General features: G+C 36.0%; 3 protein-coding genes across 4 annotated transcripts; all 3 read left to right on the top strand.

Moving 5' to 3' along the window:
- The first annotated feature begins 13,734 nt into the window (after positions 1-13,734).
- On the top strand, positions 13,735-18,924 carry MPZL2 (myelin protein zero like 2). 2 transcript variants are annotated; one of them, XM_012544959.3, is made up of 5 exons: positions 13,735-14,014; positions 15,194-15,360; positions 15,650-15,860; positions 16,463-16,610; positions 17,120-18,924. In XM_012544959.3, the coding sequence occupies exons 1-5, from the start codon at positions 13,960-13,962 to the stop codon at positions 17,121-17,123; spliced, it is 585 nt and encodes a 194-aa protein (XP_012400413.1). In that variant the 5' UTR covers positions 13,735-13,959; the 3' UTR covers positions 17,124-18,924. The 2 variants fall into 2 exon arrangements, with proteins under 2 accessions (XP_012400413.1, XP_003764203.1); XM_003764155.4 differs by lacking the exon at positions 17,120-18,924 and having other exon boundaries at positions 16,463-16,614.
- A 1,718-nt stretch (positions 18,925-20,642) lies between these two features.
- On the top strand, positions 20,643-40,782 carry MPZL3 (myelin protein zero like 3). The gene is made up of 6 exons (XM_003764178.4): positions 20,643-20,728; positions 28,879-29,045; positions 32,238-32,448; positions 34,009-34,174; positions 36,423-36,486; positions 38,706-40,782. Exons 1-6 carry the CDS (start codon positions 20,656-20,658, stop codon positions 38,730-38,732), a joined length of 708 nt encoding a protein of 235 aa, XP_003764226.1. The 5' UTR covers positions 20,643-20,655; the 3' UTR covers positions 38,733-40,782.
- A 1,864-nt stretch (positions 40,783-42,646) lies between these two features.
- JAML (junction adhesion molecule like) lies at positions 42,647-71,467 on the top strand. Its single transcript, XM_012544966.3, has 9 exons — positions 42,647-42,939; positions 43,044-43,173; positions 50,912-50,972; positions 56,777-56,931; positions 59,459-59,684; positions 61,382-61,514; positions 66,513-66,561; positions 68,523-68,606; positions 70,213-71,467. Exons 3-9 carry the CDS (start codon positions 50,930-50,932, stop codon positions 70,366-70,368), a joined length of 846 nt encoding a protein of 281 aa, XP_012400420.1. The 5' UTR covers positions 42,647-42,939; positions 43,044-43,173; positions 50,912-50,929; the 3' UTR covers positions 70,369-71,467.
- Positions 71,468-71,939: the final 472 nt, after the last annotated feature.

Raw genomic sequence — 71,939 nt, 5'->3', positions numbered from 1 at the left:
CACACCTATCAGATTGACTAAAATGATAGAAAAAGATAATGATAAATATTGGAGGGGATGTGGGAAAGCTGGGACACTGATACTGAGTTGTGAACTGATCTAACTATTCTGGAGAGCAATTTTGGAACTATGCCCAAACTGTGCATACCCTTTGATCCAACAGTGCTACTTTAGGTCTGTATCCCAAAGAAATAGTAAAAGAGGGATAAGGATTCACATATGCAAAAATGTTTGTAGCAGCTCTTTTTGTAGTAGCAAAGACTTAGAAAATGAATAGATGTTCATCAGTTGGGGAATGGCTGAATAAGTCATGGTTTATGAAAGTAATGAAATATCATTGTTCTATAAGAAATGATGAACAAGCTGATTTCAGAAAAGTCTGGAAAGATTTACATGAACTGAGCTGAGTGAAATGAAAAACATTGTAAGCAACAACAAGATTGTATGATGATCAATTGTGATAGAATTGGCTCTTCTCAGCAATTCAGTGATCTAAAACAACATCAATAAACTTTGGATGGTATGATAAAAGAATCAATCCCTATTCACAAGGGCTTTATATTCTAACAGAGGAGACAATTAAGACACATAAATACAAATAGAATATATATATGGAATAAGTACAAAGAATCACAAAATAGCTTGAGAGAGCAAACACATAGATTGCTTGTGGAAATAGATTGCTTCAGGAAATACAATGAAAAACTGTCATAAATGACTTCAACTGATAATTGCACAAAAAGCCTGTCAGAAGCTGATGGACAATGGGAAAGGGACCACTAACAAAGCCAATACTAGTTGTGGAAGTATAATAAAGATCTATCCTTTAGTTTCCCTAGAAATATTAAGAAATAATATTTTTTTCCAAGTCTGTTCCTAGACTCTTGGGAAAAAATATCTTGGTAGGATAAATCAGGATAAAAAGAACAAGGGCCTTTCATCGAAGGTGACTGGATTAAGACTAATAACCAGAAATTTAACAGAGTACTACTTGTCTAGGTAAGGGTGAACATGCCACCTAACAGGTGACCAAGATAGTGACTCATCTAAGGGACTCTTTTCTCTTCATCCTTCGTTCCTTCCTTTCTTCTTTCCTTCCTTCCTTCCTTCCTTCCTTCCTTCCTTCCTTCCTTCCTTCCTTCCTTCCTTCCTTCCTTCCTTCCTTTTACTGGTTAGGTTTCATTCTTAGGGACCATGACTTAAAACAAAATCATTCTGATTCTCATTGATTGGCCATCAGTAAGTCCCAGATTAAGCCTTATTTGGTCAGTTTGAGTCCTGTTTGACTCAGATTGAATGTAAATAGAAATCTTGTCTGCTTTGACCAGAAATCCTGAGGGTCTTCCCCTTTCAGATTTATTTATTTACATAAAGATGTTTTTGTTTTTGGTTTGATTTTTGATTTTTTTTTTTTATTTAGGTGAAAGAAGAGATAATTTGCCTTGGCTGCTATCTAGATTTCATTACCTAGACTTGAGTCAAACTGAGACTTAAAGATCTTAATTTAAAATGGCCAAGGTCTCTTAGTGCTTTCAGGGTCATCTCCAGGCATCCTGATCTATATCTGGCTCCTGGACCCAGATGGTTCTGGAGGGGAAAGTGAGATAGGTGACCTTATACAGTCCCTCCCTTAAATCCAATTCATTTATCATGACATCATGTTCCTGATGTCAGGGTCATGGTCCTCTTCTTGAATGAAGGACAAACAACAACCTGCTGAAGGAATTGTTGTTTAATTGTTTCAATCACATACAGTAACTATTCATGAGCCTATTTGAGGTTTTCTTGGCAAATCTACTAGAGTGATTTGCCATTTCCTTCTCCAAGTCATTTTATAAATGAAGAACTCAGGCAAATAGGGTTAAGAGACTTGCCTAGGACCACACAGCTAGGAAGTATCAGAGGCCAGATTTGAATTCAGAAAGAGGAATATTTCACTCCAGGCTCTGCACTCTATCCACTGAGTCACCAAGCTGCTCACTAAAGACATCAGACCAGGCCAACTGCATCGGAAGTATCCTCTTTCATTCAATGGAAGATAGTCAACTGCCTCCTAATCGATTTAGATTCTATATCTAAATCTGTGGGAGGAGTCCCATTTAACTTTTTGAGAAGAGCAATCTAGGAAGAAGATGGAGATATGATTTACCAATTCTGTAATGATAATTAAAAATACCTTCTCCTTGTTTAAGATTCCTATAAATATTACCTGAAATCTTCTTGGGTTAGAGTTATGATGGAAAGCATGTCAGTTTGGACATCTTTTCCTCTAAGGTAGAAATGGCTTGGATTTAGATTAATGTTATATTAAATAAAACTGTTTTGGCTGGTGCCAAAATGCAGAGTATTGTATTGACCTTGATTTTTTAAAAAAGTGAACATTGTTCAGGGAAACAAGATAGTAGCTTACTAGCATTACAAGAGATAGGCCAGAAATATAGGTTGCTCTGTGTTTGGAGACAGCAAGATGGAGGGTTCCCCCGAGAAAGCTCCAAGACAGTAAAAAAGTCCTAAAATAGGGATCTTGGTAGCCTTGGAGAGAAGTGGTCCCCATATGCATTGTCTTAAAACATTGTTTTGAGATGACTTAGCATAAGACTGAGGAGGTCTGACCAACCTACTAAAATTAACAAGAGTCAGAACATGATCCCAGTACAAAGGCTTGGTTTAAGAATTAAAGATGAAGATGAGAAAGCCAAAGAAGATAATCATCAGTATAAAAAAATCATTTAGAATTCTCCCAAGGAAGGAGAAAATAATTATCACATCTACAAAAAAAAATAATTAAAAAACAATTAGACTTTATGAAAACCAATATATATATTTTAAAACAGGACATAATATTTCAAGAAATCATCAATCATTCAAGAAATAATTGTTAAGAGCCTACTATGTGCCAGGGCAATTGCAGATAATACAAAAAGAGGCAAAAGACAGATTCTCTCTCAAGGAGCTGACAATTAGGAGGAATCAGCATGCTAGTACACACACACACACACACACACACACACACACACATATATATGCATACACACATACATAAAGAATAAATAGAAAATAATCAACTCTAGAAGCACTAAGTAAAGTAAAATAAATAAAGAAAGTAAAGAAAAGGCTTTTTGTTGAAGATCAGACTTTATCTGGGACCTAAAGGAATCTAGAAGGCAGAGATGATAAGGGAGAGCATTCCAGCAATGGGGAACAATCAGTGGAAATGCTAGAATTGAGAGATGGAATGACTTATTAGAAGAATAAGCAGGAGACCAATGTCACTGGATTGGAGTTATGGAGTGTAAGGCATGAGAAGATTAGAAGGGAGAGTGGTAAGGCTAAGTTGTGAGGGGGGTTGAATGCCAGAAGATTTTACATTTAAGATAAAATTGTAAGATATGCTAATTTATAATGCATTTGTAAGATAGATTTGCAATCAAGAATAATTTCCTCTGTAAAAGCTGAGTATCATTATACAGCGTTAAAAACAAGTAGATTTTTCAGTGGAATAAAGGACTTTCAGGTATTTGGGATGAAAAGATCAGAGCTGGGTAAAATCTTTGAAATAAAAGTGGGGGAGGGAAATGTACAGGATACACTTTTAAAGTTTAATCTGCATTATTAACATTTGTTTAATCTTTTTCTTAAGTCTAGACAATCAACAAAATAATAAATCAAGCCCCAATTTCTTGCATTTGCTGATTTTCAAGGAGTAAATGCTGACACTGACAATTCAATAACTGCCTCTCATGAGCCAGCTTCTCTCTATCAGTTTCTTATGGGGTTTGGTATTAGGTGAATCGTCAGCAAAAGTAATATTAAAAAAAAGGGCAATTGAAACATATTTAAGAATATACAGAAGAGAAGAGAAGGCATTTCAGGAGGTTAAGCAGGATAGTGTTGAGAGAAATGTGGAGTTTATTATATTACTTAAAAAAAGGAAAGCATGTGACATACAATAGAGATTCATGTTTTCATATGTAATCCTCTAGGTGTTTTATGAGTGACAAAACTAAAATTTTTTTGAAGGCAGAGGGAAGCAACCAATAAATAAGGAGAGATCAAAGATTCAGGAGATGGGGCTAATAAAGTTGCCATCTGCAGGAGAAAAAGGTAGATTAGATCAAGTACACATGTAGTGAGGTTGGCCTTGGCAAAAAGAATAATTGGGGATGATGTTAAGTGAGATGAAGAGAAAATGAGAAGAGTCAGGTCATGTCAAATGATATCAATTTTCTCAGTAAAGAAAAGGAATCCTCAGCTGAGAGAAGGGAGAGCAGAGGAGGTATGGGAGGTTTGAGGAGAAAAGAGTTTGGAAATATTTTTGTGGGGAGACAGAATCAATTTGGGAAGAGGAAAAATCATGGCAAATGGTCGAATGCAGAATATGAAAAAAGAAACAGTGTAAGGCTGGAAAGTTAAGGAAGTGCCAGATTGTGGATGGTCTTGAATGTCAACTTTAAACTTGTTAAAAGTAGGCAAAAAGTAACCATTGAAGGATTCTGAGCAGGGAAACAGCATTACTTTATAAGTTATTGATGTTTAGTCATTTTGAAATTGTGTCTGACTTTTGTGACCCCCCATTTGGGGTTTTCTTGAAACGATAATGCAGTGGTTTGCCATTTCCTTCTCTAGCTCATTTGATAGATAAGGAACTGAGGCAGTGACTTGCCCAGGGTCAAACAGCTAATTTATTGTCTGAGGCTAGAGTTGAACTCCAGTACATATTTCTGTTATATAAGCTAGATTAAGTCCTCATTATGTCAAGGCCAGACTTTTAAATCTCTTTGCTTATTTTGCTATTCTACATTCCAAATTTTTTTTTATCTCTATTCAAATTTTTTGCAGCTTCCCTTCCTCTTACTCTCTCAGCTGGGAACCTTGTCTCATATTTGACTGTAACCATTTTCTGAGAGCTCTTTCTTCTCCCTTCCTCCTCATCTCACATCACTCAGATGCCTTCTGCAACTATGGTTCTTTCCTGTCTCATATAGAGAGGTGGTTCTTGTCCTTGCCAACACAAACATCTTTACATACACAAACGATGCCATTTGGGCATATTTTTCTCACTATCATCCAACTCTCTTTCTGATCTTCATCTACTTGCTGTCTACTGGCTGCTTTCCTGTTGCCTACAAAGATTCCCTTATCTCCCCCCATCCCATTTAGTTATCATTCCATATATCTCCTCCATGGCTAAACTTCATGAGAAGGCTGAGTTTATAATTAATTCCTCCACTTTCTTTCTTCTCACTCTATTCTTATCTCTGATTATACTCTGACTCCCAAACTCATCATTCAAACGTAACTGCTCTTTCCAAAATTATTAATAACGTCTTAATTGTCAAATCTAATGGTCTTTTTCTTGCTCTTTCTTGCTATTTATTTATCTTGACTTTTCTATAATCTTATTTATTTATTTATTTATTTTTTGGCTGGGGCAATTGGGGTTAAGTGACTTGCCCAGGGTCCCACAGCCAGGAAGTGTGAAGTGTCTGAGGTCAGATTTGAACTGGGGTCCTCCTGACTTCAGGGCTGGTTCTCTATCCATTGCCCCTCTTTCTACAATCTTTGACACTGTTGATCACTCTCTTCTTTTTGATAATTTCTTGTCTCTAGGTTATTTTTTGAATAGTACTTTACACTGGTTTTCTTCCTACCTATTTGTTTACTCCTTTCTCCCTTGCTGTTTCTTCATTTAGGTCATACTCACTGACAATGGATGCTTTCCAGAGCTCTGTCTTGGGAATCTCTTCTCGTTTTTTTGGAGATCTTGGTGATCTCATCAGGTTCAGTTATCAATTCTATGTTGATGATTCTCAAATATTATTCTGGCTTATCAAATCTCCTAACCTCCAGATTCCCATCTTCAATTGCCTAGATCCCATAGACACCATTAACTCAACATGTCCAAAACTAAACTCATTATCTTTCCCCTTAAACTTTCTCCTCTTCCTAATGTTCCTATGGATGTTGAGGATAGCAGCATCTTCTCCAATATCCCAGGCTCACAATCTAAGTGTCATCCTTGACTCTCACTTTCTCTCAATTGTCAATTCCTGTTGATTTTACTTTTGTAACATTTTTTAATATACAGCCCCTTCTTTCCTCTGACAGTTCTACTATCCTGATACAAACCCTCATCACATCACACCCAGACAGTTGCAATAGCCTGCTGGTTATTCTGCCTGCCACAAATCTCTTCCTATACCAGTAAATCCTCTACTTGGATTCCAAAGTGGTCTTCCTAAAACACAGGTCATCCCCCCAATCAATCAACTCCATCGGCTGCCTCTGAACTCCAGGATCAAATACAAAATACTCTTTTTGGTGTTGAGTCCTCCATAACTTAGTCCCCACCTATATTACATTCTTCTTATACCTTATTTTCTCTTCTACTCTTCAATCCAATGCCATTGGTCTGCTTGCTATTCCTCAAATAAGAAACTTTATCTTCCTATTTTGGGTATTTTCATTGGAAGTTTTTACTCGTGCCTGGAATTCTTTTCCTCCTCACCTCTGTCTCCTATATTTGATGGCTTCCTACAAGTCTCAATTAAAGACTCACCTTCTCATGAAGATTTTCCAGATCCCTCTTAAAACTTGTATTTTCCTTCTTTTGATTATCTCCAATATATTCTGTTTATATCTTATTTCTATATAGTTCTAAGTCTTGTATATAGTTTTTTTGCATTCTGTCTCCCCTAGTAGACTGTGACCTTGAGAACAGGATTTTTTTTTTTTTCTTTTTCTTTGTATTCTTGGTGCTTGACTCAGCACCTGGGATATAGTAAGTGCTTTAAAAATGCTGTTAAAACTGAATATATCTTCTCAAATGCCTCATAGACATTGCTTTGGTCTTTCATTTATACTTATTATTCTCTACTTTGAATCATAGCTATCTATATATGTTGTTCCAGCTTTAGATTATAAATTCCTTTGCAGCAGAATTTGTGGCACATCTATTCCTGCATTCCCAGTCCTTGTCTTTTGCACAAAGCAGATTCTTAATAAATTGAATAGAGTCATTGTCAATAACCTTTGGATCCCCACTGTGCCACAATACTTCAAATTTCATTTCTTTCACTAAACTCTGCAGGTTGGCAGCTTCTTGCCAGACCTCTGAGAGATCTGGGATTTAGTCAGGGCCATTCTTGTGAATTGGGAGGAACTGTGTGTCGCTGGGTGTGGCTCTAGGAGCATGAACTTTGCTGAGGAATGGAAAAGAGCTGGCAGGAGGCCCATAGGACATCAGGCTACCTGGGGAGAAGATCTTGGACTCAGTTTTCTGACAACAGGCAGTTTGTTCTCTTTTTCTGCCTGGTTTTCTCACCTCCCACCTCCCCATTGCCTTTCATTTCAACTTTTCTGTGTTCTTTGATCACTCTATCTCTTTCATCAAAATTTTCAACTCAACAGAAATCAAAACTCCTAGATGTATTGCTCCTTTCTCTAAAACTATATTTTATTGAGGTTTAGAAGGCCAAGAAAATACAATTTCCTAAGCTCTTCTCTTCCTAACTTTCTGGGACTAAATTCTCCTGACCTACATACTTATTTTCAAGTTACCTTTATCAAGTCATCCATCCCCCAAACCCTCAAAAGATGGTTTCTGACCTAGGATCTAAAAACAACTTTTGTTGAAGGGTTTGGAAAGTGATCTTCAGAAATACTCACAGTTAGGCTCCCTCCCCCCCAAAAAAAGAAGTTATACTTTGGAAAGCAAGGATTTTCATGTGATATACTCTTCTATTTGTCCAAGCCTAATAGTTCTCTAGAAGCTTTTTTTTTTTTTTTAAAGTGTTTCTTTTTTGCAATATCTATTCTAAATTTTCATTTCTCCTTTCTTCACCTTTCTTCTTTAGTTCCTTTTCTATTTTTTCTTTCTTTCCTTCTTCCCTATAGTTTTTCTTTGTCTCTTCTTGGATCATTTCTCATTTTTTTCCCCCTTTCATCTGTTTCAAATTCTTATTGACTTACTTCTTCCTCATTCCCCTGGAATAATTGTTTGCTTCACTGTTCAGGAAGGAGACATTGTGAATCATTACAGACTTTCTAGTTTATTAGTCACCAGGAGAGTTAATAAACTCAGGATTTAGAGACTATGTTTTTGATAAGAGATAGTCCTCTAGTTAAACTCCCCTCTTAGCAGCCCAGTGACCTCTTTGGTCTCCCTCTCATTATTGTTTTTCTTATGCTAGTTTATTTACTTATTACAATGATACAAACTCATTGCTTTGTTTTTTGAAAAAAGCTTTTATTGATTTTTTTTGTTTGTTTCTTTCATCATCACAGTATTCCATGTATTTTCTCTCTTCCTCCTAAAGGTCATCTCAAATCACAAATAATGGGAAGAGGAGGAAAAAAAATATCAACATGATATTGCTATGTTGAGAAAATTCAAAAACATTTGTAATGTATAACACTTGTGGACTTCTAACTCCACCAAAGGATGGGGTTGGGAGATATGTGTTTTCTCACATTTTTTCATTTAAGTGTCCTCTAATGTTTATAATTTTGTTATATTTACTTTTAATTTTTTTGGTGTCATTCTTTCCATTTATGTTGTAAAAGTCACTGTATATATTGTTTTCTTGGCTCTGCTTACTTCACTCTGTATCAGTTCATGTAATAACTAGCATTCAAAATGGGTTGTATCATTTCCCAGCTCTACCAACAATATATTCATGTGACTTTTCCCACATCGGTTGTTTGTTTTTTGCCAATTTGCAACATATGAGGTAAAATTTGAGGGTTATTTTGTTTTTCTTATTAGTGATTTGGAGCAATTTTTTATGTGGTTGTGAATATTTTGCAGTTCTTTTGAGAATTGTCTGGTTGTATACATTGTCCGTTAGTTAATGGGGAATAGCTATTAGTTTTGTGTGTGTCTTTATGTAACTTGGATACTAAAGCCTTCTCAGAGAAATGTGATACAAATTTTTCCCCCACTTGACTGTTTCCCTCCTTATTCAGAAATATTAATGTCTGGGCATAAGTTTTTTAGTTTCAAGTAATCAAAGTTATTATTATTATTATTTTTGCAATTGTCTGTTTCTTATTTGATTAGGAATACATCTTTTACCCATAGATGTGACAGATATATAATACATTTTTTTAATAGTATGATATTTAGTATTAAGGTCATATATTAATTTAGAATGTATTGTGGAGCATGGCCTAAGTTTGATGTCTATCTGACTGCTTTCCCAAGTAATTTATGTTTTCCATTTTTTCAAACACCTGGTTATTGAGTTCTGTTTGTGAATCTCTCTTGTCTGTTCCATTAATCTATTTTTTAATCAATACCATATGGTTTTGATGACTCTTTTATAATATAGTTTGGGGTCTGGAAGTGCTATTCCTTTGTCCTTGCTTTTTTGGATAATTTCCCTTGATATTCTAAATTTTTTGTTTTTTTAAATGAATTTTCTTATTTTAATCAAATTCTGTGGTATCCTTTTGGGAACTTGATTGAGACATTAACAATGTAAATTAATTTTGACAGTATCGTGATTTTTGTTATATTAGTATGATCTCATCATGGGCAAGCTATTTAGGTTACTTTTTAAGGAGTGTTTTTTTAACATGTATTTTGTAATTATTTGGATTTTTTTTTATTATTAATGCTTCTTAGGATTTGTTTATACATAGAACATTACATAAACACCAATTACATTGATTTTTGAGGATTTTTTAGCCTACAATGTTGCTAAAGCTATTGTCTCAATTAGCAACCTTAATTATTGCCTAGGGGTTTCCAAATAAACTATCATATCAGCAAACAGAGGATAATTTTATTTCCCCCACACCTATTCCTTTAATTTCTTTCTCTTGTTTTATTGCTATTACTAACATTTTTTATATCAAATAATTTTGGGGAGAATGGGTATCCTTGTTTTATTCCTGTGTTTATTGGAAAAGTTCTAGTGTATTCCCATTGCGTGTGACACTTGTTTTGAGTCGGAGAGAGTTGCTTTTTATGATGTTAAAAAAGATTTCTCTTTGCTTATACTTTTGTAGGATTTTTAACATGAAAGAGCAAAAGCTTTTTCTGCATCTATTGAGATGATCATGTGATTTGGTATGTTTTGGTTTTTAATATAATTATATTGATTGTATTCCTAATATTGAACTATCCTTGCATCCCTGGTATAAACTCCACTTGACTAATTGCTGTAATATCTTTGATAGGATTTTGTTTAAAAATTTTGAGCCAATGTTTATTAATGGTAGCATAAGAGTCTGAGGAGGAATATTGAGCGAGTTTTTGGGTTTTCTTTTTAACCTTCTTTTGAATTCTTGATGTCCTAGACCATAGAAACAGATTCATGGTTTTAAAGAGGTTTGAGAAGTCATGGGAATTGAAGAAAATGTCTAGTTGCATCTTGTTGTCCTAGTGACCTGGATGTTGACTCTTTTACTTCTAAACACATATGTACCTTTTATTCCCACTCTCTCTCAAAACTCCTCTTGTGAAACTGTTTCATCTACAGTTGTAACTGGCACAGAAGCCTCTTATATAAGGGGCTTTGTATCAGAGGGCCAACATGGATGTAGGATAAGAGGATTCCCCATAATGATATTGGAATTTCTCTTTAATGCTCTCTATTCATCTACCCAGGAGTCCTCAAATTTTTTAAATAGGGGCCCAGTTCACTGTCCCCCAGATTGTTGAAGGGCCGGACTATAGTAAAAAACAAAAACCTTGTTTTGTGGACCTTTAAATAAAGAAACTTCATAGTCCTGGGTGAGGGCGATAAACGTCCTCAGCTGCCGCATCTGGTCCGCAGGCTGTAGTTTGAGGACCCCTGATACACTATATCACACAACTGTTTACTTGTGCTCCACGCCCAGGTCCACTTTCCCATCCCAACTCCCAGGGAGATACTGTTTGTAATCTGTGGGGTTCAGATAGCCTTCTTTTCTAGTGCATACTCCTGGTTGTATTATACTATTCTTTTTTCCTACCTTCATCCCCATTCCCAATCCCACTTGAATTCCCCCCAATGCCAGTATTCCTAGTTAGAATCCCATTTACATCTGTTATAATCTGAGAATCCTAGAAAAGGATAGATGATAGCTAGGTGGCTAAAATGTTATCATTAACCTTTTCCTTAAGATTGTGGTATCTATTTGAGACTGTAAAACTAAACAGGAAACTTTTTGATTTTATATTTCATATAGAGACAAGGAAGACTTGGTTAAACAATAAAGAATTAGGGCTTTTAGTGGACTATAAATTCAAAATAAGGCAGTTAAAGTTAATGTGGCTTTAGGCTGTATAATGAGAAAAATGCCACATCTGGAAGCAGGAGATTTGGGTTTGGCACTTACTATATGACATTAGACAAGTCACTTATCCTCTCTGGCTCTCAATTTCTTCATCTGTAAAACGAGTGGGTTGGACTAGGGGACTTTCAGTATCCTTTCTAACTCAGCTCAAGGAGCTTTCCATGTGAACTCTTTTGGATCCCCACTAGCTGCAAGTGCCCCTTCCCTCCCATTGCTATGTTGCATTCATTTTGTACATATTTATATAGATATATGTTGTATCCCTTATAAGAATGTAGGCTCCCTGAGAGCAGGCACTATTTCACTTTTATTTTTGTATACCAAATACTTGCTATTTAATAAATTCTTGTTTATTGGTTCATTAAATCTCATGACTTTTTAAAAAGAACTAGCAACCATATGTAGGAAGATCATTGAAAGAAATTGGGATGTTAGTCTGGAGAAAAGAAGATTTAGGGGGTATATGGCACCTGTCTCCAAATACTTGACATATTGTTAAATATTTTAAGAATCAAAGTATAAAACTAATTATTAAGAACTTCCTATCTTCCTATTTAAGAGTTGGCCAAAAATTGAATGGGTTTCCTTGGGATCAGGATGACATAGTCACTTGTTGGGATTTTAGCAGATATACTTTGAGAAGTGATTTTGTTAACCAGGTAGGTTCTAATTTTGTAATTCTACAACCTTTGTGATTCTACAGTCATTGAAAACAGATTTATTTATTTTGGTGAATCTAACTTGTCTAAGAGGTAGTTGGTGATGGGGGACTACAGATTAAGAAAGAGACTAAGTCTGGAGATATAGCTCTAGAAATCATCTGCATTGAAATGCTAATTTGAGTCCTTGAGAGCTAAAGAATGGTACCAAGTGAGGTGCCACAGTTAGAAAAGAGAAGAGGGAAAAGAACCAAGTCTTAGGAACAAACATCATTAAGTGGGTGTCACTTGAAGTGTAGCAAAGGAAACTGTGGAGCAGTCAGATAGGTCAACTAGAAGAAAGCAATGTTATGAAAATCTAAATGTCAAGAGGAGAGGGTGACTGGCATTGTGAAAGGCTGAAATGTTAAGGACAGTGGAAACAAAGAAAAGACCATTCGATCTGGCAATTAGGAGATCAACAGTAACCTTGGAGTGAGTAGTTCCAGTTAAAAAATGAAATTGGTAGCCAGATTCAGTGCTTAGAAGAGAAGACAGAAGTGAGACACTGAGAATAGATGGATTTTTTAAGGAGTTTAACTGAAAACAGAGACATATAACATGACAGCTAGTAGGGATGGTTGGATCACGCTACAATGAGGGAAATAGTCTAGTCTGTAGGTAGCAAAAAAGGAGCTAGTAGGGAATGTTATGCCACAATTCTCAGTTTTCATAATTATCCTGACCCAGTCCTGACTTAAGTTTCCCTGCTTCTCTAAACTCAGTCCTGCAAAACCTCCCCTCCCTCTTTATCAGAATATTTGATATAATAAAACATCTTATGTTTTAGAATATCAGAATGCCTCTCCCCATCCAAAGCTACCAAAATATCAGATACCATTTTATCAAGATACCTCTCCCCATGTCCAGGTGCCTCCCCTTGATTATGTCATCCCTCTAAGGAGGCTCACCCCACCCCGGCAGAGTCCCGATCTTGCTCTCAGTACCCTGACTCTGCTCCTGCCTCTGTCTACCCCTTGAGTGTGAGCCATGTGTATATATATGTCATTGAGAACTCACATTGTTTGCTGGATTCTTGGAGACCATAGTCTCATTCAGCCCTGGGACTAAACCACAGATCCATCTGGTCTCAGTAAATCTCTCCATTTACTAAATTATTAAATACTCTCTAATCTCTATCTTGCTCAGTTTCACTGGCATTACAGGAGAATCTGAAAATTTGAGAGTAAGGATGATAGTTGAGACAATCTGATGGAAAAGTTGGGAATGAGAGGAACCAAGATGATATGTTTAGCACTAGGTGAGTTTAGATAGCAAATAAAGCTAGATCTCATTTTAATATTTGATTGGAACTCATGTCCAAGTAGTAAACATTTTGGGTCTGAGGAACTCCCAACCTAACTCAAATAATAGTCGTGTGTGTGTGTGTGTGTGTGTGTGTGTGTGTGTGTGCTTTGAATCAGTTCCCAATCTGTATTTAGCCCTGGGCACTATATTGTGTCTACGCTTTGGGAAATAGAATAACTGCAAGATAGTTTTCAGGAATTATTTCAACATTTGCTTCCCAGACACACCCAAAACCTGTTTTGGATAATGTGATGTGGGTTAAAGACAAAAAAGGCTGGGACATATTTCCCTCTACTTGACTCCACCTCCATTTCAGAGGCTATCCAGGGGCCAGATTAGGCGAAAAAAACTGAGAGGATCAGCACAGCTTGGGTCCTTTAAGTAGGCAGCAGTTTTAGAGAGGGAGGGAGGGAGGAAAGGAGGGAAGTGTTTGGGAGGCTCCACCTTTCATTCCAACAGAGTGGACCGCCAGATCTAGAATGAGTCAGAAGCACCAAAGCTTAGATTCCCCGAGGTGAAGAGGATCTTAAAGAATTTTCTCAGCAATCAGAATCCACTCACTCTTTTGGACCCACTGCTCATCTCTTATTCTTGGCGCAACCTCTGAAGGGTCTGGACTTCTTCAGTCTGCCCTTTTTGGTATCGGGGTGAGGGCTGGATTTCCCTGATGTATGGCAAGAGCCCGACATGTACTGCACTTCTCTTTTGCATACAATTCACAGGTAAGGAACATGTGGGCTTTTATTCTGTGTCTTCCTTCCTGCTGAAGTTAGCTGGTGAGTTTAAGAAGTCTTAGGAATTTTTCTTAATAAGGCTGAACTACTGTTTTTTTGTTTTTTTTTTTTGGTTTGACTCCATCGAAACCCAAATTAGTGGGTTGTTTTTTGGGAACTGCTTTTGGACAAACAGGTTTAGGTGTGTTCAGGCTGCCAGTGATTCAGATACACTGAGTGCTTTCTGATCTCAAGTTACCCATTATTTTCTTCTTGACTACTATCAGACTGCAGCTCCCGGCAGGATTTGGCTCAGTGTTTTTGCAGGTAAATATGTCCCTAGTTTTGTCTGTAACTAGAAAAGTTACAGATCCGTGAAGCACTGTGGTTTTGAAAGTACCTGATTTTGAACACCCACATAGTCATTCTGGTATACACAATCCTGGGAGACACATAAGCAGCGGGAGGTTTTGGGAGAAAGGAAGTGGATTTGAAGACAGAGGAAACTGATTTGAATTCCATTTTCACTCTTTGCTTCCTATGTGATTTTGGGCAAATTCTTTTAATTTTCTGGCTTCAATTTCCTTATCTGAAAAATGAGGGCAGTAGATTAGATGACATCTAAGCCTTGTTCTAGATAATGTAAATTAGTGGTTAACAGTTCTGAGCAAATATATTTTAGGATAATTTAATGTTTATTTATTGAATTCATGCAATGTGTTAGGAGTTATCTAGAATATATATGAAAAAAGTTAAATGTGATCTTTAACTAAATACCACAAAACTTATGCCTTCTTATATTTAGTTACATTTGTCTCTATTTTTTGTTCTCCAATATTTCTAATTTGATAAATTTTTGCTACATGTAACATGCCAGGCTTCTTCATAACAATGTGACCTTATCTTTTTTGTTTGTTTTGAAAATCCAGTAAACTACTCACATAGAAGTGTTCTGAATTCTGCGAATGTGACTAGTTGCAAGTTTGGGCAATGGGACATTTCAGTTTGGTTGCTTGGCCTATCTGGGCTGCTAGTTTGGGAGCATCCACCTACAGGAATAGAAGGAAAGCAGTTTGTAGAGCACTATAGCAATTATTAATATTAGCAAAATATTATGGTCTTAACATGGTTGGGTAGTTTTTTCCAAAATGCCTTTCTTACTTGATTTTTCTCTGCTTATCTTTATAGTTGTTTGGCACATAGCAGCTGTCGAAGTTTATACCTCCCGAGTAGTAGAGGCTGTTAATGGGACAGATATTCGACTAAAATGCACTTTCTCCAGTTTCTCCCCTGTGGGTAATGCCCTAACAGTAACCTGGAACTTCCGCCCTCGAGATGGGGGGTCTGAGGAGTTTGTAAGTAGATTATAATAATTTTCCAGGGAGTTCTGGGTGGGATAATTTATGGCAAGTTCTTGTTCTTTCTGATATTATTCTTGGAGACAAGAAGAGAGGGTGAAAATTCCCAGAATGACAGACTGAGCAGAATAGATGACAGGTAAGTGAGAATTTAATGGCTTCTTACAGAACAGTTAATTGGAAGAAAAGATGAAGTATTAGGCTCAGTGGCATTCTCTTTTAACTCCTACCATTCAGCCAAGTAAGTATAAAATGAAAATACTCTTCTGCTATTCATTCCCTCTAGGTTTTTTACTTCCATGAGCAGCCCTATCCACCAAGTGCTGGACGTTTTAAGAATCGGGTGGTCTGGGATGGAAATGTAAACCGGAATGATGTCTCCATTATCATCTGGAAACTACAGTTTAATGATAATGGGACATTTACCTGCCAGGTGAAGAATCCACCAGATGTTGATGGGGTGATAGGGGAGATTCGACTCAGTGTTGTACAGACAGGTAGGTCACCCAGAGGAAAGTGTATCGAGGGAGTGGAAAGCTTTTGAAAAGGAGAGGATCCATCTTCCATGAAAGATTGGGGGTCGAGCTTATTCTATAGCATGAGTGATAGAGAAGTAGAATGAAGAATCCTTAGGCAAAAATACTTTGGCTCAGATTTGAAAAGAAATAAAAAAAAAAAAAATAGATAAGGCAAAGGGATTTAGGGAAATTGCTATAAAAATGCTGAATCATGGGAAGAGAAAAACTATAAAATTTACCTTTTCACAGAGGGGGAGGGAGGGAGGTAGACCAGAAGATTGTCATGAATAACAAAAGTGACTAAAGAGCAATGAGGTCTATGAAGAGGTGTTATTTCTTCTCTTAAATTGTTTAAAATTGTCTCCTCTAAAAGCAATCAGATGATAAGAAACCCAGGTAAGATGTGAGGAGATAATCTAATCAGTGCTTCTTTTCTATTATTCCTGAAAGCTTAACTCAAGGAAATTAGAATATTTTGCATGTAAAGTGGGGGAGATTTATTATGTTGAAAATATAGCCCTCCATATCTTAGGGAGGTTCTTTGGCCTATAGTCTTACTATGTCTTTTTTTCTTTATGCAGTACGTTTCTCAGAAATCTATTTCCTGGCTCTGGCCATTGGCTCTGCCTGTGCACTTATGGTCATAATAGTAATTGTGGTGGTCCTCTTCCAGCATTCCCGGAAAAGACGGTGGGCCAATAGAGGCCATGTGGCAGTGGAAACAGAATCGTAAGGCCTGGATATTTGTGGGAAAACTTCTAATACCCTCTCATGGCGATTGTCATAATATTGTTTGTACATAAAGGTGTACCTTACTTTAGTCGAGTAAACTAACTGAAATTTTATTAAAAAACAAACAACTTATGTTTAATTATGCTTAATTTGGAAGCTGAAATGGCCAGAACTGGGGGCATTTCTCAAATTAAAAGTCTTCATAAAGTAGAAATTCAATGACTGTTTAGTTTAACTGGAAAATAAAATATAGTTAGTAGAGTTTTGATCCAGTATAGGCATGTCTCTAAAGCTGACCAAAAAAATAGTAGTTTTGTAACATTTTCCTTCTCTCAAGAATAGGGAATACATATGAGAATGAGAGCATGAATGAAATGAAAAATATCTCTTATTGTACTGTGTTGTATTGTGCCATTATTCACTGCATGATGTTAATATGCTTTTGATTTATGATAACAGGAAGAAGCAAATATATTTTTCACTTTAGTTTCTGTTTTGTATCTCAGGTAATTGAGAGTTCCCAAGAAGACATGCTGAGATTAATGGAAAATTTCCTTTGGCTATTCCAGTACTGACCTACTCGAACCAACTCTGCTAATTCACATCTATCCTGACATGCTGGAACAGTTCCTTATGAACTAGTGCGGGGCGGGGGATGGGGGGGCCTTTTTGTGCAAATATTGCTGGAAAGTTCTTATCTTCCCTTTATTAAGGTTTTATTCAAATTCAAAATTCAGCGTCAAAATACAAAATGAAAATGAATTTGTCTTTCGAGATGCCATCACATTTCCATCTGAAGATGATGAGAAGCAATTTTTTTGCTGAGGCAGTTGGGGTTAAGTGACTTGCCCAGGGTCACACAGCTAGGAAATGTTAAGTGTCTGAGACCAGATTTGGACTCAGGTCCTCCTGACTTCGGGTCTGGTGCTCTAACCACTGCACCACCTAGATGCCCCAGAAGAAGCAATTCTTGATATTAAATCTGATATGTAGGTTCTCTGCCTTCTGATGTCCTTAATCAAAAGGTGAGATGTCTCACAGTTGTTTCAATGTTTTGCCAGAAGTAATTTGAAATTTTAAATGGTTGGTTTGAAGAGAATAATCACTTGCTGAGCAATTGCTGATTGCTCACTTTAATGTGATTTTGCAACTCTACTATGTAATCAGAACAAAGGCTCATCTTGAGACTATAATCATTAAGTAAGTTACCATAGAGATTCAGAAGATGATCATTACAACTCTGAGAGTTTAAGGAGAAAAGATTGTAAAAAGAACCCCAAAGTGGTGATGGAAAATTTTATATTGCATTATATTCAGCTCAGAAAAAGTAAGAACATTATTGGAGTGAAAAATTGTTTTCATCTGATTTTTTTTTTTTTGAGGGTGGAATAAAAGATAATTCTAAATCTAGATTTATTATGGTTGGCCCAGAGTGATGATGACTTTTTTTTTTTTTTTTTGCTGAGGCATTTGGGATTAAGTGACTTGCCCAGGGTCACACAGCTAAGAAGTGTGAAGTGCCAGATTTGAACTCCGGTCCTCCTGACTTCAGGGCTGGTGCTCTATCCATTGCATAACCTAGATGCCCCAAGACATTTCTTTTATGAACTAATACATCACTGGTTTAAAACAAATTGTGTAAGTTCACTTCAGGAAGAAAGAAAGGCATATTTTAAAAATGTTCGCTTTTCTGTTTTCTCTCAACTGTAAGTTATAGCAATATTTCACATGGAAGCATAAGCACAAGAATGGACTATACAGTTTCAATATTGGCATGTCTTTTTCTTAGTAAGAAGACTGGTGAATATATTTCTTTTAACAAATGAAATTGGTCCAGGGAGTCTGCATTTCCTAGGACTTCCAAAAGTGCTACTTAAAACTGTTCTTGAAGACAGCTGAGTGTTGATTTTGACACTTAATCAACAATTTGTCTTCTTCACAGTAGAACTCTCCATGAGTGAAGTTTAGTTCCCTAACTTTTATATCAGATAGTGGTTTTAGGTTTCTACTACTTTTAGACCACATTTCATTTTTAAAAGTAAATATCTGAAAATACCATTGTTAGATAATTTTCTTCAGATAGATGATCTGGATAGGGTTTTATAAATGAAGTTAAATTTTGAAAATTTAGTCCTGGAGTCTTTAGTCCTGATTCCAGCAATAATTGTAGCTTGCTTGTATCTTGGCTGAAATGTACAAGAAGAAAATTTTATTTACTATTTGGATATTCATCCTAAGGGACCCTTTTGTATTGTAATTTATTTTTTATTAAACTATGAAAACTCATGTGAATAAATACTATCTTTAGTAATAAAGCTTTTTTTCATTATTTGCATACACAAAAATAAAAATTTAAAAAGTATTTAAGTCAGAAATCAGATGGGGGTGGGAGAAAATGAAGCTTTTAGCTAAGTGAAAAAGTAAAAATTGTCTTAGGATAAATGCTGGAACAGTTCCTTATGAACTAGTGTGGGGCAGGGGGGGCGCCTTTTTGTGCCTTTGGGCTTTTGGAGATAGATATTAAGGGGTGAATAAAGTAGACTTGATTTCCACCTTTGATCTCTGTTCTCTAGAAGGACCAATAACATTTAGCTTCTTTTTGACAGTTTAGAAGTTAAGTAATATGTTGTTATCAATGCTTTTAAATTAACCTAAAAGCATAGGCACAATTATGAGTTCCTTGGCCTATAATGAAGTAGAGTAAGTTAGAAAATAGGAAACTTTTTAAAGCTTAAATGACACAATGGAAAGAGCACTAGACTAATAGTTTGACCTTTGTTTTAGTACTGGTTCTGCCTCTTACTAGCCATGGGACTGGAAAGTCAATTCTCTGATCCTTTGTTTCTTCAGATGTAAAATGTGGGAATTGTTCTACATAGTATCCACAATATAACATTCTATTATTCTCTAGATGCTAAAACATATTTTTGGTTTCATCTTAGTTTCATCAAACACCCTTCGGATCTAGTATTGATCAAAAGATCTAGAATCAATAAAAACCTGAACAGAACCCCAAATATAACATTCTATTATTCTCTAGATGCTAAAACATATTTTTGGTTTCATCTTAGTTTCATCAAACACCCTTCGGATCTAGTATTGATCAAAAGATCTGGAATCAATAAAAACCTGAACAGAACCCCAAATATAACATTCTATTATTCTCTAGATGCTAAAGCATATTTTTGGTTTCATCTTAGTTTCATCAAACACCCTTCGGATCTAGTATTGATCAAAAGATCTGGAATCAATAAAAACCTGAACAGAACCCCAAATATAACATTCTATTATTCTCTAGATGCTAAAGCATATTTTTGGTTTCATCTTAGTTTCATCAAACACCCTTCGGATCTAGTATTGATCAAAAGATCTGGAATCAATAAAAACCTGAACAGTGCTTGACATAAGGCACATTTTTTCCCTCTTGAAAGGCCTGTCACCATCCTTCTTGTAACTACTTCAAGCCCAGTGATAAACTGCACGGCTGGCTTACTGCTGCTGGGACTGGCAAATCCCACTTAATTTTTAAAGACGCTATTGCTCTGGGAATCCGAACTTCTCTTGCATCCCAGCTTAGGTAGGCACTGACATCCCCAGGCATATATACACACACTCTCTCCTCTGAAGCAAAGGCTCCCTCCCAGCTCTGACAGACACCCCGGGGGAGTCTGCCCGGGCAGGTAGCCCATTCCCTAACATCTACCCGCGGCTATCCCGCGCATCAATAACGGTCCTTACAGTATCAGGTTATACCCCGAGCCGCGGAACTCCCCTTCCACAGGCAAGCGATTTAGACTGCTCGAATGCTTGAAAATGAATTTTCAAGTAGATGAGTAAAGAGCTTTCTCATTCCCGGCTGCATTATAGGCGCCCCATAGAATGCTCAGGTGAGCAGGGCCATGACGCGTTCCCATGACAACCGCAGGTGGCCATCTTGCTCTTGGTTGGCGCCCGCCCTTCCTATTCGTCATTTCCGGTATCACCTGTGTGGGTCGAGAGAGCTGAAAACAAAGCCTTCCCTGGCAAAGGCGGTGGTGCCGGGATGCGGCCGAGCGGCTCGGCTGGGGGCCGCTGCCGCGCTGTCTCCCGGGTGCTGAGTATTCTGTTCTTTCAGGGTGAGTGCGCGAACTGCTTGCACCTACTTCCGGGTGTTTTTTTTTTTTAAATAGGGGGGAGGAAGATGGTCGCTCTTCCGCTTCCGGGTGGGGGGTCCCCAGAGGAGGGAGGTCCGCTTTTGGCTCTGGGTGATGGGGAAGCTTGGAGTTGAGCGCCTCACTTGTACCGGATTCGGGACTTGGCGGGCTTGAATCGTCTCACCCAGTGAGAAAGAAACAGATTCAACCAGGAGTTTCTTGCGACGGTTCAAAGCCCCAAGAATGTGAAAAAAAGAAATCCTAAACTGTTTCTGAGTCTAGAGAGCAGAAATGTCAGAAAGTCTTAACAAATGTCATGGAGGTTCAAAGCCAAATTGAAATAAGGGCAGCTTTGAAAGCTTCTCTCTTCTCTAGTCTGAAACTTTAGATAATGTACCATAAATATAATATAATATAATATAATATATAAAACTTTAATATATATAATGTAATATAATATAATGTATAAAACTTTAATATATATAATGTAATATAATATAATATAATATAATATATAAAACTTTAATATATATAATATAATATATATAAAACTTTAATATATATAATATATATATATAACTTTATATATATATATATATATATATTAAACTTATAATATATATATATATATAATTTATAACTATATAATATATATTAAACTTTAATATATAATATATAAAACTTTAATATATATAATATATATATAACTTTTATATAATATATATGTATATATTAAACTTTAATATATATAATATATATATATAACTTTTATATAATATATATTATATATTAAACTTTAATATATATAATATATATAAAACTTTAATATATATAATATATATATAACTTTTATATAATATATATGTATATATTAAACTTTAATATATATAATATATATAAAACTTTAATATATATAATATATATATAACTTTTATATAATATATATTATATATTAAACTTTAATATATATAATATATATATAACTTTTATATAATATATGTATATATTAAACTTTAATATATATAATATATATAAAACTTTAATATATATAATATATATATAACTTTTATATAATATATGTATATATTAAACTTTAATATATATAATATATATAAAACTTTAATATATATATATATATAAACTTTTATATAATATATGTATATATTAAACTTTAATATATATAATATATATAAAACTTTAATATATATAATATATATATAACTTTTATATAATATATGTATATATTAAACTTTAATATATATAATATATATAAAACTTTAATATATATATATTATATATATAACTTATATAATATTATATATATGTATATATATAAAACTTTAATACAAAATAATGTAATGGGTACATTATTTAGAAATAGACGCCTCTTAACATTTTGTGGCACATTAGCCTTGATATTTAAAAGACTGAAAATAGGCGTCCTATATTCCAAATTCCTTTCTTCCTTTCCTCCTTTCTTTCCTTCTTCCTCCCTCCTTCCCTTTCTTCCTTTTCCCTCCTAAAAAGAAATGGCAGGGACAGTATTCTAAAACAAAATTATTTGACTTTAGTTTTTATTTGTTGAAGAAAGTTAATATGAAATATGCTCTTGAGTAAAGAGAATATGCTATTGTCTGCCCCCAATTCTTAAATTTAGAGCAGTTTAAATTGAGTTGAAAAGTATGTAAATTTTGTTTTTTAACCCCAGGAATAAATGAAATCCCCAACTGTCATTCCTCTCTTCATCTCTTTAACTCCCCCCGCCCCCCTTGTATTTAATTCCTGGAAGGATAGTTTGCTATTCTCTGACTATCCAAATTGTAGTATGAGTTTTCTATCCAAATTGAAGTATGAGTTTTCTATCCAAATTGTAGTCTGAGTTTTCTATCCAAATTGTAGTATGACTTTTTTGTTCTGTTAATAATCAGAAGTGGATACCACTTTCCTGTAAGCTAAATAGCAGGAAAATTCTTTTCGTCAAGGAAACTTCTGAAAGGGAACCCTTAAAGCCCAAATCTTGGTTTCTTGGGTCTCAGAAGTTTAAGGTGGAGGAGTTTTTAATGTGGTGACTAATACCCATGCTTCTCATATACTCCCTGACCCCTCCCAGGTAAGTGGCTATGTCATAATGGGTGTCCAGTTTTTCAACTAAGCTCTTTTGCAATACTGTATTTAATTCCAAACTCCAAGGAAATGCTGTCCCCACTTCCATGCAGAAAATGTTCAGATTTAAATTTAGCAAGTGTTAATTAGTTGTATAGTATATATAGGTTTGTCAGTGTTCAGTTATGTTCACATGTCAATATAAAGAAAGGAAATGAAACTTATCAAATAAATTATAGTTAATTTCAAACTAATCTTTAAAGTTACTTCAAGTACTTAAGAATTACTTTTGATTTTTTTTTTTTTTTTTTTTTTCTGAGGCAATTGGAGTTAAGTGACTTGCCCAGGGCCTCACTACCAGGTGGTCTTAAGTGTCTAAGGTCAGATTTGAACTTAAGTTTCCTGACTTCAGGGCTGGCATTCTATCCATTGCACCACCTAGCTGCCTCCAGAATTTCTTTAACTTCGATTGATGTATTCAAATTTGAAAATTATATGCTGAATTGTAGATCACCAGAGGGGATTATAGAAAGATGCAGTGGGTTTAAGTAGGCTACTGCTTTAAAAGAGGTATAATAATATCAGAATTAGTGATTAATAGACAACCTGCATGCTTCATTAGGACTTCAAACTTCCTCCATTCCCTCATTTCCTATCTTCTTGCATCATATTTTACTGAAAAAAATTGAGACCATTCATTGAAAGCTTCTTCACCCTTCTTATCTCATATTTCCTAGAATGTAGTGACCTCCTTTCCCTATATCCTACACCCTTGTCTCACCTGAGGAAGTGACCCTTCTTACTAAGGCAAACCACTGCATGCCGGAGTGATTCCTTTCCTTCTAATCTTCTCCAGCATATTGTCCTGTCAATCATCCTTACATTCTTATTTAATTTGAATCTTCTCTTTCTTTTCCATCATGCCCTAGAAATCTCACTGGGAAAACCATATCTTTCTGCAAGATTATATCAGCTCTGGTACTCCACCTCCTTGTCACTCTCTGTCCCTGAAGAGTGGAACTATGAACTCCTCAAATCTCCATTTAAGTAGGGAGCCCAGGTTAAATGGCCTTAATTCTCACTTGGCTGTTCTACGGGATTTCTCTGACTTTTCTTGTATATTATCTTCCCCTTTTAGATTGTAAGCTCTTTGAAGGACAGGGACTTTTTATTTCTTTCCCATATTTCTTCCCCATCACTTAGCACAGTGAGTGCTAACAGTGGGTATTTAATAAATGTTTATTGACTCACTGACAATCTGTCCCTTTCCATTACTGTTTCTCTGCTGCCTATAAACATGCCTATGACTCCCCCAGTTTTTGAAGATCTTCATTTGATCCTTCCATTCTACTGTCATCCCCTGGCTTTCCTTTCTTTGCTTAACTTGAAGAGGTTCTCCCTAATAGAGAGTTCTACTTAATTTCCTCTTGTTTTCTTTGTAATCCTCTGCAGTCTGGCTTCTGATGTCATTATTCCATGGAAAATTCTCACCTCAAAATTTCCAGTGAGCTCTTCCTTGTCAAATCCAATAGCCTTTTTTCAGTCCTCATCTTTTTTTATTTTCCATTTCTCTGCAACCTTTTATACCATCCTCTTCACATTGATACTTTCTTGTAACTTTCCTAGCTTCCTTCAAGTGTGGACTAAAATCCCACTTTCAACTAGAAGCCTTTCCCAGTTCTCAGTCAATCTAGGACTTTTCCTCTGTTGATTATTTCCAATTTATCCTGTACATTGTTTATATGTCTCCATTAAAACTTTGAGCTTCTTCAGGACAGGATCATCCTTTACTTTTCTTTGTGAGTCCTGCACTTAGCATAGTTCTGGGAACATAGCAGCCATTTGAGAAATGATTGACTGATGATTAGAAATCTGTTTTATTGGACTCCTGAGGAGGATTTATGAAGGTACAAGGGATGGGGAGGATGTAAACAAGTGGATGGGTTGTTAGGGAGAGCTGTTACTAGACTAGTGTGAGCCATAGGAACAACAGATCCATTTCAAATAATGTTGTGATAATTGACTTCTAGAGTTTTTGGCCTTTTTTCTTTTAAATGTCCTAAGTGGTAGACTTTTGGTACAATGCTTCTCTTTATTTGTTTTTCCTTTTCACCCTTTGAAAACAGGTCTGGTTCAGTTATAGCCCAATTGACTTTTCTCTAACATAAGAATATTGCCCTATTATTATCAGTTTTTTAATAAAATATTTTTATCTTTCGTTTTTATATTATTTATATTTCCTACTATGTTTTTCTCTTTTCTCCATGCCAGAGAAGCATCCCTTATAAAGTATGAAAAAGGAAGAAGTTAAGGAAAAAAAACTCAGAATATTAAACAACATTTTATCAAATAAATCTGATGTTATATACAGTAGGTTACCTAGTCCCAACTTCCACAATAGATTGGAGGAAGATGTCTTCTTATATCTATTTTTTGGAATCAAATTTGCTCAATATGCCAGAGGATTCAATTTAAATTGTTTTTGTTGCTCCTCTTTTGTTTTGTATTGTTGGAGTTATTGGGTATATTTTCTTGGTTCTGCTTGTTTTTTTTATTAATTTTCATAAGTCTTTTGATGCTTTGTATTTGTCATGTTCATTATTTCTTCTAGTACAGTAATTCCATTATATTCATGTGCCAAAATTTGCTTATTCATCTTCCCAGTTAATAGATACCTATTTTTTCCTCTTCTTTGCTACTACAAACAGTGCTGCTAAAAGTATTTTGGTATATATAGAACCTTTCTTTCTGTCATTCCTCCTTTGGGTATAAGCCTAGCAATGGAATCACTAATTTGAAGGATATGACCCTTTTAGTAATTGTATAATTCCAGGTTGCTTTTTAGAATAATTGTACCCATTCGTAAATATGCATTGTCTTTTAACTACTCCTCTACTATTGACTGTTCTCATCTTTTTCAGATTGCTGAGTATATGGTGAAATTTCAGCGCTATTTTGATAATTTTATCTTTTATTTTTTTAATAATATTTTTCCCAATTACATGTAAAGATAATTTTTAGCATTAATTCAAAAATTATTTTTGAGTTCCAAATTTTTTTTCCTCCCTCCCTCAGTTTCATCCTCCCCTGAGATGGTAATCAGTTTATTGTAGGTTACAAATATGCAGTCATGCAAATTACTTCCATATTAATGATATGAAAGAAGATACAGACCAAAAGGAAAAAAAAAAGTGAAAAATAGTGTGTTTCAATCTGCCTTCAGATGCCATTTTTTTTCATTTTTGGATGTGTATAGTATTTTTCACCATGAATTCTTTGGAATTGTGTTAGATCATTATATTTTTGAGTCATTCACAGCTGTTCATTGTACAGTATTTATTACTGTGTAGTGTTCTCCTGTTTCTGCTTATTTCACTTTGGATCAATTTTGTCTTTCCAGATTTTTTTTTAAATCTATCTACTTGTCATTTCTTGTAGCACAATGGTATTCTGTTACAATCATATACCACAATTTATTGCCTTTTAAGGCAATAGAGGCAAAATAAATTGTCTACACTTGGTAACTTCATGTCCTTTCTTTTCACCCTCTTTTATATCCTCATATTTCCAACCTTATCATTCAACTGAAACTGCCCTCTGCAAACTGACCAGTGGCTTTTTTTCAGGCTTCATCCTTCTTGACCACTCTGTAGCATTTGACTTTGTTGATATCTTTTTTCCTCCTTGATTTTCTTACCTCTCTGGGTTTTCATGACACTTGTTCCTTAGTTCTTCTGTTGCTTTAGGATCATTATTTCTTAGTCTCATTTGCTAGATCATCATTCTGGTTATGCTCAGTAACAGTGGGTGTACTCCTTAGACTCTACCCTGGACTGGCTTCTTCCTCTACTCTTTCCCTTGGTGATCTAATTTGCGTCCATGTGTTGAATTATCATCTCTGTACAGATGACTCCTAGATCTATATAATTGACTTGAATTTCCTCTCTGAGTTCCAGCCTTATATTATGAACTGCTTCTTGGATATTTCAAATTGGATATCCTGTAGTCATCTCAAACTCAGATATTGCAAACTTCTGAACTTTACTGTAACAACTACTGTTGAGGGCACCATCCCCCTTCTAGCTGACTCTTCACTCTTCCTCACCTCATATAGACAATGAACTTATCATTTCTGTTTCCATAACATATTTCCTATATGTCTCTTCTCTACTCATTTATATGTCTCCCTATTTCAGGATCTTCTCATCTCTCATCTGGATATTGCCACATCCTTCTGCTTAAACCAAACCTCTCCTTACTCTAATTGGTTCTCTCCTAGCTGTCAAAGTGATTTTCCTAAAATCCAAGTCTGATTATGCTATGCCACTCTCAACCCCTGATAAAGGAAACTTCAGTAGTTTCCTATCATCTCTAGGATTAAATATAAAGCTTTAAAAACTCTTCCTAGCTTTCTAGCCTTATGTAGTACACCTTTCTACATAGTCTACTATGTAGCCTTGCTGATTATTTGCTGTTCTTCTATCTCCCATGATACTCTATCTCCCATTTCTGTGCTTATACTCTAGCTTTCCCTGGAATGTTTGTCCTCCATGTTTTTGTTTCTTCTAATCCCTGGCTTCCTCTAAGATTCAACTCAAGTGCCATTTCTATATGAGGTTTTTCTTGACTACATCAGCTTCTGGTGTTGTCCCTGCTAAGGACTATATTATAAACATACCACACACACCAACATGCGTGCACACACACATACACTTTCATGTTTAGGCCAGGATCTGTTTTTGCCTTTTTCTTTATATTCCCAGTGGTTAGCGTGCTGACTGGCACATAGTATTTAATAAATGCTTTTTTATTTAAGATTAAACTAGCATTATTCTGCAGGATGAATTGGAGATTTATGTGCCTTTTATTTGCTTTTTTTCTCCTCTCCATGATACCATACAAAGTGGGGTGAAGCTATAAATGCAACAGTATTGTACTTAGCATTAGTCAATTTTTTGTTAGTTGAGACTCTAGACTTGGCACCTTTCTTTAAAAAGGACAAATGGAGTTGTCTGGAGAAAAACATACGAATGTCAAATTTGTATTTAGTGAAATTTAAATAAAAAAGAGTTAGGTTTGTGTAATTAACTCCTGAGTTCACAGCAGGATTTGAAGAGTTAACTGGGGGAGAGGAGAAAAGAATAGGAAGAAAGACATAAGGAAATAGAGATGGGGAATAGCTCAGGGCATGCCACGAGAATCAGAGAGAATAAAGAGCAGTTTATATGCTTTTATAAATAGATGGCTATCTAGTGGAAGATGAATCTTTACTAGTGGCTTCTGAAGTCAGAGATCAGAAGATGGTGCCAATTTTTTTTCAGAGAGGGAGGAATGAAATATTTTAATATTAGGTGAGCTTGGAAGAAGTGAGCCTGTAGATGATTTAAAAAGATATAGCCTATTTTTGAGTTCTTTGAACTCACATCTGCCTAACTTCAGGGCTAGTGCTCTATCCACTGTGGCACCTAGCTGCCCCTATAAGTTCTTTCTTAAGGCAGTGGTGGCAATGGTGATAGCTGGAGTTTTCATAAGAAAATATAATGGTATTATATTTGAATGAAAATCCTTTCTTCAGTAAAAGCTGACATACTCATAACATGCTCTTTTGAATCAGGACTGTGAATCTGTTCGTCTCTGTTCAATTTGGCTGCAAGTCTTATGTTCTAGTTAGTAGCCAGGTTTTACACATTGTTTACACTTGTAGTGGTGATAAAGTATACCTATTGGTTACAGTAGCACCCTGCCTCCCATTCCACTGTTATTCCCAGTTAAGAGCCTTAATAGTCAGGTCGTAGATTTTGAACAGGCTGCGGAGCTCTTCTAGTCAAACCTTTTTATTTTACAGATAAGGAGACTGAGGTACAGATAGGTCAAGTAATTGGCACAGGGTTATAAGATCATAAGCAGAACGAAGTTACATTTCCCCTCCCCCCCCTTTATTGAATTCATAATAGGAACTTTTGCTTACATCTGTCTTACATCTCTTCCCAAGTAAATAATACATTTATAAATATTTTGGCTTTTTTTAGGTGTTTACACAGTCCTTTCATTGGAGATTAAAGCAGATGCCCATGTTCGAGGTTATATTGGAGAAAGTATCAAGCTGAAATGCACCTTCAGATCATCTTCTCCTGTCTCTGACAAGCTCACAATAGATTGGACTTATCGACCTCCTACCAGCAGTCGCACAGAGACAGTAAGTTGTTTTGGGACTTTCCAACAAACAGGACCGACAAACTTCAAATTTTCTCCTTTTGGAATGAGCATATCAGTAAGAATATAGCCAGCTAATTTATTTCAGAGGATAAGATACCTTTTGTTATGCCATTTGCCTTATTTTCCATTTTGAATTTTAGGAATCTTGTATTTTCCATTTTGAACTTTAGGAATCTTGTAATAAGTTATTAGAGAGTCATAGGAAATGTATTTCCCTTCTCTTGTTTTTATTTCCTGATTTCATAACTTCACTTTCAGATTTAATAGACTTACATTCTCATGACTGTTGGATATAAACATAAACTAATTTTTAGAGAATTCATTCTGGTGCTCCAACTAAAGATATTTTATTCTCTGTCTGTGAAAGCTATCCCCTTTCTGTTACCTTTAGTTATCTCATGTGGGCAGATGGATTTGTATAACTCCATTAAGTATGTTCTCTGCTCCTTGCCCCGTGGGCTGGAGCACCTTTTCACAGTGTGTACAGCATCCACACTGATTTACACATCTTTCTTTGAAGAGAATGATAGCATAAGTATAGTTTAGTTTGGTAGGTGCTGTTGGTGGCAGATGGTCTTGTAATTTGGATTGTTTAATGAACTCTAGTCATGTGTATATGATTTAGATATGTTTGAATCCCATTGTAAATGTCCAATTGAAGATGGTAATGCCATAAGACTTTCTTTTTGTGCTTTTATTGATATCCTTGGCCTATGACAGGCAGGAATATTAAATTTGCAGGTGTATGTAAAATAGTTCTTTAAACAAAGTCCCAGATTTGCTCATCATTTTTTTTTTTTTTTTTTTTTTTTAACTGTCAGGGCTTATTTAAAACAATAAGCTCTAAGAGTTACTCTGGGCCATGTTTAACATATATTGAACTACTTGCCATCTAGGGGAGGGTGTGGGGGAAGGAGGGAAAATTGGAATACAAGATTTTGCAAGGGTTAATGTTGAAGAATTGTCCATGCATATGTTTTGAAAAATAAAAAGCTTTAATAAAAAAATTTTTTTAAAAAGAGTTACTTCAGGACTCATGCCTGCCTGCCACATGGGGTACAAGTGGGGAGGAAAATATTGGTGCAGTGAAGAAGTTAGGTAACATTTGTGGTCTCTTTTTTTCTTCAAACTTCAAATAATTCAGAATAGATAGCATTTTTCATCATAAGTCCCTTTGGAATTGTCTTAGATTATTGTATTGCTGAGAATAGCTAACTCATTTACAATTGATCATCATACAAAAAATATTATTTTTATTGTGTAAAATATTCTCCTGCTTCTGCTTATTTTGTATTGCATCAAATTCTGTAAGTCTGTAAGTTTTCAGGTTTTTCTTTGGTGAGGTAATTGGGGTTTTGCCTGTAATCACACAGTTAGTAAGTGTTAAGTGTCTGAATTTGAATTCAGGTCCTCCTAACTTCAGGGCCAATGCTCTATCCAGTGTCTCATGTAGCTGCCCTTTCCAGGTTTTTCTGAAAGTATACTGCTGGTCATTTCTTATAACACAATAGTATTCCATCATAATTGTGTACCATAGTTTTATTCAGCTGTTTCCCAATTGATAGGAATGTCCTCAGTTTCTAGTTCTTTGCTACCACGACAAGAGCTGCTATAAATATTTTTTGTACATCTAGGTCTTTATATTTTCTCTTTGATCTCTTGGGGGAAGAAATCTAGGAGAAGTAATGGTGGATCAAAGGGTATGCACAGTTTTATAGCTCTTTGGGCATAGTTCCAAATTGTTTTTCAGAATGGTTGGATCAGTTCACAGCTCCAGGAAAAGTCCTTTCATGTTCCAATTTTTCCACATCCCCCCCAACATTTGCCATTTTCCTTTTCTGTTATTTCAGCCATTCTGATAGGCATAAGGTAGTACTCAGAGTTGTTTTAATTTGTACTTTTCTAATCAGTAGGAGTTTAAAGCGTTTTTTTTTCATATGACTACAAGTGGTTTTAATTTTTTCTTCTGCAAATTTTGTTTCCTTTGACCATGTATTGATTGTGGAATAGCTTATATTTTTTACAAATTTGATGCAGTTCTCTATATATTTGAGAAAGAATCAGAATATTTTGCTATAAATTCCACCTTCACCCCCCAGTTTCTTACTTTTTTCCCCCCAGTCTTGTCTGCATTGGTTTTGTTTGTGCAAAACTTTTCAAATTTGATATAATCAAAATTGTTCATTTTATATCCTGGAATGCTCTCTCTTTCTCTCTTGTTTGGTCATAAATTCTGGTCAGAAAACCTTAAACAAAAATAACAAATCTTATGTAGTACTATTTTTCAAAGAGAGTTTATTAAAGTTGGAATTAATGGGCTTTCATAATTTGAAAAAGAGGAGGTAGCTACATCAGATGAGTGAGACTAAAGCAGTAATGTTTTGTTAGTCAGGATTAAGTCAGACTGATTATTGAGCAAATTATGGAGTTCTGTCTGTTACCTCACTCAGAGGTTATATAAACTTCAAGGTCTCAGTGTGCTGGGTGAAACATAAGAGTAGGCTATGCTGAAAATCTTCTAGAGGTTGGTTATAGCAAGAATCTCTGGTTTCCATGTGTACTGTTTGACCAAGCATTGTTACCTAGGAAGTTGATTTCTTTTAAATAATTGTGATTTTTGAGTGGGAAGGCAAGTTGCTGTCAGATAAATAAACGAAAAATAAATGTGTACCTTCAGTTATTGCATGAGTAATAGTTGCCCAACCCAACATAAGGAGGTGCATTAGGGTGATCTTCCCATTTACTACTTGAGAAACAATAAGAGTTTGGTTAAGGAAGCATTTCATTTATTGAACATCATTTGTATGCCTGACTGGGCATTTACATTAATATTCAAGTCAGAAAACTAGGAAGTTACATATTATTATACCTACCAACTAATTTAATTAACTCTGACAGGAGAGAAATGAAGATTTAAAAAACTTTCAGGGAAGTTTATTGAGGAAGAATGATTTAGAATTCTTAAATGCTTTCCCTGATTCTTTTTTTGACTTGGTGTGGTCACTTTTCTTGATTCTTTTTCCTCATCTATAAGATAATGTTTACATTTAGAGCATTTAGAAATCCTCGTATGAAGGTGGGGGAAAACCTGCAACTATAGTATTTTTTAAAATTTTAATTCGCTTAGCACTTTGTAATTGACTTTTTTTCTTCATCTTTTTTTCTTTCTTAGATTTTTCATTATCAATCTTTCCAGTACCCAACCACAGCTGGCACGTTCCGTGATCGAATTTCTTGGGTTGGAGATGTTTACCGAGGCGATGCATCTATTAGCATAAGCAACCCAACCATGAGAGATAATGGAACATTCAGCTGTACTGTGAAGAATCCTCCAGATGTTCACCACAATATTCCTATGACAGAGCTGATAGTCACTGAAAGGGGTAAGAGAGTTGCAAATAACTCCCCATTCCCACTTCCACTGAAGTGATACCTGCTTTTCCAGACCAAGGTAGTTACAAGCCTATCTTGTAAGTCCATCAAGTGATTGGGTAATTTTGGATCCAATTGATTTCCTTTGTTAAAGATCAGTTTGCTGGAATGAATTTTGCATTTTTAGTTTATAAGCAGAATCACCTTTTCAATTCTTTTAACAACTTTATTTGTTTGACTGGAATTATGATTTTCTTGGGAAGCTAGGATAGAGTGCCAAGTCTAGAGTGCCAGACTCTTGACTTCAAGTCAGGCCTTACACATTTCCTAGTTGTGTGAGCCTTGAGCAAATCACTTAGCCTCAATTTCCTCTTTTATAAAATGAGGTGGAGAAGGAAATGCCAAACCACTCTAGTATCTCTGCCAAGAAAAGCCCAAATGGGGTCATGAAGAATAAGATACAACTAAAAAATGCTTGAACAACAAGACTACAATGAATGATTTCATCTGTGTGGAAGCTCTCTGGAGTAACTCCTATTAATGCAGATCTACACCTACTGTGCAAGTTATAGTATTCGACACTGACCTAGGGCTCTTTGTAGAGATTAAATGATTTCTGTCCTGTATAGTCGGAATTGGAATTCAAATCCTCCTGGGATCTAGGCCAATTCTATCCATTCTGTCCTCCTATCTTACCCTCTTTTTACCTTAAAATAAACCTTAGTCTTTAGGAAAATACTGGCTTACTGTTGGTGATAAAGGCAGCTTCCCCACTTTTCTTCCAACTTGTTTTCATATCTTATCATAAATGAAAGGGGTTGTTGATTTCTCTAGTGCTAGAGTGAATTTGAACCAGGTACAGGATTTCAGTGTGTGTCCCCTTAAAGGAAAGGAGCTTAAAGAACATTCTTTGAGTGAATAAACCATATTTAGTAGTGCTTGCTGTGTAATGGCATTTTGCTAGGTGCTAGGTCTCCATCAGTTGGAGACACTCCTAGCTAGGAGACACAATTCCTACCCTTGTGAATCTCCCATTTTAAAAGTTCAAGAAAACTTGGAAAACTGAGGACAAGCAAGTTAATATTAATAACTGACCCTTATTTTAAAATGTATAATTTCCTTTTGCATACATTATCATCATCATATAGCAGCCCTGTGACAATAGGTGTAAAGAACATTCACATTTTACAGAGGTCCAGAAAGAGTTAATTAACCAAAATTTACCTTATTTTAGTGTGTATTTTATTAATAGATACATAAAGGCACATAAGTAAGGATTTTCCCCCCTTAAAAGCATTTTTCATTATCTTCCTAAATAGGTCAAGCCAATGGGAATAACGTTCCGATTCTTTCTTAAAGACTCAATCAAGGGCAGCTAGAAAGTGCAAAGCATAGAGCACTAGCCCTGGGCTCAGGAGGCCATGATTTCAAATCCAATCTCAGACACTTAACACTCACTAGCTGTGTGACCTTGAACAAGTCACCTAACCCCAATAGCCTACTCCCCTCCCCCCCCCAAAGTCCCAATCAATGATGGTCCTTTTACTTTGTTCTCCTTCCCTTTTGCCTAGGTTTTGCCATCCAACTCTCCTCTGCTGCACTGCTCTCCATTCTTGTCTTCATTCCTTCAGCTGTGGTGGTCATTCTGCTCTTGGTGAGAATGGGGAGGAAGTCTGCAGGGCTAAAGAAGAAGAGCAAGCCTGGCTACAAAAAGTCATCTATTGAAGTTTCAGATGAGTAAGTTTGACTAGAGTTTTGACTCATTTTCATTTATTAGTCTTGCTTGGTGGGAAACATGCAGTGACACAAACCTCTAAAAGTGTCTTTTTTCTCCCAGACCTGGTTCACTTATGCTAATAAACCTTCATTTTTAAAGTTTCCTTTTATTCTGCTGCTGAGGACAGTTGTGAAAAAGCCTTTCATAAATATGGTTAAAAATGAAATTTATGTATCCTGGTTTGATTTTGTTTCTTAGAAAGCAGAATTTGGGATGATTAGAGTGTTTTCTGAAGTGAAGGTCTGACCATAACACCGTCCCTTCTCTGTACATTAAACTTCATTGTCTTCCTATCACCTCCAGATTCAAATATGAAATGCCTGGTTTGACACTCACAGCCCTTCATAATCTTGATCCTACCTAGTTTTCCAGGTTTCTTACATGTGACTCCCCAACACATAATCTTCAATCCACTGACACTGACCATCATATTATTTCACAAACAAGACACTCTATCTCTTGATTCTGGGCATTCTCTCTGGCTGTCCCTCTTGCTGGGAATGCTCTTCCTCTTCCACTCTGCTAACTGCCTTCCCTGCTAACTTCCTTTAAGTCAATTAAAATCACATCTTTTACAGGAACCCTTACCAATTCTTCTTTTTTAAAAAATTGGCATAATTTTATGATGTCACTTGATCCTTGCCACATCTAGTAACTCCTAATTATCTTTTTGCTTTTTTTATTTTAAAGATTTTTATTTTCAAAATATGCATGGATAATTTTTCAACATTAACCCTTGCTAAACCTTGTTTCCAATCCCCCCCTTTTCCCTACCCTCTCCCCTAGATGGCAAGTAATTCAATATATTAAACATGGCAAAAATGTATGGTAAATCTAATATATGCATACATTATCTTGCTGCATAAGAAAAATCAAAAAGGAAAAAAATGAGAAAGAAAATAAAATGCAAGCAAACAACAAACACTCCGTTCCCATAGTTCTCTCTCTGGGTGTGGATGGCTCTCTTCATCACAAGATCATCTCGTTGTTGAAAAGAACCACAACCATCAGAATTGATCATTGTATAATCTTATTGCTGGGTACAGTGATCTTCTGGTTCTGTTCATTTCACTCCACATCAGTTCATGTAAATCTCTAAGCCTCTCTGAAAGCATCCTGCTGATTGTTTCTTATAGAATAATAATATTCTATAACATTCATCATCCATTCAGTTTCCAGTTTCTTGCCACTACAAAAAAGGGCTGCCACATTTTTGCACATGTGGGTCCCTTTCCCTCCATTATGATCTCTTTGGGATATAAGCCCAATAGAAACACTGCTGGATCAAACAGTATGCACAGTATGATAGACCTTTGGACATGATTCCAAATTGCTCTCCAGAATGGTTGGATCAGTTTATAACTCCACCAATAATGTATTAGTGTCCTAGTTTTCCTACATCCCCTCCAACATTTGTCATTATCTTTTCCAGTCATTTTAGCCAATCTAAGACGTGTATAGTGTACCAATTCCTCTTAATTGTGGTGCCTAATTTGTGTTTGCCTACTAAAATGTCCCCTTGTGCTTCTAGGGAGCATTCTCTGTGATTTTTATTTCCTATTTATCCTGTATATAGCCTGCTTTGCATATGTTTATTTGCATGCTCTTTACCTTACTTGATTGTAAGCTCCTTGAGGGTAGGCACTGTCTTTTCCCAATATTTGGCATATAGCAGATGCTTAATAAATTGATTAAAGTTTTACAAAGTTTTATAACTTTTTACAAAGTCTGAATAGAAATAGTTTTTCCCCAGCCCACTGTTTTGGTAACCAAATTTTATAAAAGACAAGCTATTGAGTATAAAATCTAAATTAGAAAGCCTGAACTATTTAAAAACATAATTATTAATTTAATAATAGGAAAATCACCTAGTTTAATTCTTTTCCTTGTGGAACTCTTGATATATTTGACACAGTTACAGAAAGAGAGTGAGAAGAAAAAACTTTTCAATTTTTGTTTCAATAGCTCCATTTTTCTTTCATTTACTTCCTTTGAGAACTCCTCTCACATCCCCTCTCTTAAGCTGCAAGTTCTTGTCAGTTCACTTCCTTACCTCCTATCTGACCTCTTCTCTCTGCTAACACTGTCAACTACCACAAAAAGTTGGACACAACTCAACAGCAACAACAGCAGATATTGTTATTATTTCATGGAGTTTACAAAGGTTAATAATGGTTAGCAATTCTGCACACTTTTTTTTTTAAATAGCACTGACCAGGGAGAAGATGAAGACTGCATGAGAAGACTTTGTACCCGTTGTGCTGAATGTCTGGTAAGCCATTTATTCCATTTAACTGTCTGTTTAACTTTTCAGTACTTTGAGGAAACACATTGTGTTGTGGTATTAGATGAAATAATGCAGGTGGGACCAGAGGGAACCATGAACTAGATGTTTGAAAAAATTGTAAACACAGGAAGCCCATATCAACCCTAAACACCTCAGTTTCTACCCCTGTTCTGTGGACATAAAATGTCCCTTGTGCTTCGAGGGAGCATTCTCTGTGATTTTTATTATTTATTCTTTTTACTCTTACAATGACCTTACATATAGCATTTTATATGTTCCTCAAAACAGTCAGGTGAAGTGGATGGTCCAGGCAGTATTCCCATTTCATAGATAAGGTTTCTCTCCAAAAGGCTAATTATATAGATGATTTAGGCCCTTGAATCCTAGTTGTCTGACTCCAAATGAGATATTCTGTCTACATCACCATGCTTTTTCTCTCTTCTGCCTTACTAGCCAGAAATGTGGAGAAGAAATTATTTCTTCTTTCTGATGGTCGCTCTGTGTTGTGTTATGATACACACTTTTGTTTAAAGCCTATTCTCTGTAGCTTCTTAGTCCCTTAAACTTGCCATATTGAGGGTGGTGGATTTTGGGGAAGGATGTGTGGTTCTCTATTGGCTTTGGGGCTGCTTCTCCTTTCTACTTATTTGATATCTTGTGGCCATTTAGGTGGCTTGAATAGAGTTTTAAAAATGTTTCAGTGGCTCTTTTTTGAAAAAAAATTGCATGACTATTGCTACCTCAATTTCCAACTAAGAGAAAGAAAATTTAAAAAAAAAAAAAAAAGCATAGTCAAGCAAAATGAACAAATCCACAGGATTTCTGTTCAAAAAGATGTATCTCTGTACTTTGTGGAGCATGAATAGACTTTTACCACATGAACTCCCTATAAGGAATTGGAAAGCTGGTGCTTTGTTTTTTAAATTCAGAACAGAAAGGCTGCTGTCATTCTAGTACTTGTGACCCATTATGGGTTTGCTTGGTTGTTTCAGTATTTTTTATACAGTCATAGCTAGCTCTCTGATATGGAGCTTTGAAGAAATCAAATTTATGCCCTCAAGTATGGTATGCACCTATTAGTGTGGGGTGTGAAGTTTTTTTCTTCTCAAATTTATAACCAGATTAGCACTTAACAGGATTTGGCTGTAGAGTCCCACCTCAATACCATTATAGTGCTCTATGTTTTAAAATTCTCAGCTGACTTGTTTTCCTTTTCCTTGTTAAATTAAGCAGAATATGTAAAATGAAGGTCAAAGATATTAAAGGGATATGATAGTGACACATTTGAATAAAATATTTTGACAATATAAAATGAATACATGTCTTGATTATGTACAGTATAAATTTGAGTTTAAATATATAGGATGTCCCAAAAGTCTTTGAAGTTTTAAGCTCTTAAGGCTTAAAAAGATATTTTAGATCTGCCAGAAGACATCAAGAAATATGTATGCCATATGAAGAAAGGTTTTCAGGATATTTTGGTAGTTCTCTGTAGCTTAATTTTGATATTCAAAAAACTTTCCTTTTTTTTTTTTTCCCCCCCCTTCTGCTATTACTGATTTGATGCTTCTGAGGTTTTACAAATTCTGGCATTCCTCAGGATATGTGACATTAAAACCCACTGTTCTCTTCCTCTGACAGAATCTTTTATGCTATTAAAATGTAAAATTTCACTGGTTGTAAATGTGAAGGTATCATCTTAGGCTTGAAAGGACATTGCATTTGGAACAGATGATCTGATCTGCCTCTTTGAATACTGCCTCTTGAGCCATTTTGGACGAATCCTAAATTCTTAGAAGCTTGGTTTTCTTCTACATAAAATAAATGGATTAGATGATTTAAGGTTACTTTTAGTTCTGAAACTCTGCTCCTATGAAGCAGGCGTCTAAATTCATTCAGTAACTAGAGCCCTTTTATAGTTCGTAGAGCTTGTGGGAAACAGAATCTTCTCTGACAGAAAGCACCTAGAAGAGGGGAGGAGGCCTTGAGACAGAAATGGAGATGGCAGGTGTCTGTTGCTAAGAGATCTAGCTCTCATTTGCCCAGTGGTAATTTCGATATATTCAAGTTGTACAAGGTATTGACTAAGCCACATTCTGGGAAAAATTTGACTTAATTTGCTGAAGTGCTATCTCTGCTTCATGGATTTTGGTCACTATGTTAGATCTCAGTACATAACATATTCATGGTTCTTCTCCATTTAGGATTCGGATGTTGAAGAAGCATATTGATGACAGGATAAAGAATTTCAGAATCATCTGGCTTCAGAACTTAAGAATCATCTGTTGATCTTCAGAAGAATCCGTTCCTTTATTTGTTGAAGTTTTGTGTGTGATTGAAGTTGGCTCGGACTACCATGTTGAAAAGCCATGTTGGATGATCCTGAGTTCAGTAGTCAAGACTGTCCAGTAACTTTATTTATTGAAGAAATTTTTTTAATATTTATAAAATGTTTAAAGACCTTAATAGAAGAGATGCATAAAAAGTAGAGCTCCTAGTTATAATAGTTTACTAAGTTATATTCTGGTTGTACTGAGCACTTATTTTCCTGACTAGGAAGATACATATTGTTTGTGTTGCATTCTACGTATTGTATGTTTTCTTCCACTTGTTTGACGGAGAATCATAAATATTTGTTATTTACTGACTGCAGATGATCTTTTCTTTCATGGGATTGTCATCTGTAACATCCTTTTGTTCTTAACTGTCAGGCAAAATTATTTGTGGTAGTGTTGTACTTGGTCAGTTTTTAGCTTGGAGCTACTAATTGAACAGTAATCAACTACTTATTTCTCTCCTTTTACTGAAGCTGTAAAATTTCATTGTGTATTATAATCTCAAAATCATTTAGACTGTATAAATTGTAATCATTCAAGATTAGTCAAATTCTGCTTTGTTTCAGTACTATATTTTTTCATGTTAAATGTATCAATTTATATTTAAGGAAAGGAGTAGTGGGGCAGTGGAATTCATTTCTTCTGGCTTGCTAGACCATAACTGGGCTGGGATTGTAATGAGTAATATCTTATTGTCATACTTCCTTGCCTATTCAGCTACTCTCTGTTTTGCTCCTTGGCTTTTAAGCCAGAGGCTGAAAAAACTCTCTGGAATTTTCCAGTATGAAATTATAGGCTATTATAGCTTCTATTTTAAATGGCAGTGTTTTCTAATCTCTCAGAGTTGATGATTTTCCAAATTCACAAAGTATGCACACTATTAATCATTTCAGATGTGAATCAAGAGTTAGAAGCATGGACGAGGACTGTACAGATCCATAATTTCCCATTCTATCTTCTGCCTTCTATGTGCTCTATGTACTCCATCTTAATTCTCTAGTGCATGACAGTTAAGCCAAATGAAATGCACATATTTTATATGCTGAAATTTTAACATTTTTCCATATATAGAAAATTAAATTTTAGATGTCATAAAACTTTTAAGAAATATGTGTGCCACATGAAGAAAAGTTGATAATATATTTCAACTATCTAGAGATTGTTTTCTTAATTTTTTGTATTCAAAAAAGCTCTTTCTGTTTTTGTTTTTTCTGCTATAACTGATTTGGTGCTTCTGGTGTTTTCCAAGTTCTGGCACTTCACAGAATATGTGACATTAAAACTCACTGTTCCCTTCTTCTTTTTAGATTTTTAGCCCAGATCAGGTTTTTTTTTTTTTTTTTTTTTTTTTTTTTTTTTTTTTTTTTTTTTTTTTTTTTCTGGTTGTTATTTTTACCAGAGAATGAGCTCAGATGCATTGTGGTATCTCCCATTGATTCATTTAACCCTCCTTGGTTAAATTGTTTTACAAATAAGAAAATATGGTTACCTAACTAAGGTTGCTGTTTATCTAAGATCACAGAAATGTTCCAGCCAAATCTGGGACTTGTACTTTGCTTTTTTCCGTGTAGTCTCATAATTTATTGGATCATATGATAATTGATTTTAAGGCTGATTCAATGAAATTCTAGGACCCAGCTATTTAAACTGGGGATTGTGAAGCCATATGGAGTCTTGTAACTGAATGTGGGGTTGCAAAATTATGATTTATTATCAGTAAAGTTTGATTTGTTTTCCTATTTTATTTTCTTACACGCCCAGGGTCATGTAAAGATTTCTCTGGCGAAAAGAGGTCATGAATGGAAAAAGTTTAAAAAGCTCTGCTATACAAAGATAATTTAAGTAATAAGCTGAACTTTTAAGTATTCCTAAATGGCAATGTAGGCATTTTCTCAGCTCCTTGAGAAGGGGAATAATACTTCAGGATGACCCAGTTAAAGCCATATCCCTTTAAATAAAAGCCCATTTTGACTGGGTCATCTTATACCTTCCTTACAGGCCTGAGGATGAATTCAGTGAGGTATGTTTGTGATTCTTGGATGAACAGTGCTGTGTGAATGCTCAATAGTATTATTTTACAATCTTAATCACGATTTGGACCCAGGCCCCTCCTTTTAGAATGACTGAACAGAAGAGTCCTTCATGGTAAGGGGTAAGTTGATAATTGAGGCTTTTCTGTCTGGTTGTGGTCACATCACTGGGTATAAAGCTGCTATCAATTTCTTCCTTTATTACTCCTGTGAGTTCTGTCCTGTAGCCTCTCTCTTCTAAGAATTGTTGAGAAGTATATACTTGCCTCCTTTAGGGATGGATAAAAGATATAGTTATTCTGTACTGTTTTTATACTACTTAAGGTTCTAATTTTAGTCTCCTTTATGCTGCTGCATGGATTCCTATCAAATCATTAGTCAGAAAGAAATGTTTTCTAGAATGGGAATTTACTACTGAGCAAGCTTTATGCATGGATTTTCGTTCTAAAATAGCCTTTGCTTCATGGTATATTACCATCTTTGTTCTCTGAATTTCTGTTACCAAGAGTCATTGAGTTTATGACTAAATGTGTGCTTTAGAGGAAAGTGCCTTAGGTTTCCTGTGTGTCTGATTGCATCAGCTAACTTGGGAAATAGCTTTTTCTTTACCAGCACTGAGAATAGGCTTTGAGAGAGTGAGTTACTTGTGTTTTGTTCTGTTTTCTATTTTTTCAAACCAAAAAACCAAAAGCCAACACCTGAATATTAGTATGGAAATTTTTGTCCTGAATGAATTCAAGCTTTATAGCTAGTCATTTGCAAATAGTGAGCCTCAAGAGGACCAGAGGGATATTTATGAGATAGATTTAGGACTGTAAGGGACCTTGGAGACTGTGGAATTCAGCCTCTTCATGTACACATAAGCTCACAGGGAGGTTAATTTACCCTGGATTTACCTTGATCACACATCTTCTAAGTGTCTGAGGTGGGATTTGAACTGAAGTCTTCTGGCTCCAAGTATAGTACTTGGTGGAGTAAAAAACATTTTCCCTTCACATCAACATTGAAGAAGAGCCATTTCATTATTTGTCTCCCCTTTGGAAAGGGGAAATTCTGTTCACAAAGCCCTTGACCATTCTTGTTGTGTCTCCCTGCGGTTTTGCATGTGGAAATGGCTTATGACCCTCTGTAAACACTGTAGTTGTTTGCGATGATGTGGTTAATAAACTTCTTTTCAACTTTCCACACTGTGTTTTGTTTTCTTTGAGTATTTAAATCAGAATTATTCATAAAAAAGTTGGGGACTAATGGTTTTCAAAATTAAGATCTTCTGTTAATTATACCCCAGTAAGGACTTAGTGTCTGGATTTTGAGAAGGGCAAAGGTTTCATCTGCTGCATACCTTACATCAAGAGAGTATGCAAAAGACCAGTCTAAACTTGACTGGTAGAGGTAGATGAAGCACACTCTTTTACTTTGAGCTGATACATCACTTTAAGGAAAAACAGACTTTTTTCACTAGCATTCATTTTTACTTATCTAGGATGTTCACTCAAGGCATATAATTATGGGGCTCTTTTGGGGTCTACATTCTGCAAATGATGACCTTATATTGCCTGGACAAGTTACTTAATCCTATTTGCCTCAGTTTCCTTGTCCTATAGCTGGAGGAAGATGTCCTATGAGCTGGAGAAGAAAAGGGCAAACCAGTCTAGTAGCTTTGCCAAGAATATTCCACATGAGGTTAAGAAGGGTCAGGCGGTTAAGGAACAATGATGACAATTCATTGCCATAGAAATTTGAATGTGAAAGTCTGTAGGTCTGGATAGTAAGCCAGAGGGCTGCAAGATGTCTCATTCTCAGGGGGAAGCTATACTTTCTGAATAACTGCCTTACAGATTTATGACATTTTAAGAAAGAAAATAGACCACTCTGACTTAAATCACAGAACACGTGATTTCTTCCCTCTTAAGTTGGAAGATTCTTAGAAATGCTTCATTTATTCAACAAATACTTACTGAGTGGTTACGATGTACAAGCCACTAAGAGAAATGCTTCCCTTAAAGAGCTCACAGTCTAGTATGGGAGGTGACATACATAAACACAAGAAAGATTTGATTACATCTCCCTCAGTAAGTTAACCCTTATTTTTTAAAATAAAAGCAGTGGGTTCATGCTGTGGATTCAAAGAATGAAACAAGAACTTAACACTAGCGGTTCCTGTTTTTCTCCTTAGCTACCTCAGAAGGCACACTTCTGGTTTGCTCTGATGCCTCTAAGATCCACTTGAATCAGATTGTGGGGGAGTGCAATAATATCTAAGGAATTTACAATTGTAATGTCTCTCCTGGTGGCTCATCATCTTGGTAAGCATTTTCCTTTAATTTTCTAAATTGTTATTTCAGCTGAGCCTTTTTTTTTTTTTTGTTCAGAGGAAGGATGTTTCTAAAGTTTTCTTCTTCTTTTTTAAACTGTGTTGTTGGGTCACAAGACTGTGTTTATGTAATGGTGTTAGCTTTGCTGGGGAATTGGGAGTAAGGGGTCTTAGCTAGTTATGATCTGACCAGACCAGATAGTCATGGTCAAATTAGTTAGATTTTCTGTTTCATTTTGCCCATCTGAAAGAGGGTTTAGGATAAGTTGCTTTGTGACAAAAGAAAAACAAGGAATGTTTTTAATAAGAGGCCAAAAATGAATCCGTGAAAGCTGTCTATTACCTTATGTAGGGGTTTTCCAGGTATGCTTGAAGCTATGGGAAGACTGCTATTGCTCCTGACCCCAGGGCCTTATATCAAGGAGCCTCCAACATCTTGTCTCTTAGGGTACTTGGGGTCTGATAGAATTGGTATTCTGATAGAATACTTGCTTGCCACACCCTTTGTACAGTTGTCATCTTAGTGAGGAGTTATGATTTGACTGAGGAGGGATAGATTAGGAAGAAAATTTATGGATTATGTTATAATTCATATTCCTTTCCAGTTTGGGGGCTGGATATAGCTTCTTCTTGTTTAGTTATGGCCAACTTTTCGTGATTCCATTTGACGTTTTCTTGGCAACGATACTGGAGTGCTTTGCCATTTCTTTCTCCAGCTCCTTTTACAGATGAAGAAACTGAGGCAAACAGGGTTAAGTTAGGTTGAGTCACTTGCCCAGGGACACAAACTAATGAATGTCTGAGGATAGATTTGAACTCAGGTCTTCCTCATTCCAGGTCCAGCACTGTCCATTATCCACTGAGCCATTGAAGTTTAGGTTTAAGTTTAAGTTAAGGCACTCCTGTGTCTCAGGTTACATGACCCTATTCTATATTGTCATGGAATCACAGAACTTTATATAAAACCTTAAAGTTGGAAGGGATGTTATAGAGTACTTATTAAATGGTCTAGAAAGAAAATTAATCCTGATTCATAGTTTATATCAATGTTAAGAGAAAGCAAAAAAAGGTAGTGTAGCTGGAATATAGAGCACTTGAGGAGAAGGTAGATGAATTAGGAATAGCTGTAAGTGCTAACAGGAGGAATTTATATTTTCTCCTAGAACTAATAAGGAGTCCCTGAAACTTTCTGAATCATGGATGGGGACTTAAGGGGACAGGAGAGTTAGAGGTAGTAGTGGTGACATGTGCATTAGGGACATTATCTTGGCAGTGGTGATTGGAGAGGGGGGAGTATTTTAATTAATTAATTAATATTTTAATTTTTAGTCCAGCTGAGAGATGATAAGGACCTTAATGGTAATCCAGGACTTTGAGAGTGGTGGGAATGGAGCAGAGGCAAGAGATGCTGTGGAGGTAGAATCAATAAAATTTGGCCATTGAGAGGAGAAAGGAATGAGAGGAAAAAATTGAGACTGTGAAGTAGGGAGGGTCAAAGGTTAGGGATAAAATAGGTACATTAGAAGAGGAATGGGTTTGGTGAGAGTAAGATATCTGTTGGATGTTTTGAGTTTGAGATGCTTATGGGAAGCTATAAGAGGAGATGTTCAGGGGATAATTGGTGATATGGGTCTGAAACTCACGAGAGGTGAAGACTGGATATGTGGATTTGTGAGTCAGTTCTTTAGAGGTGATAAATGATTCTTGGGCGCTGGTGAGATCACTAAGGGAGAGAGAGAGAGAAGAGGGCCCAGGACAGTGTGGTAAATAGATACACATAGGACATAGAACACAAAGATTGAGAAGGAATACTAAGATAAGTAGAAATGAGAATCAAGGGGGTGCTGAGGAGAGCAGTGTCATGGAAACCAAAGAGGAAGAGAGAGTATCTGGATGAGGAGCTAATTGAAAGTATTAGAAGTTTCTCAGAAGTCAAAGAGAGAGGGCTGAGAAAAGGCTATGGTATTTAGCAGTTGAATAGTAGGTGACTTTGAAGAGAACAGTTTGAATGGAGGAATGGGGTCCAAACTCACATGGCAAGATGCTGAGAGCTGAATGGGATAAGAAAATGGATGATATTGATGTAGAGGGCTTCTTTATAGAAGTTTGGTTGTGAAAATGAGAAGACAGACATAGAAGATGAATGCTTGAGGAGACTGTAGGGTCAGGTGAAGGTTTTCGGGTGGTGGACATCTGGGTACATTTGTAGGTAGCAGAAAAAGAGCCAGTAGTTAAAAATGATTAAGATCACTGTAGTCAGAGGAATGGTATAGAGTTTACCAAGATTCTTGCAAAGCAATTGAGAAAAATCTCATATCCTTTTGGAAGGGATAGAGAAGTAAGGGTCAAAGAGTTTAGGTCATTGTGAAACTCTTCAAATGGCAAGACATAAAGAGCACACAATGCTCATAAAAAATGCTCATAAAAGCACACCCTGATGTCAACTTGGGAATTTTCAGTGGAGTGCCCCAACCAGAATCCTTTGCTGTTCATAATATTTTTATCAACAACTTGGATAAAGCACAGATAATATGCTTTTCATATTTGTAAATGACAGATCCTGGAGGATAGCTAGAATTAGATAACAAAGTAAAGAATCAAACAGATCTTGATAAGATATAATATTGAATTAAATCTTTTTTTTTAAATTAAAGCTTTTTATTTTCAAAATATATACATAGATAATTTTTCAGCATTAATCTTTGTGAAACCTTGTGTTCCAAATTTCTCTCCTTTTCTCTCCATCCCCTCCCCAGGTGGCAAGTAATCCAATATATGTTAAACATGGTAAAATATATATGTCAAATCTAATATATGCATACATATTTATATAATTATGCAAAAGAAAAATCAAATCAAAAAGAAAAAAAAAAGAGAAAGAAAATAAAATGCAAGAAAACAGCAAAAAGAGTGAAAATGCTATGTTGTGACCCACACTCAGTTCCCACAGTCCTCTCCCTAGAGAGGATAGTTCTTTTTCATCACAAGATCATTAGAACTGGCCTGAATCATCTCATTGCTGAAAAAAGCCATATCCATCAGAATTGATCATTATATAATGTTCTTGTGCTATGTACAATGATCTGTTGGTTCTGCTCATTTCATTTAGTATCAGTTCATGTAAGTCTCTCCAGGCCTTTTTAAAATCATCCTCCTCCTTATTGTTTCTTATAGAACAATAATATTCCATAACATTCATGTACCCTAACTTATCCAGTCATTCTCCAACTGATGGGCATCCACTCAGTTTCTGGTTTCTTTTTATTTTTTTATTTCTTTAAAAGTTTTTTTATTGAAGCTTTTTATTTTTAATACATATGCAAGGATAATTTTTCAACACTGACCCTTGCAAAACCTTGTGTTCCAATTTTGTCCCTCTTCTCATCCCCTCCCCTAGATGGCAAGTAATCCAATATATGTTAAACATGGTAAAAAATATAGGTAAATCCATTATAGGCATGCATAGTTATCTTGCTGCACAAGAAAAATCAGAACAAAAAGGAAAAGGAAATGAGAAAGAAAATAAAATTCAAGCAAACAACAACAAAAGAGATGCTATCAGTTTCTAGTTTCTTGCTACTACAAAAAGGGCTATCACAAATATTTTTTCACATTGAACTAAATCTTAATAAGATGAAATTTACCTATATTGGGAGTTAAAAAAAAATTCAACCTTACAGGTATATGATGAGGAAAGAATGAATAGAAAGCATGTTCATCTAAAAAATGTGGGATTTTAAAGCTCCCTAAGCTCAGCTAGAGTCAGCAGCTAGGAAAGCCAAGGTGGTCTTAGTCTACTTTAAGAGAGCCAGAATATCCTAGATGAAATAGATGATTTCTGTTTTCTTTACCCTGGTCAGGTTACATCTTGGATATTTTATTCAGTTCTAAGCAAAAAACTTTAGGAAATATATAAGTGATCTAAAGCGTGTCAAGAAGGAAAGGAGGTCATTAGAATGATGACAGTAGGCCATGTGAGGATAGTTACAGAAACTGGAGATTCTGGCTTAGATAAAAAAGATGGGATGTATGTGGGGGGGGGGGCACAGAGTAGAGGAAGGATTGCACTCTTCAAGTGGACTCTTTAAATGGAAAAGCAACGGATTGGAGTTGTTCTGTGTGGTCTCAGATAGCAGCACTGGAACCAATGGGTAGAAGTGAAGGACACAGATTTAGGGGCAATGTAAGGAGAAATTTTATAATAGTAGGAGGTATACTAAAGTAGAATGAGCTGCTTTGGGAAGTAGTAGATTCACATATCATTTGAGTATTTTGTAGGAGGCCTCTTGTTCAGGTATGATTTGGATGAGATGGCCCATAAACTCCTTTTCAGCAATGTGAATCTCTTTTTGCCTTTTTAAGTAAGTCACTTAAAAAAAAAAATCAGATTTTATTTATATAGGGAACTCTGGGTGTTAAAACTTGCTCTATTGATGCAGGTCAGCAATTTTATGTTATAGTCTTTAGAGAAAGTAGGTCAGAGTTTTCTGAAAATATTGTAGATGTATTAGATTCTTATAAAGAACTGCATCTCCCTTTTCATTAAATTTAGTTGTGACTAAGTAATACATAGAATTAGCAAATAGATTCAGAGTTATCTCTTGTCTTTTTTTTTATTTATTTTTTTATTTTTTTAATAGTGCTAGAATTGTAAGAAGTGTCTACATTGATGGTTTCAATTTTGGCCTAATATCTGTCTAAGTCATCATTAGCTCAAGTACTACAAACATGATATTTAAGATTATATCTGATGAAGGGTACAAGAGTATCTCTTTATAACATTGATGCTGAACTGACAACTACCTTATTGATAAACTTTTGTCAGGTTGTTGCTGCATATACTTAGAATTTTGGGGAATTTAACATGATTCTCAATATATCTAAATCAATGCAATTACTAGTTATGTCTTTAGGTTTCTACTAACTATTTTCTAATTCTCACATTCATTGTAATTCAGACTTTCTTATTCCTGCCATCTCCTTTCTAAAATTTACAAACACAAGCCTGGCCACTTTGGCTTATAGTCTGTAGGACTTTTCTGTATGTTCATGTATGGCTATAAGATTTAAAGACATCCATACAAATAAACTACTTTCTCCTTGTCTTCTGTGATGTTATGATAATGAGCTTCTATTATTTTATTTTTAATACTTGTATTTTGTTTTAGAAATATTCTTACTAAGTTTTGTTTTTAACTTCCCTTGAGCAATATGATTGAAGTATAGGAACAATAACAGAAGAAGAGAAAGGCAAAACAAAGGAAAACAATTACAAAAAACAGAAAAGAGGGATACAAATGATTGTGCCACATAGCTGTACGCTTCTGTTATTTACTGATTGATTATTAAGCAAAAGCTGCTTAGGTAAACTTTAACAAGGTTGTCTAATGAATTTAAAATGGATTTTGTTGGTGTGCAAAGTCTTAATTTCCACAATTGTAATCAATTTGAGGCACTGTGTGGAGTGGATAGAGAGATTGGCCTTCGATTCAAGTCTTGCTTCTGATACATATTAGCTCTGTGACTTAATCTCTCAATGCCCCAAACAATTTTCTAAGACTATAAAAAGTGGCAGACAAGTTGCTCTTCTGTATTAATGTTGGAATTTCTGTATAGGGAGTTTCCTATAGATGAAATCACAAATTCATATCAAAAGCAAAAGAATTTTATGTATAAATTGTTCTTTCAGTTCTGCTTTCTTCATTCTGTATTACTTTTTATGACTTAAGTTTCTTTAAATACTTTATATTTGTCTTTTTCTTAAGAACAAAACTATTCCATTATATCTTTATGTTCTGTTGTTTCAGTCAAGTCCAACTCTTTATGATCTCATTTGGGGTTTTCTTGGCAGATATATTGGAGTAGCTTGCCATTTCCTTCTGCAGCTCATTTTAAAGATGAGGACACTGAGGTAAACAGGGTTAAGTGATTTGCCTAAGGTCACACAGGAGCCAGATTTTAAACTCAGATCTTCCTAACTCCAGACTTTGTGCTCTATCCACTGTACTACCTAGTTGCCTTATATCCTTATACTGCAATTTATTCAACCATTCCCCAGTTCTTATATACAATGCTGTTATTATTTTGCTCTTCTAGTATACTTTGTCTTAGTTTACAAAGTGGTAGTAAGTGATGCTATTACTTATATCATTTTATCTGGTAGAATAACTCTATGGGAAAGGCAGACTAAGTATTATTCTCCAGTCCTCTTCTTCTCCCATTTTACACATCATGAAACTGAAGGTCAGAGAGGTTATTTGGACAGAGTCCCACAAGGAGTAAGTAGCAGAGCCAGGACCAGTAAGTACCTTTTGTCTTCTGATTCTGAAACCACAATTCTTTTCATTAATATGTAATGCCTCCCTTTTTGTATTGTAATGCTGGAGAAACTGAGGCAAGATAGAGATTAGAGAGTTTTTAATATTTTATTTGAAAGGGAGAGATTTACTGGAACCAAATGGATCCATGGTTTGGTCCCAGGGCTGAACGAGACTATCGTCTCCAAGACCAGCAATGAACATCAGATACAAAGATTCTTTTATAGGGTAACAAGAACGATGACCTAATGGGGGGGAGGCATTGGAGAGGGAGAGGCACCTAACATTCTAATGATGTCTAAGATATAAGATCTTTATCCTATGAAACATTTTGATGATTAAGAGGGAATGGTGGTGTTGCAGGATTGAGCATTACAATTAGGAACTGAGGCAGAACAATTTAGGGAAATTGGGTCAGGAAAATTAGGGAAACTGAATCAGGACAATAAAAGGGAACTGTGGCACAACAGTATGTCTTCCTGGTATAGTTTGCCAAATTTTTTTCCTGATGGTGGTAGAGTTAAGAAGTAGAGAGTGGCACTGGAAACATGAATTTCAGGTGATCCTTTCTTGCTCGGATGTGCATTATGAATAAAGCCAGACATGATATAAGAAGACTTATCAGAGCAATAGTTTTTCTATTTTCCTAAATCCTTTCCTTTTACCTTATTTATATGGTGTATTCTTCTTTTGGCAAGGGATGACCTCCCCTTCCATTTCAAGAAACAGAAAGTAGATCTGACAGAACAATAGCCTTATGTGAAGCTGAAATCATCCCCCTATGACCCAAGGAACTGGTGGGTAGGCTGAAGTTTGGATAGCATTATTTATCTAACTTTTCTTTACTTTTGTCTCTTCTCTAATTTCCTCTCCTTCATCTCCAGTCCCCAGCCACCTTGTATGACTGCATTCTTACATGGATGGAGTTCAGTGAATTAGGACTTTTTGCCTTTTATGTCCATTTCCTACTATGTTCACATGCCTTACCCATTATTCTTTGATTTTGGTAAGGCAGGGAGAGGAGTAGAAGAGGGTCTAGATTTGAATTTCATAAATGTTGGGAACTTTAAATATGGCAACTCTTCTGTCCCTACAGATTGGCAACTCATCTGTGACCAGAGCATTTGTTCATGGGCTCACAGCCATGTGTCTGAGGAGAAACTGAACTCAAGTTTTCTTGACTCTTAAGTTGGTACTCTATCACTCATCTTTTCATGATGCTTACAATTTCCTGTTTATTTGAGAAGACAGATGGGAATTTCAAGACTAAGTCCTCAGTGTTTTCAAATGTGAAATTGTTAGATTGCATTGGATTACATTTAGGGTTATTGTCCCAGTGTCAGTGTGTGTTGATTGCTGTGTGTTCTCTTGAAACTGACTTTAAACTTTTCTGTCTTTGTTTTTATTTTGAAGGTTGAAAAAAAGAGCAGGATGTTTTATCCATTGGAACTCAAGTTGCTATCTATGTTGCTCGGTAAGTAGAGACAGAGGGTTATAACTGTGAAATTTCATTTTTTATGAGCCTTGTTCAACTTCTTTTAAGCCAGTTTTATTTTCAGTTCTCTTTGTGTTTTGAGAAGGAAGCAACAATTTTGCTCTTTGTAGTTCTGTTGAAAAATTTATCTTAAAATACATTGGACAAATTCTTTTTAGGAAAAAGATTTTTCTGTAAAAGCTCATGCTTCAGTCTCAAGTTCTGTTTCTGGCATTTCTCTCTATTCCTTGAAGAGTAGTGTCCTGCTTCTTTTTGGATATTCCGAGGTTCCATTATTTGATATTTTCATTAGAGTATTCTGAGAGACAGCCTGATATACAGTGGAAAGCATGCTAATTTTGGTGTCAGCTGACCTAAGTTTGAATACTTGCCCTAATTCTTACTATTTATATAATGTTGGGTAAATCAGATAACCTTTCTGAGCCATAGTTTTTTTATCTTAATAATAATTCTTAAATTTCTTAATTCTTCAGGGTTATTGGAAGAAAATGATTTGAACACTTATACTATATAGCCACATATTTTTATTTATGATTTGAAAACTTATACTATATAGCCATATATTTTTATTTAAGCATTGTTATTATCTTTTAAAGGACTAATTTTTAAGCCACAGCTTAAAACTATGTGGTTACAAACTGCTGTGATTTTTTTTTTTAAAGGTGTAGGTCAGAGAGGGTACTGAAGTTGATGGAAAAAAGTCTAGATTTTAAAATCTGGTCTCTTAAAAATAGTTTTACGGGTGATGTGGGTGAGGAACCTTGGGTCCCATTAGTCTTAATTTTTTCTTCCTATTTTTCTGTTTGCTTCATGGCTTTGTAGGAAGAGAGAATGCTCTTCCTATATCCTGCTGTTGATGCCTAGGTCCTGAGTGTTTGTATGTGTTTGTGTGTGTATATGTATGTATGAATGCCTCTTGTTCTCTGAAGTTGTGAAAGTTGGGCCATTATCTGACTTAGTATGTCGTCCATAGCAGGGGCCTTCACCTATAGATATGAAACACAACCACATCCAAAAGCAAAGGCTGTACCTTGGAGAATATCTGTGTGCATGTGTGTGTATGTGAGCGAAACAGATCTAGGAGGGCATTTGGGCATGTTTCCAGTGGCCTGTGGGATAAGTTTTTGCACTATTTTGGCTGGGCATGGAGGCTGGCCTAAATCTAGGAAATTCTGCCTAGTGTCCTGATTTTGCCTATCTTGCTTTTGAGGAGATTGCCCCCATCCAATGTGAGAAGTAGCTTTCCTTTGCAGTTGCTTACTAAGATTTTTCTGTAAAAGCTCATCCTTCAGTCTCAAGTTCTGTTTCTGGCATTTATCCTACTTCTTTTGGCAGATCTTCAATTAAATGCTCTAGACAGGCCACTCTTTGAGATGGCCAAGAAAAAGGGAGCAGCAAAATCCAGCTTTCTCACAACTTCTACAGAAATGATTGATCTAGAAATGTAAGAATTACAGTAAGTTCATTTTGCCAGTCTAGGTCAAAGAGACAGGCAAAAACCTTTGGGATCTAAAGAAGTAATCCAAACAGAAAAGCCCAGCTTAGCAATAAAATCTGAAGATTTTCTGTTTCCAGATGAGGAATGAGTCCAAAAAACTTAAAGCCTTATGCATTCTATATGGAGGACCTGGATCAGGGTCTAACCCAAAAAAATTGGAGCTTGCAGTTCTGTTACTTTGACCCCAAATCATGGCTCAGAAGCCTGCTGGGCTCTGATGGGATGGGCATCTTTTAGGGCATACTTTGAGTCAAGCTACTTTATATCGATTGCCTTTTAGAACAGTACCTATTACCCAATTACCAGATAGTACCGGTAAATACCAAAGAAGTCCTTGCTGAGATACATAGGGTCTGACATCAACTCAGAGTCCTATTTTGTGAAGTAAGGGTAGAGAAATGAATGAACAGAAGAAAATGAAAATTAAGAGATGTTATAGGCAAAGAGAGAAAGAGAGAGAGAGAGAGAGAGAGAGACAGAGACAGAGACAGACAGAGACAGACAGAGACAGACAGACAGACTCAAGAAATAAACCCGGAAGAAGAATAACTACATCATCTATAGGTAAAGCCTGAAAGAACTTAGCAGATGTGCCATAAGCTATGTTGAAGCTCCTAGAAGAAATGAAGCAAAGAATTAAAAAATGATACTGGAACAGAAATGAGAGCTCTACCAAACAGAGAGCATAATTTAGGGGAAAAAAATGCTATTGACCAAAGGTGTCAGTCATAAAGTTTATGGGCCATATGTAACCCAAACATTCCTATGTTTGGACTGAACCAGATTAAAATATAATTGAAAAATATTTGGCAAAATAAATAAAAATATAATAAAGCTTAGATAATATTACTTTAAAACAAAGTCAATATGAAGCCTACAGGGATCCTTATATATAATTTAGTGGCTTCTATTTCTGTTTAAATTTGACACTGTTAATATCGATTATTCCCTTAAAAATAGTATTAAAATTAGCTTCTTGGATATTTGCTTTAGAAGTAGCTATCCTTGTACTTGTTATTCTCAAGCTCATTCCAAATGTTAACCAACTATTTGGCTTACAGGGAGGTGCCTTCCCTGCTGGTATTCTTTGGAGATATTTGATTCCTTTCAAAAGAATCCCTTCTGTTATGTTTAAATTTTGGGATCCTGGCGGCTGGGGAGGAAGTTAAATATCTCTTCTCAGGGAAAAGATCTTGGATGAAAAGATTGGCATGTTGATCTTGTTTATTCTCATGTGGTTTTGCTTGGCTTTTTTTTTTTAAACTGAACTGGGCAGGATCTATATCTCATTATAACCTAGTCTGTATCTTTATGCCTGTGTCCCTTTCCCTTTCTTGCATTTCTTCCCTGGCTTTATTTATTTGCAGCGATATTGGGGCTGTGAAATATGAAATACTCATATATCTAATGGGATTTTCTGCCATTGACCTTGAAATGATTTGTGCAGTTTATAAGAAGATAGCAGCAGTTGGAAGGGCCCACCAGTTGGGAAGTCATTGGTAGAGGGAAGAAGATGAGCAGAAGAGGGTAAACAAAAGGCTGAGTCAGGGAGGAGGGTGTATGCTTGGCCAAGCAGCAAGGAGTCCTGTGATCTGTCCTGAAGCCAGAATCAGCCAGCGAGTCTTATAACTTTTAAAATAATAGGAGTTAAACATACACACACACACACACACACTCACGCACACACCTCTCAAACCCATGATTTGGCTTTTTAGATTAGGGAACCAGTGCCTTTTTGACCAAGAGCAAGAATTGTGATTTTTCTACTTCCTGTTTATTAGATGTGGCTATACAAGTAGGTGATCAGAAAGTTGGGCTTCCCCTGTTTCTTTTCCACACGTAAGGGATGGAACAGAATATTTAAAGGTAGCAGCTAGTGTTTTTGCAAGTCCTACAATCAGCATTTTTATGATTTATTCAAGTCCATCAAGCCTCTGTTAAATATCTACTGTGTGCAGAGTATTGTGCTAGGCACTTGGGGATATGTTGTGTTTAGCTAGAAGCTGTAACCTGCCTTTATGAAGCTTGTAGGTACATAGGATACACATTTAAATATCAAATGTGCAATAATGTACCACATGTAATATTGTACGACCAATATGAATAATGAATATAAATAACATATAACTAATGTGAAATATTGCATAAATGCATATGAGAAGCACAAGCAGGGAATATTTCTTTTTACTTAATCCAAGTTGAATGGTTACCTTCTATAGGAAGCAATTTTCAATCCCTCTTAATTCTAGTTACTTACTCTGATTATTTTCAGAAATTATTTTCAATTTCTCCTGTACATAGTTCATTTGTACGTAGTTATTTGCTTGTTGTCTCACATTAGATATTTTTCCATATTTGACCTTAAAATTTTTTTTTTACCAAAAAATCTTGTATGTCAAATAACATTTTTTTGGAAGGGAAAATAATCAGTACAACTGACTGAAAAACTGAAAGAAAAAAAAGCAAACTGAAATAAACTTTTTTGCATATTAAACTTATATGCAATTTGTAGAGTCTGTAGAACTCCTCCCTACCCAAAGATGTAGTTGGGGTTTATCCTGTCATATCTCTTCATTTGTGTCCCATTTGATGTTTATAACTTTTAAAATTTACTTTTGATTTTTTGGTGTGTCCTTGTTCCATCCATTGCTGTATATAGTTAGTTTTTATATTGTTGTTACCACATTGCTTTCTTGGCTCTGCCTCCTTCCCCTGCATCAGTTCATATAGATTTTTCTATGTTTCTCTGTATTCATTGCACATTATATTCATTTCTTACAGCACAGTAATAATATTCCATTACATTCATAAACCACAATTTGTTTGTGGTTATTCCCTAGTTTCCCAATCGATGGACATCTACTTTGTTTGCAATTTTTAGCTATCACAAAAAGTGCTGCTATAAATATTTTGGAGTTTATGGGACCTTTTTCCCCCCAATTGATGGCTTTTTTGGAGTGTAATCCCAATAATGGAGTCTGTGGTTCAAAGGGTATAAACATTTTGGTACTTTATTTGTATAATTACAAACTCATTGGTCCATCAACAATGTATTAGTGTGCCTTTCTTTCCATAATTCCTCCAGCATTGACTGTTGCCATTTTTGGTGATTTCTGTCAATAAGTTGGGTGTGAAGTGAAACTTAAGGATTATTTTCATTTGAATTTCTCTTATTATTAGTGATTTGGAACATTTTTCATGTAGTTATATAATTTATTTCTTTTATGACCTCTTTGTATATATCCTTTGACCATTTATCTAGTGGGGAATGGCTGTTAATTTTACATATGTTTATTAATTATTTTTATATCTTGGATACCAAACTCTTATCAGAGATATTTGATATGAAGCTTTTTTCCCATTTGACCACTTCCTTTTTTATTATAGATGAATTAATGTTGTCTATGCAGAAACTTTTCAGTTTTAAGTAGTTATTTATTATATTGTTTGTAATTGCTTATTATTTGATTAAGAATACATCTCTTTCCCATAGCTGTAAGAAGTGTACAATTTGTTTCTCTTCTAATTTTTATGTATTTTCATATTAAGGTTGTATACTCATTTAGCCTGTATTGATATAAATGTTGATTTAAACCCTTTTCCTACCAACCTGCTTTCCAGTTTTCCTAGCATTTATTATTAAATAAGGAGTTTTATTTTCCCCCCAGGTAACTTATTTTCATCTTTATCAAACATAGGATTAATGATTTCTATCGTTTTGGAATCTCCCTTACATAGTCTGTTCCATTGATTTCTCTGTTCTTTAACCACAAAAAGATGGTTTTGCTGTTCTCCCATTAAACTACCAGTTCCTTGAGAGCAGGAGGGAAGAGGAGGCAATTAGTGTTTACGTAGTACCTACTATGTGCCAAACACTGTAGCTAAGTGCTATGCCAAAATTACCTCTCTTGATACTTAACACAACCCAGCAAAGAAATATTTTTGCTAATACTGTCTCTATTTTGTTGTTGAGGAAACAGACAAGTAACTATATGGCCAGTAAATGTCTGAAGCTGGATTTAAATTCCTGACTCCAGGCTCAGCACTTTGGATCTCTTTCTTTGTATCCCCAGTGCACATTATATTATCTGCCACATAGTAGGTATTTAACAAATGTTTACTGATTGACAGAACAGTATTTCACTTAATCTTGTTGGCTTTAGTTTTGTTTTGCATGAGAGAGCTCTTCTTGGGAGGAAGGTGTAGTGTACTTGGTGGCAGACTTTTATTTCTCCTGATTAAGTTATCCATTTAAACTTTTTCTCCCTGTCTTTGAATCTTTTAGGTTGTGTCTGGGGTCTAGATGACATGGTTGTTTCTTCTCCTGAAATGATGGCACATGTGGGTGACTCGGCCTTACTGGGCTGTATTTTACCGAGCGCTGTGAAGAAACAAGTGACTAAAGTGAACTGGATGTTCTCAGCAGGGGAGTATGCAGAGGTAATGAAAAAGGAGAAGCAGTGCCTAATAGAGATTCACTGGCTGGTAGCTACAGAGCAGTGGGCACAGGAAGACAAATTCAAAAGTTCAATTGCTTAGGAAGGTTGCTACAAACTTTCTGGAAAACAAAACCAGTGCAACACATTTCTAGAATAGCATGGGTTCACTGTTGTCAGACAACAGTGACAAATGGAATAGCTTTTCTGGGGATACAGTGGATAGAATACTGGGCCTAGAGTCAGGAAAGTCTTGAGTTTAAATTTGGCCTCAGATTCTTACTAGCTGCATGACCCTGGGAAATCATTTAACCTCAGTTTTCTCACCTGTAAAGTCGAATAATAACACTTACCTCCCAGGATGGTTGTGAAGATTAAGTGAGATATTATTTTCAAAGCACTTAGCATAGTGCTTGGCACATTGTAGGTGCTTAATAAATCCCATGAGATACTTTGGGGATTCAAATTTGTTTACAGAACCCCCAAATGCAAAATTTCCTAGTTAAATCAATGACCACTCTGAGGACAATTACATTAGGCCCAAATTGATGACACAGGCAGGATGCTTTTGACGTAAGTGTATTTTTGAAAGAAAGCCAAATGGTAGAGATCATAGTTGTCACAAAAAATTACAGTTGCAAGGTGTCTTGTCTCATTCATCTTCTTCCTTGGATTTTCTTTTTAGAAGAATGGGGCCATTTGAAAATGGGGGGGGTGAGAGAGGAAGAGACAGACAGAGACAGGGAGAGAGAAACAGAGATAGAGACAGATGGAGGGAGAGAGAGAAGGGGGAGAGAAGAGAGAGAGAAAAAAGGAGGAAAAAGACATGGGAAGGGATGAAGAAAGGAAAAGAGAGAGGAAGAAAGGGAGAGAAGAAGAAGAAGAAGAGAGAGACAGACAGACAGACAGAGACAGAGAGAAACACAGAGAGAGAATATGAATGCCGGTGTGAGTGTAAAGTGTGTTGGAAGGCATGTGAGGTGAATTTGTGGAAGTCTAGGTGTGCCTCCTTCCTCCTGATGAGAAGACCCATCTTCTGGGTCAGGAGGAGTAGGGCCTCTCCTATATGGCTCATTAGGAGAAATATTTCTTTTTCTGTTATTTTTCACTTGAGAAGCACTAATAATGGGACGTATGTTTAAATGCATAAAGAATTGAGGCTGTGCAGCATGATGTGTAGGGTGGTGGGTTTGGAGTCAGGAAGATTTGGATTCAGTTCCTTCCACAGACATTTCTTTTCTGGGCAAGTTTTAATATTTTTGTGTCTGAGTTTCTTCATTTATAAAATGAAGGGGCTGGATTCATTTTCCTGGGTCTAACTATATGATCCTAAGGTTCTAAGATTATATATTAAACCTTTTTTTAAAAAATTAAATCATATTTTAAATACTATGTGTGAATTTATTTTATTTTATTATTATAGCCTTTTATTTACAAGACACATGCATGGGTAATTTTCAGCATTGACAATTGCAAAACCTTCTGTTTCAACTTTTCTTCTCCTTCCCCCCCACCCTCTCCCTCAGATAGCAGGTAGATCAATACATGTTAAATATGTTAAAGTATATGTTAAATACAATATATGTATACATATCCACCCAGTTATTTTGCTTCACAAGAAGAATTGGACTGTGAGATATATATTAAACCTTTGATTTCTATTAGGTATGGCATTTTTTTTTACGTATACAATGAATTCAATGCACTAATTTCAAAGCAATTTTGCTTGTCTGTGACTTCTCTAACTACTTTCTGTTCCCTTCTGCTTATTTTAAAAAATACTTTATTGAGATTCTTTTCTTTGTTTTGGCATCACTATCTCTATTAGTACCACTTTTCCTCAGTACTACTCAACCAAAAACGTTTTTAAACTTTCCCTTGCAGATAAGCACAGTTAAGCAAAACAAGTTTAGACATTGGCCCTTTCTCAAAATACATTTCTCCTTTTGTTCCTCTAGTCCATCAGCTCTCCATCCGGAGCTGGGAATCATGTTTGTTCACAGTCAGTACTCTGGAATGATAACAGAGGCATTTTCTCATATAGCTAGCACGATCACTTTGTACAGAGGAGCTAGGGTTTAGGGTGGCTCCATCATACTTGGGGGTCCTGAATTCCATTCCTTATATTCTCTTTGCGTCTCATTTTTCTCATCCAATAAGAATAATAATCTGACTTAACTGCTAGAGGACTGTAGGATTATAAGACACAAGGTGGGGTGGGGATTTTTTGGGGAAACTTTCTAGTAGAGAGAACTGTGTCTTAGACTTTCAGAGCAGAAGCTAGCATTGTAGTGGTTACCTGCTCCATCCAAGGATGTCATTGTCTTATGCTGTATCCAGCTGATAGGCAGGGATAGCAGTCTATTTCAGTGCTAGGTTTGGGACAGAACTCATGCATTAAGGTATAATAAAGATTTTCTGATGATAATGTCCATGATTGGTTATCCACAGATAGCAACAAGCATCTGTGTCTATAAAATCCTAGCCCCAGAACAGCTCCTCTTTTGACTTTGACTCTGCATCACTCCTAGGAGGAGTTTGTGCTGTACTACTATGCCAACCTCAGTGTGCCTGTGGGTAACTTCAAGGACCGTGTGCACTTGGTGGGGAAAATTTCAGACAATGATGGCTCCATTTTGCTGCAGGATCTGAGAGAGGCTGACCAAGGAGTCTACACCTGTGAGATTCAGATTCACAAAGAGAGTCTTGTTTTCAAGAAGACAACCATGCTGAAAGTGGTCCCAGCTAAACCCACAAGTACATGAAATGGTCAATGATTAATTTTAGGGGGAGGAGGCCTGAGGGATAAGGGGTAAAATTTGGCTTGTCAACTACACTGATACAATGTCTACTGTGTATTGAAAAATCCCATATTGGGAAATTGAGTTGGACTAGTGGGTGGGGGAAAAGACGGTAAAGACTGGAAGATGTTTTTTAGAAAGTGTTTACTATGATTAACAATAATGGTTGCATTTATGTAGCATTTGAAGATTGGCAAAGAATTTTGCATATGTAACCTTTTTTGATCTTTATAGTCACCCTGTAAGATGGTCACTGCAGATATTATTCATATAAGTGTAAACACATGACTAGATAGCAGTTTGAAGTTTTGGAGGTTTTAAAAGACGACAAGCTCAATATGAAACAACAGTGTGACATGGCAGTCAAAAAAAAGCAAATATGATCCCAAGTTGCATTGCAAGAAGCCTAGTGTCTAGGCTGGGGTGAGATGAGGGAGGAGGATGAGGGGAAGGATGGGATGATAGTCTTGCTCTCTCCTGGTGAGACTACATTTGGAATATTAAATTTCATTCTGGGTACCACATTTTAGTGAGAACACCAATAAGCTGTGAAGTGCCTAGAGGAGCATAATCAGGATGTTGAAAGAACTTGAAATCATGTTATTTGACAATCTGTTGAAAGAAATTGGGATATTTTAATCTGGAGAAGAGAAGATTGGGGCAGGGGTGGGGAAGGAGGAATTTGATTGCTGTCTACAAGAATTTGGAAGGAGTAATCACATGGAAGATTATAGAATCATTATGCATGGTCCTGTAGGTCAGAGCTGGAATGAATGAGTAGAAATTGCAAATGAATAGATTTAGGCTTATGTATTAACCTTTATGTATTAAAGTAGAATAGGTTACCTTGGGAGAAAATGGATTTCCTTTCTGTAAAGGTCTTCAGACAGAGGCTAAATGACCACTTATAAATACAACAAGCTCTTTCTTCCTTGCCAGTTAGTTGCACTGCCCATAATAAGGCCCATAAGACCAAGTAATATGAAATTGTGACTGAAAGTAGGAGAGGTATGGGCATGGTAAGAAACCCAATCTTCAGATTAAATCTTCATGCTTTAGTTATAAGAATATTTAGACACAATCTATTAGGAGCATAGTGGCCAAAGCTGGAGAGCACAAGATTCTAAGTTTGTGGAAAGGCTTGAGCAGTATAACAAGCCATTAAAAAAATGATGTTGCTGGTAAAAAAAAGTTTTTGTGTTAGGAGAAAATTAAATCCTTCCCCTCTTCCTTTCCTTTCTATTTCTAACCCACACTTTGGGAGTAAGTAGGATTAGACTTTAGGTCTGTAAGTGGTCATGAACTATTGTCCTAATAACTTATCTAGGGTGGAAGTCAGCCTATCTCCCCATTTCTAGTTACTCATTAAATATTTGCTGAATTGCCTTGGAAATACCAGTAAATAAACTCAGCAGCAAAGAGTATAATTCTTGGCAAGGAGAATATATTAAGAAGTGTCGAAGGGTAGGTAGATGGTACACTAGATAGAGCAGTGGTCCTGAAGTCAGGAGGACCTAAGTTCAAACTTAACACTTACTAGCTTTGTGATCCCAGGCAAGTCATTTAATGCCAATTGCCTTGCAAAAACCCCCAAAACAAAACAAAAAAGAAGTGATTAATACCAGTTCTTTATTGTTTATGTCTGTCCTCAAGCAATGAAGCCAACATTCAGAACTGATGTGCTGAGTAACTATCAGCAAGTGATCATCGTAGGGATTGTTTGCTTTACCATCCTTCTGCTTGCTGTCCTGGGAGTGACCATGAGGAGGCGTCAGCGCAGCCACAGGTATAGGAACAGTCACATTGAATATTGATAATTGCCTTTGTGTTGGATCTTTCTCCCTCTTCTCTCTCTCTCCTTCTATCTTCTTCTTGGGTAAAGAGCTCCTGTTTTTAATAGTTGTTCTTTCTACTATGATAGAGCCACAAAGTCCTAAAAGCATTATCTTCTATTGGAAAGACCATTTAAAATTTTACCTTATTTTAGTTAGTGGAATATGAATGATCTGTTTAGTACTATGATGCAGGCATCCATTCTGGGTGGTCTTTTGCCAGCATTTCCCACCTTATACAACTAATTCCCAGAGTTCTACAGAGAAACTTTGAGAATATCCTTATGACTACCATATGAACACCTTCCTTACATGAGTTGTCTGTAAAATAGTCTTTTAGGCAAATGTACCTCAAAGAAGGCAGTATGCTTTATGAGTGAAGAGAATTTCAGTAGCTCAAAAGAAACACAAGATGTGCAAATTTAGAGATATCTCCACCTCATATGTTTATATGGACTATTTGTGCCCAAACTGCGATAGAGCATTTCAAGCTCATATTGATCTAATCGGTCACAGTCAGACACAATGTACTTTGACTCCAACATAGTGATGTCATTTTGATCCTTTTTGAGAATGGAGAACAACAACTAACCAAGTGGATTCTAATTATTATTGCCTCCATATCTTACTCTGAAGCTTTAACATGGAATAAAGGTGATTTGAAGTTATTGCAACTGAGTTAGAGTTTGAATATAGCAGGTTCTGCTTAAGGAAGACTTAATATAGGTAAAGGTCCAGTGAAAAATGAGCCTACTTTCCAAAGATGGGACCAACTAAGTACTGCAGGCAACTGAAAGAGGTGAGATTGTGATGAGTGCAAGTAGGTTGTAATCTTGTATAATTTACATGTAAGAAAAGGTATAAAGGATATCATTTAAGAAAATATGTTTGTAAAAGAGAGTGAGCCTGTTGTAGTGAAAGCAAGGGAGTAAGCAAGGGATAAATCACACCGGATGAGGTGTAAATCAATGTTGTCATCATTGTTGATGGAGATGCAGCTGTAATCACAGATTCACTGAAATAGTGAAGTAATTATTTATCACAGTTATTACTACCAGTCTTTCTTTGTTCTGTCATTTGCTTCACTTACAGGATGTGTGCACCCCATTCTTAATTTGGTGGTATGTATATAGGAAGTAATTCTGTATTTCTACCTCTAAAGTCCCTTCTAAACTTCAGATCCACCTCTCCAACTACCTAATGTCCATTGTTGCTTATGTGTTCTAACTCCATTTTAAATCCAATTAACTCATTATCTTTACCCGTAAACCAATTTCTTGTTTTTTGATTCTGACCATAGCACCATTATTTATTCAGTTTTCCATGTTTGAAGTCTTGGGCTTCTCTTTTGTTATTTTTCTATTCTATTTTTTAAAAATCTAATCATTTACCAAATTCTTTCAGAAGCAGTTAGTTGTTTTAGTGAATAGAATCTAGGCCTGGAATTGGCAGACCTTGAGTTCTAAAACTTCCTCAGATAATTGCTAGCTAATATGACCCTAGCACTTAAGTGCTATGGTTGCCCCAGTTTTCTTATTTGCAAGATGAATATATTAATACCGTGTATTTCTCTTAAGTTCTTGTGAGGAGAGAATGAGATATTTATAAAGCACTTTGCAAATCTTGATATATTATATAAAAGTTAGTTGTTGTTGTTGTTGCTATTAATCTCCCTTATATACAGATTTGATTGTTATTCTTAGCTTCTAAAATATTCAATGGCTTTCTATTATCTACCGAGTAAAATTTAGAACTTTGTTTGATATTTAGGACCCTACTCCCCATTGAGGACTACCCTATCTTATCTCATTACACCCTTCTACACATATACACTTTGTTTCATCAAAACTAGATTCTTGGAATTCCAACAAACATTCCCTGTCCTTGCTCACAGTGTCCTCCTGTGGCTATGTTTTCCTTACTCCTTCTTTGCCTATTAAAATTTTATCCATTTTAAAAATACCAATTCATATATCAAAGTTTTTTCTTATCTTTTCATGCTTAAATAGCACTTTATTTTGCAAATCTACAAGATACTTAGCATATAATTTTGTGTAATATATCTGTTTCAATTTGTGTCTTCTCTCGCTATTGGATTACATGTTCCACGAGGATAGGCATTATGTATTTAAATAAACTTTGTTTCTTTTTCAGTACCTATCAGAGTAGATAATAAATGCTTGACTGACCGAATATTAGTATTATCCTAAATTAAACATACTTGTGTAGATAAAATTTCTAGGAGAAAAATAAGAGTGCAACCAGAAGCCAGTTAGAAATAATCTTTAATTTATCTGTACTGTAACTCTTTTCTCATAAGCACAAATAATTGAGAATGAAATGCTTGCAGTCTTTGTATGATCCTTGAAAGTGACTTTTCATATAAATTCCATAAAGGCAGTTACTAGGTTTTTTTTTTTTTTTCATCTTTGTGAACTCAGAGCTTTGCATATGGGGGGCAGCTGTTTGTCAAATTGACAATAGTTCTGTTTAAACTCAGTGAATTACATTTGTAAAAGGAACAGATTTTGATCAATACTTTTTTTATGGCTAATTCTTAAAAATTTCAATCCTATTTTATTTTTTCAAATACATGTAAAGATAGTTTTCAATATTAATTTTTATAAGATTTTGAATTCCAGATTTTTTTCTCCCTCCTTCCCTTATCTCCCTCCTCTCCTAAACAGCAAGCAATCTGACATAGGTTATACATGTATAATCATTTTAAACATGTTTCCATATTAGTCATGTTGTGAAAGAAACATCAGAACAAAAGGGAAAAACCAGGAGAAAAAAAAAGCTAAAAAAAAGGGTCAAAATCGTATACTTTGATCTGTATTCAGTTTCCATAGTTCTCTCTCTGGATGCAGATGGCATTTTCTATCCCAAATTTATTGGAATTGTCTTGGATCACTGTATTGCTCAGAAGAGCCAAGTCTATCACAATTGTTGATCAATACTTCTTATACTCAATATTATTATTATTATTGCTAAAATCTTCCCAACTTTCTCTTTGAATTAGGATATATAATACCTATATTCCAAGGTATTGAAAATAGCATAATTTTTAAACTGGACACAGTCCTTCATCCTTTATCAGTCTTTTATGGTCTATATCTCTCTGTTTAACCAGCTAAGGACAAAACCTTTTTAAAGATCAAGTTACTATGTTGCTGAAGCAGTTTTCATAGGCAGCATAGTATTGTGCAAGGCCCATTGGTTGGAATCTCATAACTCTGGGCTTGATCACTGACTCTCATATTGACTATCTGAGGGATACAGGAAAAGTCACTCCCTATCATCTAGGTTTTATCCTCTATAAAAGAGAAAAGTACTTGTACTACTACATTCATAGGATGGTTGTAAGAAAGATATTTTGTAAATTGTAAAGCTCTGCCTTAAAAAAAGCTGGTCTCATTATTGTTGCTTGGAAAATAACCCTTGTGTAGGCTAAGAAATATTTATCCTCGCAATCCCTTGTGGCTATCACTACTTCCAATGGCAAATGGAAGGTGTGATGCCGATGATCAGAGCTGTGTGTGTGTGTGGGGGGGGGGGGTGAAGGGGCTTAGGAGCAGCAGATAAGCCAACCTTCTTGGTATGGGTATCAAACCAATTGTGGAATAATTCTGAGAGGTAGCATGGTGAAATGGATAGGACACTGGACTTAAAGCTGAAAGACTTTGTGGTTATATGTGTGGTTATGTGGTAATAATGGGTAAATTATTATTATTAAATTATTATAAATAATGGGTAAGGTCTTCCTTGGAAGTGAAAATCTTGGACTTAGTGAGTTATTGGGCCCCTTCCAGCTAATGTTCTGTGTATGGATTCTTCTGTCTGGCAAGATGGGAACAGTGACAGGGACATTGTCTCTGCTGTACTTTGGCTGCCATCTGGTGGTTCAGCCCCATGGTGCCTGCCATTTCCCTTTCTGTGGAGACAGGCTTGAAGATTAAGGGCTGGATCAGGGATGAAAGTGATTTTAGGTTAGTAAGTTTTTATTCTTACATTCAGGCAGAATAGGTTCTTGCCTATATAGTAAGATTTAGTGGGACCAGAGAAGCACCTAAATACTGTCTCTTCTTGAGCCCTTAGAAAAAGAATAAAACCTTTTACTCCATCATTAGAGAAAAGGTTTAAAATAAAAATGTATATATCCCTAAGAGAGGCAAAATATTGGCTAAATATTGACAAGGTAGTGCCAAAATATTAATCAATATAGCTCATGCTGATGAATACTGTTCTGAGATGTTTTTCTGAGATTACTGGTTATTGTAGAGGGAAGAGTACCATCAAAATGGGATGAAGGGGGATGGTAGTAAGATAAAACATTACATGCTTCACAATTCTGTTTAGGCAGATCCATTAAGACATGGTCTTTTCCCTAATGGGGCTTTTCCCTAAAGGCTTCTCATTGCAGAGGCCTTCCACAAATAAAATAAATAATTTGATAGAATATTTAAGGACCAGAATGGATGCTATGAGCTTATGGAAAGGTTTAGATATCTCTAAATGCATCTTTATGCTTGATAAATAAATCCTAAACAGGCAAGAAATATTTCTCTTTAAAGATCTCCAAGGAGATTCCACAACTTCCCTCCTAGTCAATTTGAAACATACTTTCTCTCTAATTTATTGGTCATGAAGCAGATCTAATGACAAATAAGCCTGATAAAAAGCATGAAGGAAATGGAAGAAAAGAAAACAGATCTCTAAGAATTGGTATCTTTCATTCTACCAAAGATCCCGCATTCCACAGATGCTTTAAAAACATTTAGTAGCTGATCCAAGCTGGGTTGGAAGAGTAAGATTTGTGTGTAGCCTCATGTATGGAGTGGATAGAATTTACATTCCTGCTCCCTAAGGATTGCTTCTCCACAAAAGTTCCTTACAGAAACAATGACCTGGTGACATTTAACTGTTAATCCCATGTTCTGTTTACTTTGCAGATCAGAAAACCATCTGGAGAATACCAGTAAAGCTAATCCAGAGGTACAGGTAAGCAGGCCCTCTATTCCCCTTGCTGCTTTGTCTTCTGAACTGTGAGAGATGACATTGATGAAGAATCCAACTACAAATTTGTGGTAGTGGTAGTTCCTCTTTTGACATAGCTGCAGAAGGCAAGTGGAAGTTGGGGAGAGCAAGATGTGACAGCAAGAGTTGATATTTTAATTATACATTAACATATTTGCAAAAATGTACTACACACACACATATAGGAGTGTGAGTGTATATGTATGTGTAGATAGATAGAACATTTCTTCTGTTCCCTACTGTTCTTTTCTCCCCAAAACAGTATGTTTGGTTCAGTATGAAAATTGTGTGTGTGTATGTGTGTGTGTGTGTTTGAGATTGTTTGGATCCCAGTTGACTCAAATTGGATGTAAATAGCAATCATTTCTGCTTCGGCCAGAAATCCTGAGAGGCTTCCCCTCCCAGTTTTTAAAAATTTATTTACTTAGATTTTTTTTTTCCCCCCTTGGGGGGTTAGGGGGTGGGGAAGTGGGAGTGGGACTGGGTAAATAGGGGTGGAGACTAAGTGAAAGAAGAGATTCTTTGTCTCATTTGCTACCTAGCCTTAATTACTGAATGGGGCAGCTTTAGTCTAAGTGAGACCTGTGGAAGACCTTAGCTTAAAAGGCCAAGCTGTCATTGTATTCAGGGCCATCTCCAGTTATCTTGATCCGTATTTTGCCACAAGACCCTGATGACTCTGGAGTGGAAAGTGAGGCAGGTGACTTTACACAGCCCCCCTCACTTAAATCCAGCTCACTTGCATGTCATTGGCATCCCCTCCCTGATGTCACGGCCCTCTTGGAGAACGAAGAATAAAAAATAACCACCTCTGTGTTTGAGATGTTGCAGAAAAGAGTGGATAGTGAATCGATCTCAAAGCCAGAAAGAACTGGAGTCTTAGCTAATCACACTGGCCATGTGACGCCACCTGGGCAACTCCTTAAACCTCTCAGTAATGCCTCTGCAACCTCTAAAGAAACTACATGTTATAGAGTAGGTGCTGACCTGCTTTGGTAGGAGTTTCCTCCCCCGGGTAGTTCCGTGTGTATGATGCATGTGAAGATATAGCTATCTGTATCTGTAAATGGAGGGCAGCTAGGTGGCGCCATAATGCATAAAGCATCAGTCCTGGAGTCAGGAAGCCTCATCTGGGTGAGTTCAAATACAGCCTCAGACACTTAACTAGCTGAGTGACCCTGGGCAGGTCACTTAACCCTATTTGCTTCTGTTCCCTCATCTGTAAAATAAGTTGGAGAAGGAAATGTCCAACCACGCTAGTATCTTTGCCAAGAAAACCCCGAATGGGATCACAAAGAGTCAGACATTATTGAAACAACTAAACAACAAAATCTAGCTGGATGTAGCTGGATGACTCTAAGAAAAAAGTTTCTTCTTGAATATTCATTTTTCTCCATGTTATGCTATTTGTTTTATATAGCCTTAGATAAGGTCTCACAAAACCCTGAAATTCTGACTAGATGGTATTGCTTTGCTAAACACAAGATAATTTGGATTCTGAAGTGCCCCATATAACACCTATGGGAGATGCAGCCCTTTAAGAATTGTCCTGCCACGTACAATTCTCTGGAAGGAATTATTTATTGGTTAATGCCAGCCTGCCATGGCTTTAATTAAAGAGGTTACCCACGGTGACAAGATGTCAGTCTCCTGCTGGTGTCTAAATACCTGGACCAAAACAGTATGTTTGGTTTTTGAAAGAGTGGGTTTAGATCCTGAGATTATATTGTTTTCTGACAACTTAATTCTCATTCTTCATGAATGAGGGATGCAGCTGATTGATGTGCTCCAGCTCTCATTATCTCTTTGGCTCTTCCTAGCTGAGTTGTAGGGTTGTCTTGGGATTGGGGGTGTCTTGGATATAGAGGAGATCTCTGAGATGTACTTCATTTTTTCATAACTATTTTACAATATTCTCCCTCTAGGCACATGTTTACTCCACAGTAACAACACAATCAGTGACTGAGGAAGAAGAATCAAATAGAGCTGAGGCCACTTACATGACGATGGTAAGAAAGTAGGCTCTAGGTCATTGCTGAATCTTGTGCTAAGTGTTTTTGGATGGACCAGAAATTTGAAGACAAGACTTATGTTCACATAGCCAGAACTTAGGTGGGAATGAGGATGAGGATGCAGGACTAGAAAATCTGTTTATAGAAGAAACAGATTATTCTAATTTATGAAGAGATAAAGAGATTGGAGAATATTGTTACACATATTTAAGTAGCTAAAGGCCTGAAGATCTGCTTTAGGTCAACCCAAGTTAGGTAATATACTGTCAACAGAATCTATTGAGAATGTGATGCAGACAAAACCTCATTATAATGACAACATTTTCCTTGGGTGAGGATGGATTGGTGGTTTTGATGACTTTTTTGAGAAATGACTTATTGGACTATTTCTGTAGTATCTGTATTAGCAACAGGACATGTTGTGAGAAACCCTTTCGGTAGTGTTTTATTGTAAGTATTCATTTTACTTTAAAATGAAATTAGCAGCAAGGGTTATTAAGCTTTAATGTGAGGGAGTGACCTGGTAGACTGACTCCTGAATAACAGAATGAAGTTTGATTTTGATTTTTTTGTTGTTTAGCTCCTCTGGGGAACACCACACCTAGCGCAGTCACATGGCATTTCAGAGAAGTGGAGGAGAGGAGCTGATGGTGAACTAGATGCTATTTGTAGAATAATTATAGTGAATTAAGTCTAGTAAGGAGCAGTGTTTATTCCAGTATGGGTAGGGCCTGTTTTGTGTTTCCTAGAATGATGGGGCTTTGTCTTTGCATAAGAAACATGACTTATGGTTGAATTCAGCTGACACAGATTCTTTCTGAGCAGTGCTGAAGTCAGGGTAATATTAGCACCACCTCGGAATATTAGTTGGATCCAGTATTTTCCCCACTTCCTATTTTCTACCATTTTTATGAGGTGGTACAGTAGCTACCAAGTCTTAGCCTAAAGAAACCTACTAATATATTTTTGGTTATATATTTTGGTTATAACTGTACCCCACCAGCTTGAGTGACATGCAGGAAGTCTGAGATGAGTAATTGATGTGGATGATAATGACTTATCTTTAAAGTTGATATCACATTTCCTGTTGATTGCTTTGTAAAGTAAAAAGATAGGAAATGCTGTCCTTGCCTAGTAGGAAATTGATTTCATAATCTTGGAGAATTGGTTTGGAATCTTGTTGAAAAGCTCACTGGCTTCACCATTGAATTGATGGACTTGCCTTTGACCATGTGGCTTTCACATGTGTCTAAATTTGCTGGCTAGCTGGCCTCATAGTGTCCAGAGCACTAGGCCTGGAGCCTGGAAGACCTGAGTTCAAATGTGGCCTCAGGCACTGACAAACTGTGTGACCCTAGGCAAATCCCTTAACCCTGCTTTCCTCAGTTTCTTCATCTGTAAAAATAAGCTGGAGAAAGAAATAGCAAATCACTTCAGATATTTTTGCCAAGAAAACCCCAAAAGGATGATGAAGAGCTAGACATAACTTAAAAGGACAGAAAAGCAACAATTTGATATCAATGACTGTCATCTCTACTCCTTGCAGGTATATTTTATGTTCCTGACAAGTATATTTTGTGTCTATTTTTCTCCTACCAAATAGCAACCAGTTTGGCCTTCCTGGAGAGCAGAGCAGAATAAATCATTTGAGAGAATGCCAGAAACAGAACAAACTTTTGAAAGACCAAGGTTTGCCATAAGACCCCTAACAAAGGAAGATAATGGCTCTCAGAAGCCCTTGATTCCTCATCTTTCCTGAACTACAGCTGCAGTTGATGTCCTAAAGCTCTCCTGCAGTCTTCTTTGCTAATTAAGTTTGATTGAAGATTGAAGATTGAAGGGGATTGAAGATAGAGACTTTGATTTGTAAAGGAAAGAAAGGAGAGTGCTTGGAAGAGAAAGTCCTCAGACCAGTAGTGGGCCAGAGGTTAAATTCAACAACAAATGCACGTCAACAGTCTATTTTGAAGTATTTGTTGAGTGTAAACCTTCTGGGGAAGATATAAACTATAACTAAGACATGGTCCTTGCCTGCATGGGGCTTATATTAGGTCTCCAGAGCAAGGGTGTAATCCTTGCTGATGAGTACATCAAATTGTTAAGCGGACATTATTTTTGTAGAAGGAGTTATTGTGAAGAAACTTAAAAACATCATAAATCAATTCAAAATTATTTGTTTTATAATGACTAAAAAATTATCTGTAAATAAATGTATTCAGGGGGAGATCATCTTTCCCTTCACCTCTTTCCTTTCTACCCTTCCCCTTTTTTCTTTTGGCTGAGGGCTAACTTGAATCTTGGTTAGGAGAAAAGGGTTCTGGTGATAGTCATAGTAGGTTAACTCCATCAGCAACATTATATCCAGGAGAAATCCGAGGAGTGGGATATGGTATCTGACTGGGAAGATGATTTTTGTCAACCTGAAAGTAAAGCATATTGAATTTGATAGAGGATGAAAATTTAGAACTCCATGCATGTGATAAAATTTTAGTATTACCACTTAGAGATTTAATAAATCTTAGAAATTCTTTTATTTGAAATATTTCTCTTCAACTATGAGAACTAAGCCTACTCTTAAGGCAAGTCCTCCTGGCCTTCCAGAATATACATGTAAATGCATACCATCTTTCAAATTCCAGAATTATTCTGTTACTGCATATCCTAATTGCCATCCAAATCAAGCTTTCCCTGAACTCTTGCCATTGAGGGCATTTAGCAATTTAATCAGGTCTTGGTTTCTATTACTAATTCAGGTAAAATACCCTTGGTCTAATCTGTGTTACCAGCTGTGTGACATGTACCAGCTGTGTGAACCTGGGTAAGTCATTTAATTTCTGTTTGCCGCAGTTTCCTCAACTGTAAAATGGGTATAATGATAGCACCTACCTCCCAGGGTTTTGGTGAGACTCAAATGAGATAATAATTGTGTACAATGCCTGGCATACAGCAAGCACTATATTAATATAACTATATAAATGTTAGCCAATATTATTATTATTAGCTCATCTGACTCTTTACCACAGAACCTATTCCTTTCTATTCTGTTCTCTTACAAAGGACAATTTTCACTTTTCATTTCTTAATCATTTGGGACAGAGACATCCAGCCTTTCCCTTTCACATCAATTACCTTTAATATAAAACACAAATCAATAGTCCTTTAAAACAGATATTTAGAATACAATATCCTGATCACACCTTAAAAGTAGCACATGTAGGAATCTATAATGCTGTTGGTGCTATTGATTTTTTTTCTTTCTTTATCTGGTGGGAAAGCATGGGTTTCATTTCTGGCCTATGGATAATACATTCTAGAATTAATGGGTGTCTC

This window comes from Sarcophilus harrisii, chromosome 3 (genome assembly GCF_902635505.1).
Source record: "Sarcophilus harrisii chromosome 3, mSarHar1.11, whole genome shotgun sequence".
Lineage (NCBI taxonomy): Eukaryota > Metazoa > Chordata > Mammalia > Dasyuromorphia > Dasyuridae > Sarcophilus > Sarcophilus harrisii.
This window is presented reverse-complemented; position numbering and strand designations above follow the sequence as displayed.

Excerpts from the sequence above, each read along its gene's own strand:
- JAML (XM_012544966.3), top strand. The coding sequence starts at position 50,930 with ATGTTTTATCCATTGGAACTCAAGTTGCTATCTATGTTGCTCG. Across the intron at positions 50,973-56,776 it reads GTTGCTATCTATGTTGCTCG|GTTGTGTCTGGGGTCTAGAT; the intron begins GTAAGTAGAGAC and ends TGAATCTTTTAG. Across the intron at positions 61,515-66,512 it reads AGGCGTCAGCGCAGCCACAG|ATCAGAAAACCATCTGGAGA; the intron begins GTATAGGAACAG and ends TTTACTTTGCAG.
- MPZL2 (XM_012544959.3), top strand. The coding sequence starts at position 13,960 with ATGTATGGCAAGAGCCCGACATGTACTGCACTTCTCTTTTGCATACAA. Across the intron at positions 15,361-15,649 it reads ATGGGGGGTCTGAGGAGTTT|GTTTTTTACTTCCATGAGCA; the intron begins GTAAGTAGATTA and ends CATTCCCTCTAG. Across the intron at positions 15,861-16,462 it reads ACTCAGTGTTGTACAGACAG|TACGTTTCTCAGAAATCTAT; the intron begins GTAGGTCACCCA and ends TTCTTTATGCAG.
- MPZL3 (XM_003764178.4), top strand. The coding sequence starts at position 20,656 with ATGCGGCCGAGCGGCTCGGCTGGGGGCCGCTGCCGCGCTGTCTCCCGG. Across the intron at positions 20,729-28,878 it reads GAGTATTCTGTTCTTTCAGG|GTGTTTACACAGTCCTTTCA; the intron begins GTGAGTGCGCGA and ends GGCTTTTTTTAG. Across the intron at positions 29,046-32,237 it reads CCAGCAGTCGCACAGAGACA|ATTTTTCATTATCAATCTTT; the intron begins GTAAGTTGTTTT and ends TTTCTTTCTTAG.